Source organism: Hordeum vulgare, chromosome 1H, assembly GCF_904849725.1.
Source record: "Hordeum vulgare subsp. vulgare chromosome 1H, MorexV3_pseudomolecules_assembly, whole genome shotgun sequence".
Taxonomy (NCBI): Eukaryota; Viridiplantae; Streptophyta; class Magnoliopsida; order Poales; family Poaceae; genus Hordeum; species Hordeum vulgare.
In genome coordinates, this window is record NC_058518.1 from 80,746,081 (window position 1) to 80,818,169 (window position 72,089).

At 44.0% G+C, this 72,089-nt stretch overlaps 3 protein-coding genes across 3 annotated transcripts; 2 read left to right on the forward strand and 1 right to left on the reverse strand.

The window, feature by feature from the left end:
• Positions 1–17,881: 17,881 nt before the first annotated feature.
• On the forward strand, positions 17,882–19,323 carry LOC123407451 (septin and tuftelin-interacting protein 1 homolog 1-like). Its single transcript, XM_045100591.1, has one exon. It carries the CDS (start codon positions 18,142–18,144, stop codon positions 19,231–19,233), a length of 1,092 nt encoding a protein of 363 aa, XP_044956526.1. The 5' UTR covers positions 17,882–18,141; the 3' UTR covers positions 19,234–19,323.
• A 3,669-nt stretch (positions 19,324–22,992) lies between these two features.
• On the reverse strand, positions 22,993–34,241 carry LOC123425272. Its single transcript, XM_045108951.1, has 3 exons — positions 33,968–34,241; positions 24,391–24,605; positions 22,993–23,798 (listed from the first exon to the last, which is right to left on the reverse strand). Exons 1-3 carry the CDS (start codon positions 34,152–34,154, stop codon positions 23,190–23,192), a joined length of 1,011 nt encoding a protein of 336 aa, XP_044964886.1. The 5' UTR covers positions 34,155–34,241; the 3' UTR covers positions 22,993–23,189.
• Positions 34,242–52,341: 18,100 nt separating this feature from the next.
• Positions 52,342–53,500, forward strand: LOC123407461 (septin and tuftelin-interacting protein 1 homolog 1-like). The gene has a single exon (XM_045100598.1). The coding sequence runs from the start codon at positions 52,392–52,394 to the stop codon at positions 53,481–53,483; it is 1,092 nt and encodes a 363-aa protein (XP_044956533.1). The 5' UTR covers positions 52,342–52,391; the 3' UTR covers positions 53,484–53,500.
• The last annotated feature ends 18,589 nt before the right edge of the window (positions 53,501–72,089 follow it).

Below are 72,089 nucleotides of genomic sequence, written 5' to 3' on the forward strand. Positions count from 1 at the left end.
CCGTCAATGGGGTTGATCAAATCCCCTCGACAAAACTTCTCTCGAATCGCAAAAAGAGAACGGAGAATTTTCGAATCGTCACTAGATCACCTCAATTGGGATGTGTATCTCCCCAACAAGCAAATCATACTTCATCTTGACACGAGGAATAGGGCATTCAAAGCTCCCAATAAGAATTGATGAAGTTTTTTCGATAGCATTGATGCAATGTACTCGATATTGTTTCTTCGGAAAGTGCATCGTATGCTCATTACCGTTGACATGGAAAGTGACATTGCCTTTGTTGCAATCTATAACAGCCCCTGAGGTGTTTAAAAAGGGTCTTCCGAGGATGACAGCCATGGCATCGTCCTCGGAAATATCCAAGATAACAAAGTCTGTTAAGATAGTGGTGTTAGCAACCACAACAGGCACATCCTCGCAAATGCTGATAGGGAAAGCAGTTGATTTGTCCGCCATTTGCAGAGAGATTTCAATGGGTGTCCACTTATCCAGCTCAAGTCTACGATAAAGAGAGAGAGGCATAACACTAACACCGGCTCCAAGGTCGCATAACGCAGTTCTAACGTAGTTACCTTTAATGGAGCAAGGTATAGTGGGCACACCGGGATCACCTAGTTTCTTAGGAGTTCCACCCTTGAAAGTGTAATTAGCAAGCATGGCGGAGATCTCAAGATCAGGTATCCTCCTCTTATTAGTCACAATATCTTTCATGTAATTAGCATACGGAGACATCTTGAGCATATCTGTCAAACGCATCTGCAGAAAGAAAGGTCTGATCATTTCAACAAAGCGCTCAAAATCCTCATCATCCTTTTTCTTGGATAGTTTGGGAGGAAAGGGCATAGGTTTCTGAACCCATGGTTCCCTTTCTTTACCATGCTTCCTAGAAGTGAAGTCATTCTTATAGTATCTCTTAGTCTTAGGCTGTGGGTTATCAAGATCAGGTTCAATCTCCACATCCTTTTCATTGCTAGGTTGAGCATCTTCATGAACATCACTATTGATATCATCTTTAGGCTCATGTTCATCACCAGATTGTGTTTCAACATCAGAGATAGAGGCATCGTTTGGACTCTTAGGGGTAGCAGCAACAGGGTTGCTAGCGTGCAGGTTCCTATCATCTTTCTTCTTCTTTCTAGGATGACTAGGTGCATCAGTGCTAACTCCTTGAGAATCTTGATCAATTCTCTTTGGATGACCCTCAGGATACAAAGGTTCCTCGGTCATTCTACCGCCTCTAGTAACGACACTCACGGAATTGTCATTCAACTCGTTGAGCAAGTCATTCTGAGCTTTAAGTACTTGTTCTACCTGAGTAGTAACCATAGAGGCATGTTTACTCAGAAGTTTAAGCTCATTGACATTTCTGTCCACACAAGCACTTAAATGACTAAGCATACGAGCATTCTTTTCCAATTGTCTGCTAACATAATCATTGAAACTTTGTTGTTTGGCAACGAAGTTATCAAATTCATCGATGCATAAGCTAGCAGGTTTATCAAAAGGAATATCACTCTCATCAAACCTACGCAAAGAATTTACTTCTACTACCTGTATGAGGTTATCGAGACCATGGATCTCTTCGATAGGTGGTAGATTTTTGACATCTTCAGATTTAATGTCTTCCTCTCGCATAGATTTCTTGGCTTCTTGCATATCTTCGGGACTGAGTAATACAATACCTCTTTTCTTTGGAGTTGGCTTAGGAGGTGGTTCAGGAATAGTCCAAGCATTCTCATTGCACAAGATGTTATTCAGTAGAATCTCAGCTTGTTCTACGGTTCGTTCCCTAAAAACACTACCGGCACAACTATCTAGGTGGTATTTACAAGCATCGGTAAGTCCATTATAGAAGATATCAAGTATTTCATTCTTCTCAAGAGGGTGATCAGGCAAAGCATTCAGTAGCTGGATGAGCCTCCCCAAGCTTGTGGGAGACTCTCTTCTTCAGCTTGAGCAAAGTTGTATATTTCCTGCAAGGCAGCTTGCTTCTTATGGGCAGGGAAATATTTTTCAGAGAAGTAGTAGACCATATCCTGGGGACTACACACACAACCAGGAGCAAGAGAAGTGAACCAGGTCTTAGCATTATCCTTTAGCGAGAAAGGAAACAGCTTGAGCATATAGTAGTGGCGGATCTTTTCCTCACTAGTGAATAGGGTGGCTATATCGTGCAGTTTGGTAAGATGGGCTACAACCGTTTTAGACTCATAACCGTGAAAAGGATCAGATTCGACCAGAGTGATTAACTCAGGGTCGACAGAGAATTCATAATCCTTATTGGTCACAAAGATAGGCGAAGTGGCAAACTTCGGGTCATATTTCATCCTAGCGTTCAGAGATTTTTATTGCCACTTGCGCAAAAGTTTCTCGACATCATATCTATCCTTACACGCAAGAAAGTCCTCAGTTATCTCTCTCTCCATAACATAGCGCGTATCAGGCATATCAGGCAATTTAGGCATAGTAGCATGTTCTACTTCAATAGTATCAGCAGTTTCAGAAGTATCATCACATCTAGCAGCAACTCTAGCAATATGTGCACCAAGTGGCAAAGCAGTATCAGGCATGGCACGCATAGTATCAAGCACAGCATCATCAGGCATAATATCAAGCATAGCATCATCAGGCATAGTATCAAGCATAGCATCATCAGGCATAGTATCAAGCATAGCATCATCAGGCATAGTATCAAGCATAGCATCATGGACAACAGAAGTAGCACCATCAAGCACAGGCGACATATCAAGATTTCTAGCAGGAGGCGAAGTCGCAAACTTACTCAAAACTGAAGGTGAATCAAGTGCAGAGCTAGATAGAAGTTCCTTACCTCTCCTCGTAGTGGAAGGTAGGATTTTAGTTCTTGGATCTTTCGGATTCCTCATAGTGATCAGCAGACGTCAATCCCAAGTGACTCAGAGAATATAGTTGTGCTTCCCCGGCAACGGCACCAGAAAAAGCCTTGATGTCCCACAAGCATATGGGATCGCAGCAGTTTTTGAGGGTAGAGAATTCAACCCAAATTTATTGATTTGCTCACAAGGGAAGCTAAAGAATATGCTCAAGTACTAGCAGTTGAGTTGTCAATTCAACCACACCTGAAAGATTAGTGTATGCAAGCAAAGTATCGGTAGCAAGGTAGTATGATAGCAACGGTGCCAGGAAAAAGCCTTGGTTGACGGGACGTTAGTACCGCTTACCTAGCCTCGTCAACGGCGCCAACAAAGTCTTGCAACAAGTAACAGCAGGGTAGCAAGGAATAGTAATAGTAGCAGCAGCAAAGTAACAAGTAACAGCAGTAGCAACAGCAGCAGTAAAGTGGCCCAATCCCTTTGGTAGCAAGGGACAAGCCTAGGCAAAGTAATGTAGCGAGGACCAGTAGTAAAAGACTCGTAGGCAGTGGATCGGTGATGGATGAGTGTGACGGATGTGATTCATCATGTAACAGCTATAACACAAAGAGATATGTGGCTAGCTCCCGTTCATCAATCTAATGTAGGCATGTATTCCGTATGTAGTCATATGTGCTTAGGGAAAAGAACTTGCATGACATCTATTGTCCATCCCTCCCGTGGCAGCGGGGTCCTAATGGAAACTATGGGATATTAAGGTTCTCCTTTTAATAAAGAACCGGACCAACGCATTAACACGTGGTGAATACGTGAACTCCTCATACTATGGTCATCTCCGGGAGTGGTTCCGGCTATTGTCACTCCGGGGTTGCCAGGTCATAACACATAGTAGGTGACTACAACTTGCAAGATAGGATCTAAAACACACATATATTGGCGACAACATAATAGGTTCAGATCTGAAATCATGGCACTCGGGCCATAGTGACAAGCATTAAGCATAGCCAAGTAGTAGCAACAACAATCTAGATCATAGTGGATACTAGGGATCTATCCCCGTCAAGAACTTACTCGATGACATGATAGATCTCATCCAACTCATCACCGTCCAGCAAGCCTACGATGAGATTAATAACGAACGATGAAGAGCATCATGGAATTATCGATGGAGAAAGGTTGATGATGACAATGGCGACGATTTCCCCTCTCCGGAGCCTGAAACGGACTCCAGATCTGCCCTCCAGATGAAGAACAGGATGTGGCGGTGCCTCCTTATCGCAGAACACGATGAAACCTTCTCTCTGATTTTTTTTTCCAGGCGAAACGGAAGATATAGAGCTGAGATTGGGGGCGGTGGTGCCACGTGGCCCCACAAGCCCTCACGGCGTGGCCATAGGGGGTGGCCGCGGCCTGTGGGATTGTGGCCCACTGGCACGCCCCCTCTGGTGGATCTTTGCGCACGTATTTTTCTTTTATTCCAGAAAAAATCTCTGTAAATTTTCAGGACGTTCCGAGAACTTTCATTTCTGCACAAAAACAACACCATGGCAATTCTGCTGAAAACAGCGTCAGTCCGGGTTAGTTCCATTTAAATCATGCAAATTAGAGTCCAAAACAAGGGCAAAAGAGTTTGAAAAAGTAGATACGACGGAGATGTATCAGTGTCCCACAAGAAAAAGAGCCAGGAAGGTGCCCAAGGGGCCCACTATCCACTAGGCCACGCTAGGGGGGCTGGCGCGCCCTGGTGCCTAGTGGGAACTTGGGTTGCCTTCCCATGTGTTTATCAATTTCCTAATTTTTCTAATATTCCAAAACTGACAGAAAATGTTTTTGCGGATTTTTCTGAGTCCGTTTACTTGTCGTATCACATACCTCATCCTTTTAAGGGTTCTAGAGGGTTCTGGAAGGTCTCCTTAATGTGCTCCTCCCGTGTCATGGTTTGGATAATATTTGTTTCAACATTAATTGGTGTACCTGAAATATAATGCTTTATTCTTTGTCCATTGACCACCTTCGGGATAGTGGCTTCAGGATTGTTGATCTTAATGGCTCCAGACCGATAAAATTCTTTGATGATATATGGTCCTTCCAATTTGGAGAGAAGTTTTCCTGCAAAAATTCTAAGATGAGAATTATACAATAGAACATATTGACCAACTTTGAATTCTCACTTTTGCACTCTTTTGGCATGTCATCTTTTAACTTTTTCTTTGAACAATTTGGCACTTCCATAATCTTGGGTTCTCCATTCATCTAATGAACTAATGTCAATAATCTCTTCTCACTAGCAAGTTTGAAATCATAGTTGATTTCTTTAATTTCCCAATAAGCTTTATGTTCTAACTCAAGAGGTAAATGACATGTTTTTCCATAAACCATTTTATAAGGAGACACACCCATAGGATTTTTATAAGTTGTTTTATAGGCCCACAATGCATCATCTAATTTCTTAGACCAATTCATTCGGGACCTATTGATGGTATTTTGTAATATTAATTTTGTTTATCTATTGGTTAATTCTACTTGACCACTAGATTGAGGATGATAGGGAGATGCAATTCCAAGGTTAACATCATATCTATCAAGCAACTTATCAAAATCACCATGAATAAAATGTGAACCGTCATTTGTCATTAAGTATCTAGGGACTCCAAAACATGGGAAGGTAACTTCCTTAAGCATTTTAAAAGAGGTGTTATGATCAGCACTATTGGTTGGAATAGCTTCTACCCATTTAGTGACGTAATCAACATTAACTAAAATATGTGTATACCCATTAGTGGAAGGAAATGGTCCCATATAATCAAATAGTCAACCATCAAATGGTTAAATAACAAGTGAATAATTCATAGAAATTTCCTGACGTCTACTAATATTAGCAATTATTTGACATTTATCACAAGAGAAGAAAAACTTACGAGCATCTTTGAAAAGAGTAGGCCAATAAAATCCACACTGTAATACCTTGTGTGCAGTTCTATCTCTCGCATGGTGTCCTCCATAAGCCTCGGAGTGACACTTCCGAAGGATTTGTCCCTGTTCATGCTCAAGTACACAACGTCTAATAATATCATCTACTCCATGTTTATAAAGATGTGGGTCTTCCGAAAAGTAATGTCTCAAATCAAAGAATATTTTTTTCTTTTGTTGATAGGTGAAACTAGGTGGTATGTATTTAGCAACAATGTAATTACCATAATTAGCAAACCATAGTGTGTTCTGTGAAACATTAACCATAGCTCGCTGTTCATGACGGAAACTATCATTTATAATTAGTGGGTCATCAAGAACATTTTCTAACCTAGACAAGTTATCAGCTACAGGGTTCTCAACTCCTTTCCTATAAACGATATGCAAATCAAATTCTTGTAGCAAAAGAACCCACCTAATAAGCCTAGGTTTAGCATCCTTCTTTTACATAAGATACTTAATAGAAGCATGATCAGTGCGAACAATTACTTTAGCATCAACAATGTAAGATCTAAATTTATCACAAGCAAATACAACTCCTAAGAATTCTTTTTCAGTGGTAGTATAATTTCTCTTGCCACTATCTAGAGTTTTACTAGCATAATGGATAATATTTATTTTCTTATCAACTCTCTGTCCTAAAATAGCACCAACAACATAGTCACTAGCATCACGCATAATTTCAAAAGGCAAGTTCCAATCATGTGGTTGTACAATAGGTGCAGAAGTTAAGGCTTTCTTAAGTGTTTCAAAGGCTTCTACACGATCATCATCAAAAACGAAAGGAACATCTATTTGTAATAAATTAGTAAGAGGCCTAGAAATTTTAGAGAAGTATTTAATAAACCTCATATAGAAACCAGCATGACAAAGGAAACTACAGATACCTTTAATATCTTTAGGACATGGCATCTTCTCAACTGCATCAACTTTAGCCTTATCCACCTCAATACCTGGTTCAGAAATTTTATGACCCAACACAATACATTCATTTACCATAAAGTGGCACTTCTCCCAATTCAAGAGAAGATCAGTTTTCGCACATCTCTGCAAAACTTAATCAAGGTTGCTTACACAATCATCAAAAGAAGTTCCATAAATGGAGAAATCATCCATGAAAACTTCAACGGTCTTTTCAAAGAAATAAGAGAATATAGGAGTCATACATATTTGAAAGGTTGTGGGTGCATTACATAATCCAAAAGGCATATGTCTATAAGCGCAGGTTCCAAAAGCACAAGTAAAGGTGGTTTTCTCTTGATCAGGTTGTGACACACGTATTTGAGAGAAACTAGAATAACCATCTAGAAAACAAAAATGTGCGTGCTTCGATAATCATTCTAACATTTTCTCTATGACAGGTAAAGGATAATGATCTTTTCTAGTAGCTTTGTTTAATTTTATAAAATCAATTACCATTCTATAGCGAGTCACAATTCTTTGTGGAAAGAGTTCATTTTTATCATTAGGAACAACAGTAGTACCTCCTTTCTTAGGAACACAAATAACGGGACTTACCATCTACTATCAGTTATGGGATAAATTATACATGCTTTGAGAAGCTTTAATATTTCATTTCTTACCACTTATTTCGTTTTGGGTTTCAGTGTTCGTTGGTGATCAACAACTGGTTTAGCATCTGGTTCCATATTAATCTTGTGTTGGTAGAAAGTGGGACTAATGACCTTAAGATCATCAAGAGTATACCCAATAGCAGCTCGGGGCTTCCTTAAAGTTTTTAACAACCTTTCTTCTTCATGCTTTGTAAGGTTAGCATTGATAATTAATAACAAGATATATCTTATTTTCATTAAGATAAACATATTTCAAAGTGTCAAGTAATTGCCTTAATTCAAACACAAGATCACCCTTGGATATGCTTTTGATAATTAATAAGAGGATATATCTTATTTTCATCAAGATAAGCATATTTCGGAGTTTCCACATGCAAGTTGTGTTTAAGGATATGCTTTTGCTCAAAGAACATATTATCTAGTTCATTTCTTTCACGCATATGCATATCATTTTCATGGTCTAGCAAATATTGTTCAAATGGATCAGTAGGAGGAATGGCAATAGAAGCAAGATCAATTACTTCATCTTTACTAGGCAATTCTTTATCATGGGGTTGCTTACTAAACTTCGAGAAATGAAACTCATGAGACATACCACCAAAATTAACACTGACGGTTTCCTTTTTGCAATCTATTTGAGCATTGACAGTGTTCAAGAAGGGTCTACCAAATATTATGGGACAAAAATCATCTTGTGGTGAGCCAAGTACTAGAAAATCAGTAGGGTATTTTACTTTTCCACACAAGACTTCAACATCTCTAACAATCCAAGTGGTGTGATGTTGTCCCTATAAGCAAGTTTAATAGTAACATCTATGTCTTCTATTTCAGCGGGTGCTATCTCATGCATAATTTATTTATATAAGGTAAAAGGAATAGCACTAAAACTAGCACCTTATCTATCATTGTTACTTACAACACTTGCAGAGAATTCCTTGCTGAAAACTACTTATCATATCCTTCTTCTCCTCGTTGGGTTCAACACTCTTACTTACTGAAAGGACTACGATTGATCCCCTATACTTGTGGGTCATCAATACCTATATACACATGATCATTATCGTGAATATCTCATAACTATCCGCTTTTCTATCAATTGTCCAACAGTAATTTGTTTACCCACCTATGCTATTTTTCATGAGAGATGCCATTAGGGAAAAGTATGGCCCCGGGGTCTATTCACAACATATTGATAAAACCTTCATTACATTGCTTCCAGTTACTTGTTTTAACTTTATCTTGCTATCTATAATTATCTACACACCTCACTCACTTGAAAATAATAAGACAAGAGGATTGACAACCCTCTTGCCCGCGTTGGGTGCAAGTTGTTTGTTATTTTGTGTGTAGCTGTTGAAGACGGTTGTGGTTTACATTCCTATTGGTTCAATAAACCTTGATTTCATAACTGAGGGAAATACTTACCCACATTGTGCAGCGATAACCCATTCCTCTTCATGGAAAACCCAACGCAGATCACAAGTACCAGCGTGCGGTGCTTAACTCCTCCCAAACTCCTCCCTAGGGGCATGAGGTAGTGATTTGTTTCGAGAGAGCCAATAAAGATTTTCAATAATTATCAGAGTTCTTTATGAATATTATGAATCCATGGATATACGCACTCTCACCTTTCCGCAATTTTCTAGCCTCCTTGGTACTGTGCATTTCTTTTCCACACCTCGAGAGTCGGTGCAAACTTCGTCGGTGCATCCAAACCTCGTGATATGATACACTCTATCACACATAAGACTCCTTATATGTTCCTCAAAACAGCCACCATACCTATCTATTATGGCATTTCCATAGCCATCCCAAGATATATTGCCATGCAACTTCCACCGTTCCATTGTATGACTTGTGGGTTCATCATCATATTCCTTTGCATGATCATATAGCTGACATAGTATTTGTTGCAAAGGCATTGTTCATCATTGTTTACATGTTATGCTAGATCATTGCACATCCTGGTACACTGCCAGTGGCATTCATGTATAGTCATTTTGTATAAGCTCTATTGAGTTGTAAGTAAATAAAAGTGTGATGGTCATCATTATTAGAGCATTCTCCAAGTGAGGAAAGGATGACGGAGACTATGATTCCCACACAAGTCGGGATGAGACTCCAGACGAAAAAAGTGAAAGAAAATGGGGGAGGCGAAAAAAGCCCACCATTAAAAATAAAAATAAAAATAAAATGAGAGACATAGTTAGAAATGGCAATGTTAGTTTTTCCACACTTGTGATTCAAAGTAGCACCATATGTTCTTCATATAGAGAGTCTCCTGAGTTGTCATTTTCATATACTAGTGAGAATTTTTCATTATAGAAGTTGGCTTGTATATTCCAATGATGGGCTTCCTCAAATGCCCGAGGTATTTATGAGCAAGCAAGTTGGATGCACAGTGACTTAGTTTCATTTGATATTTCATACACTTATAGCTCTAGTACATTCGTTGCCTCACAATCCCTACTCCTCGCATTGATATTGATTGATGGGGATCTCCATAGCCCGTTGGTCCGCCTAGTTGATGCGATACTTTCTTCCCTTTTGACTCCTTTGGTCTTTACCATCATACCCTATTCCACCTATATGCTATATCCGGCTCATGTATTGGGTGAAGTAGAAAATGCTAAAGTGCGTTAGAGGTACGATCCAATTGTGTGGTTTGTCTCTGGGATGCTTATGACTTATACTTATGCGGTGAAGTCGGAGTCATGCCATGCTAATATGACAAAATGAGTAGGGATAACATTATTTAAGGATTGTATATTTTGAAAAAGTAATGATTACGCTTCTTATGTTAATGGATATTATTTTGTTGATATCAACTATGTCATTGTTTCTCAATACTTATACCTCAAAGAGATTACATGTTGGGTAGCATGCCACATCAAAAATTCTCTTTTTATCATTTACCTAATTGAGGACGAGCAGGAATTAAGCTTGGGGATGTTGATACGTCTCTAACATATCTATAATTTTTCATTGTTTCATGATATTATATTCTCAATATTGGATACTTCATATGCAATAATATGTTGTTTTATATCTTTTTGGGGACTAACCTATTAACACACTACCCATTGCATGTTCCTGTTTTTTGCGTTTTTTTTTGACTTTTTCAAAAAACCAATACCAAACAAAGTCCAAACACGATGAAACTTTTTGGTGATTTTTTCTGGACCAAAAAAGACCCTGGAAGCTTCGGGAGGAGGCGAGAAGGCGCACGAGGGAGTGACGAGCCTCGAAGGCGCGCCCCCTAAGCTCACGGGACCCTCGCAAGTCCCCTGGTCTAATTGCACTTCTATAAATCCCAAAATATTCCAAAACCGACAAAGAGCCACCAGAAACACTTTTTCCGCCGTCGTAAGTCTCTGTTCCGCCGTGATCCCATCTGGAGACCTTTTTAGGTACCTTGTCAGAGAGGGAATTGATCACGGAGCCCGTCTACATCAACCTTGTTGTCTCCATGATGATGTGTGAGTGGTCCACCATAGAACTACAGGTCCATAGCTAGTACTTAGATGGCATCTTATCTCTCTTTGATCTTCAATACCATGTTTGTCACGATTCCTGCGGTGATCTATCATGTAATCTTTTTTTGCGGTGTGTTTGTTGTGATTCGATGAATTTATGTTTATGATAAGATTATTCTTTGAAATTAATTGAGTATTTTCTAAACTTTATTATGCATGATTGTTATGGCTTCGTATTTCTCTCCGGTCTATCTGTTTGGTTTGGCCAACTTGATTGATTTATCTTCAGTGAGAGTGGTGCATTGTAATGGGTTCAATCTTGCGGTACTCTACATCCCACTGACAAAAGGGGACAATACATGTATTTGTATTGTTGCCATTAAGGATAAAACGAGAGGTTCTATTCATATTGCTTGAGTTTACTTTGTTTACAACATGCCATCTTGCTCCAAGCATTACTCTGCTTGTCATGAACTTAATACCCAAAGAGGCAAGCATAGAAGCACTCTTGAAATGGGGTAATAGTAGTAGATGGAGGATCATTTCCATCTACTTGTTTATGGAGGTGATGCCGTGAATAAGATGTCATAACTATGCGCCATTCTGTCAAATTGCCCAATAGTAATTTGTTTACTCACTATATGCTATATTCGAGAGAGGAGTCTCTAGTGAAAATTATGGCCCTCGGTTCTACTTAATCATATTTGCTAAAACCCTAAAAATACATTGCTGGAATTTGTTGCTCCCTCCATTCCCTTATACAAGGCCACAAACTCATATTAGAGGTACCAATATAAAATATAATGATTGCTTTGCAAGCCAACTTTTCTTTTTGTTAACCGTGATCATTAATACGCCACATGCATGCAAGGAAAGAATGAGAAGAAAGTAGCTAAGTGTCATTATGACTATATGCATGAAGCATTAAACAAGTAATACGAGGAAATATCACTATTTTTGCCTCCATTAGTGTTTGTGGACTTATATAAATGCAACATGTATTTTTAATAGTGGCCTTGTATAAGGGAATGGAGGAAGTATTTGTTTTTACTTTTTATTTATCTATATATCTATCTCTATGAGAATTCATCCTTCCAAGTAACGAGCTCAAGGGGCTTGACAACCCTCTTGTCCGCGTTGGGTGCAAGTGTTTGCTTTTGTGTGCGTAGGTGCTCATGACGAGAGTTTGCTTGATTTTCCAATTGGTTTGATAACCTTGGTTCTCACTAAGGGAAATACTTATTGCTACTATATTGCTTAACCCTTCCTATTTGGGGAAAAACCAACGCACCTCACAAGTAGCAACATCGCCCCTGCTGCACAACCGTGATTTTCCCACATTGACGGGTCCCTCATTGTCGCCATGCCGCAAATGGTGCTTGATAAAGGAGGAGATCTCGCCTGCGAACACGAAGGCATGTGGCTGCATCCTGCACTACCTTAGAGGAGGCTATTGCGGCGGTGCCTCAGACTCGAGGGCCATTGTATCCGAGGAGGAGCACGCGGTGAGGCACCAGACATGGTTCGTCCAGCGCAATATCGCTTGCCGCTCCGCATTCGCATAGTTTGACGCGGCACCGGAATGGTACCACAATGACCCATACCTAATCGCCGTGTGGGTCGTCGATCACCCCATCACCACCGTGGAGATGACATCTCGGCGCCGCTACCTTGACAACAAGCTCGATCACCAAGATTTGGGAGGAGTGGTCGCTCAACGACTCGTGCGCCAACCGATAAAAGTTGTCATCACAGCTCCATCGGCGGCATGTGGTCCGGTCACGACGGCCCTCTGCACCACGTAGGAGGAGGCGAAGTGACTGCTCCGCAAGTGCCACTCACTAGTCGGACAAGGGTGTCATGGCCCTCTAGCGCCCTTTTTCATTGGAGGATAGCGATGGCGGCGACGACGACAACGGCGATACGAACAGAGATGACGGTGCGGTGGGACATGGCGGCAACACATCTGAGGTGGTCGTCCCGTATAGGTTCAAGATTTTTTTATATAGATTTAGTTAAACGGACGAAATACCATTCATTTTATGTAACTTATATCCCAACTTTAATGAAATCCATAGTGTTTGTATGAATTTCTCCTGGTTTGTTAAACCGTGTTTGAAATGTATACGGGTAGCATTGGATACCGGCTCCCACATCCTTGTCCGTGAACTGCTTTTCACCTGTCCGCGGACAGATGCAGAAGCAAATTTTATGGATGAACGTTGGAGATGACCTAATGTTGGCTAAGTGACATGTTCCCAAACCACATGATATCTATTTGAAGACTTCAAATTTTGGATGTCTAGGAAATGAGGATCATTTTCAAGCTAAACAGTTCTACGTAGTTGACTTCTTTACTCCCATGAACACAAAACTCAATGACCTCCTCTATTTCATGGCCCTTGGAGATGCTTCCTTCTGGCCTAGCATGGTTACGTAAATACTTGTTTAAGACTCCGATGAACCTCTCATAGGGGAACATATTGTGTAGAAATAGATGACCCACAATGACAATCTCGTCGACTAGGTGAACTAGGACGTGTGTCATAATATTGAATAAGGATGGTGGGAACACCAACTCAAAACGCACAAGACATTGGACTCAATCATTCTGTAACCCTAGTAGGATTTTTGGATCGATTACCTTATGGGAAATTGCATTGAGGAATGCACATAGCTTCACAATGGCTAATCGAACATTTTCTAGTAGAAGTCGCCTCAATGCAACCGGAAATAGTTGCGTCATAATCACGTGGCATTCATCAGACTTTAGGTTCTGGAATTATTTTTCTGTCATATTTATTATTCCCTTTATATTCCATGAGAAGCCACACGGGGCCTTGATACTGAGCAGGAATTCAAAAAATATTTCCTTCTCTGCCTTGGTAAGAGTGTAGCTGGCAGGACCTTGATAATGCTTTGGATGCACGCCATCTTTTTCATTCTTACATTGATGGCACTCCCGTGCCTTCGATGTATCTTTTGTCTTCCCATACATGCCCAAGAAGCGTAGTAGGTACGCGCAAACATTTTGTGTCACGTGCATCACATCGATTGCAGAGCGGACCTCTAGGTCTTTCCAATATGATAGGTCCAAAATATAGATTTCTTCTTCCACATGGGTGTGTGTCCGTCAGCGTCATTCGAAACAGATTGTCCGCCAGGACCATTTCCAAAGATTGCTTTTAAAACCTTGACCATATCAAATATAGCATCACCTGTATGGAGGACAGGCTTCTTCCGGTGATCTGCCTCGCCTTTGAAAGGCTTACCTTTCTTTCTTAAGGGATGCCTGCTCGGAAGAAATCGGCGATGTCCCAGGTACACATTCTTCTTACATTTGGCCAAATATATACTTTCGGTCTCATCTAAACAGTGTGTGCATGCATTGTATCTCTTGTTTGTGTGTCCTGAAAGGTTACTAAGAGCAGGCCAATCATTGATGGTTACAAACAGCAACGCTCGTAGGTCAAATTCCTCCTGTTTGTACTCATCCCACACACGTACACCTTTGATATCGCATAGTTGTACAAGTTCTTCAACTAATGGCCTTAGGTACACATCAATGTCGCTGCCGGGATGAGTAGTAGCATCATAATGAACTTCCGCTTCATGCACAACCAAGGAGGAAGGTTATAGATACATAGAGTCACATGCCAGGTGATATGATTGCTGCTCTCCTCCCTAAAATGATTAATGCCATCTGCACTTAAACCAAACCATAAGTTCGTTGCATCATCTGCAAACTCCAGACACTTTCTATTGATTTTTCTCCACTGCGCCCATCATCGGGTACTCACAACATCCCGTCTTTCTTACATTCTTTGTGCCATCGCAATAATTTTGCATGCTCTTTGTTTCTGCACAAATGTTTCAACCGTGGTATTATAGGAGCGTACCACATCACCTTGGCACGAACCCTCTTCCTTGGGCGCTGGCTCTCAACATCATGAGGGTCATCTCATCTGATCTTGTACTGCAATGCACCGCATACCGGGAATGCATTCAAATTCTCGTACTCCTCACCGCGATAGAGGATGTAGTCATTAGGGCATGCACGTATATTCTGCACCTCTAATCCTAGAGGGCAGAGAACCTTCTTTGCTTCGTATGCACTGTCACCCAATTTGTTATCCTTTGGAAGCTTCTTCTTCATTATTTGCATCTGAAATCCCTTATCCGATACACCATTCTCTGCCTTCCATTACAGCAATTCCAGTGTGGTACCGAGCTTTGTGTTGCCATCTTCATAATTTGGGTATAACCTTTTTTGTGATCCTCTAACATGCGATCGGACTTCAACCTCTCCCTTTCACTTTTGCATTCTCTCTGTGCATGAACAATGACCCGGCAAAGATCATCATCAGCGGGCACACCTGGTGCCTCTTGATCTTCAACTTCCCCCGTTGTAGTATCATTGTATTCAGGGGATATAGGATAGTTGTCATCATCCTCTTCTTCTTCATTGTCTTCCATCATAACCCCTCTTTCTCCGTGCTTGGTCTAACAATTATAGTGGGGCATGAAACCGGACTTAAGCAGGTGGAAGTGAAGGGTTTTCGAGGAAGAGTAATCCTTCGTATTCTCAAAGACAACACATGGACAATACATAAAACCATTATGTTTGTTTGCCCTGGCCACATCAATAAAATTATGCAGGCCCATAATGTACTCAGAAGTATGTCGGTCACCATACATCCATTGTCGGTTTATCTGCATTGTGTAATTAAGTATATAAAAAACCATTACAAAACATCATGAATAGAGAAATGATCAAATTAATACAAGTTCATCATCACATTATAACCAAAGTACAGTAGTGATCAAATGTTAGTAGTGCAAAAATAAATACATAAAGTTCATACATCCGTTGATCAAACTAACATACATTGAAACTAACATACAACTATGTAAAACATTTAAATGCAACAACAAATGCGATCAGAATCGCAACTAAGGTAATAATTGATTCAACAACATAATGATACCAAGCCTCTTCATTAATGGCATATTTTTAAATCTTTCTAATCTTCAAACGCATTGCATCCATATTGATCTTGTGATCATCGACAACATCGGCAACATACAACTCCAATTCTATCTTCTCTTCTTCAATTCTTTTCAATTTTTCTTTTAAAAAATGTTTTTTCAACTAAATTTAAGCTCTCGACAAGAGGGTCGGTTGCAATTTTTGGTTCACATACCTCCTAGATAAAAATATCTATGTCAAGTTGGTCGACATAATTATCATAAACACGAAATGAAACAAATAGTTATAAAAGATAATATATCACACCCGAATCATAGACCGGACGAGAGCCGGCGGGGGCGGATATCAAAACCATGTAACTATATAATAACAAATAATAATATACAAGTAAGAAAAATAGACAAGTAACAAAAAATATTACAAGTAAGTTTTATAAAAGATAAGAACAAGAGGCTCACCACGGTAGTGCCGGCGACGAGATCGACAGCGGTGAGGATGGGGACGGGGACGGAATGGCACCCTAAGTTAAACCACACCTACACTTATGCCAAAAAAGAGGAGAAATCTTGAGTGTGGCTCGTGAACTCAAGTGGCATCATGCTCTGAGGCATTTCATCGAACACCTCTTGTGCATAGGAAAGGAAAACCAATTAGCACACACTTCCCACCTTCTCTGAGAAAAAAACACAGAGGACGGGTAGGGGCAAGGATATATATAGGGAAATTTTTAGTCCCGGTTAGTATCTAAAACCAGGATTGAAGACGGACATTTAGTCCCGGTTGGAGACACCAACCAGAACGAAAGGGTGTCACTCCTGCCGAACCCCTTTGGTCTCGGTTGGTGACACCAACCGAGACTAAAGGTCCAACACCAACCGGGACTACAGATGGTAATGCCGCGAGTCCGCTCCCAGTCGTAAGGTGACCGGGACTAATGCTCGATTGGGGATAGGACGAAAGCCTTGTTTTATACTAGTGCTTCGTTCCTAACATAAGTCTTTTTGCGGATTTCATTACGAACTACATATAAATGTATATAAACATACTTTACAGTATAGATTCACACATTTTGATACAGTTCATAGTATAATCTTTAAAAAGGCTTATATTTAGAAACAGAGGGATTATATGCTAAAACTAGTGTTTTTTTTGGGAAACATTACCTTCCGGACAGTTGATCATGCTCTCACATCCGCCGCCTCCTTTGCTTGCCACGTGCTCATGTGGGTGGTGAGTTAATCGGAAGGAGTGTACGGACGCCACCTTGTGAGCATGCTACGCGCCATTGATTGTTGGCGATACTCGCGATAATCGAAGAGTATGCCCTTTTTTTGCAACAAGGATTCCGTTGCAATAGCGACGGACACAGCTGCTAGCCGCATATGCTTGGTTTTTGCAAAATATTTTTGCAACAAGGATCATGTTGTAAAAAGTTTTTTACAACATTAACTCTGTTGTGAGGTTTCTACAACATGATCATTGTTGTAAAAATGTTTCTGCAACACTGGCTCTCTTGCAACAGGGAACGACATGTTAGGCCGCTCGATGGGATTCGTCGGCCGACGTGTATCCTCCACTGCTCTTTATTTTTTCTTCTTTCTCAACCCAGCCATGACATTCTATAGGTGTTTCCGCAACACGCTCTTTGTTACAAAAGAATATTCTATAACAAACTCTATTGTAAAAAAATCTACAGGTGTTTCCACAACACAATCTTTGTTGCAGAAAATATTTTATTATAAACTCTATTGCAAAAATAATTATATATGTGTTTCGCAACACGATCACTATATATCACTGAAAGCATATCGTCGAAAATTCTAAAATAAATCGAAGAAAAGCACCACGACTTAATTCTGATGGACTGGAGGTAGAGTGTCCCTCTAACTATCCAACCACAGGTTAGTTAATTGCGTTGTGGGCTGCCGTTCCACCGTCCTCTATGAAAAGGGCTCGTGCATATGTACCGAAATGTCTGTGTATTAAGCGAAGTATTTTTTTTTTGCATGGATATATTATGCGAAGTACTCTTTTTTTTTGCATGGTTATTATGCCAAGTACCCTTGAACTCGGAAACGCGTTCAAAGGCTCGTCTCCAAGACGGAGTCGAACTGCCTACTAGTTATATATAGTGATGCGTATGTAGTACGTATGATATGTACTAACTCTCATACGCATCGATCAGCAGAACGAGACGAACAGCAAGCCGACCGATTCCAAGCAGCGACGTTCCCTGTTTGGTCCTCGATCTCGATCGCCTGGCAACGGCGGGCGGCATGGCGCTACTGAAGCGCAGCTTCAACGCAGCGCTGCTCGACGAGGGCGACGACGACTCGTCGTACCCGTCCAAGATGCCGGGCAGCCTCGCGCGCACCACCGCGCCGGTGGCCAAGATGATGCGGCTGTGGAACTACAAGCAAGGCTCGGGCCTCGGCGCGCACGGCCAAGGCATCGTCGTCCCTGTGAAGGCCATCAATCATGGCTCAACGGCCGGCCTCGGCCACTGCGAGAAGCCGTACAAGAACGGCCTGCCGGGCGCGCCGGCGCCGTCATGGCCAGCCCAAGACGAGTGGCACGAGTCGGCGGCCGTCTCACGAGCCCTGCGCCTCGAACCGGACTGCTGCGAGAAGGCCCTCGCGCTGCTCCGTGACGTGCAGCTTCAAGGCGACGACAGCGTGGAGACAGCGGAGGCGCTGGCGGCGATCGTCGAGTCCGAGAAGGCGCTCCAGGGGAAGCGCACGCCGGGCGCGTGGAGGGCCGCGCTGCCTCCTCCGGCCGTGCGGCACATCGTGGAGCAGGTGCTCACGCCCAGGATGGCCATGAAAGCGCGAGAATGGGAGCCATTGTGGAACCCGGGCTGCGACGATTGGCTGCGCCCGTGGATCCCCTTGGTCGGACGACTACCGGAGAGCCTCTACGGCACCGTGGAGGGCAAGATCAGCGGCGGCAGCCTCGACATCATCTCCCCATGGAAAGGCTACTTGGACCCGGCGCATTGGGAGGCCTTCTCCCGGCGTCACATACTGCCCAGGCTCACAGGATGGCTGCAACAGCTGAGGATCACGCCGCCGAAGCAGATCGACGTCAGGTTCCGCGAGGTGATGTCGTGGACGCCTGTCGTGCGCACCGAAGACATGGTGTCAATCCTAGAACAAGAGTTTTTCGGCAAATGGGAGAGCGCGCTGCGACACTGGCTGCTGTCCGCGAGGCCATCTTCGGGGGAGGCCGCAGCGTGGTGCGCCGGCTGGAAGAACCTCTTCGCCCCGGAGCTGCTCGACGACGAACGCGTGCTCGCATGGCTGGAGTCTGGCGTTGCCATGGTGGATCGAGAAGCGGAAGACCTCAGCCGTCTTGTTTGTCATACGTAGTGATAGTTGATGCTGCTTGAGAGGTTGTACTAGTAGTCACTTATGATTAGCAATGTAATGGTTCTATTCGCTTATGATTAATAACAGTATAACGAGAGAAACCCACATGGTTTTGATCGGATAACGAAAGTATACAAAAATGTATGCACTTTCAGGCCCTTCCCCTATGCCATATTCCACACTCAAAATCAATACACTATTGCCGCGCGCGCAGATGCTTGAATGAAAATTTCAAAATACCAAAGAAGTCCAAATTCAGATTTTGCAAGTTTTCGTGAATTTTCGCTGTTCTACAATGTAGATTTTGTGACAGTGTAAAACAAGCCATAACATTTCTTCATCTTTCGACACTGTTTTGCAAAGATCTCTGCCTGGACGTAGAAGAAGTTGGGTTTATGACCAGGTTTATATGGCGAGGCAATGACATCCTAGGAAACGGAGATGGATAAAAGACTAGCAACCCAATGCCAGTTGTTGAGGAGATCCATATGTATTACTCCTTCCGTCCCAAAATTCTTGTCTTAAGTTTATCTAAAAATGGATCTATCAAAATACTAAAACGTGACTACTTTTAATTGGCTGAAAGCCCGAAACACCTCCTAAAGATAGCAAGTCTTGTTTCTCTGAAGTGCATGTTGCCTTTGTCAATTGATCAAACCAAGCGTTTTGTATAACAGTACATTTTTTTCCGAGATATCCAAACTCTGCAGAGGAACATATGATAAACTCGTTTGACGTATTCATTGTCAAATATTTGCTCAACCAGAATTTGCTACTTCTAATTGATGTGGAGTGTATGAAAAATGCTTAATCAGGCTTTGCATCATTGGGAATGCGGTTCAACAATTGTAATGTTATGTACTATGGTATTGTATTATGGTAATGTAATAATACAATAAACAATTGTAATGTTGCCTTTCGGCGGGTGTGGAAACATGGTTGCATACTTGACCAAAGTATCCTTAAATATTCTTGTGTCATGTGGCGACCCTGGCCATCCCGCAACTACAGAGGTGAATCTCATATCAAAGTCGCATACTGCCATGATATTCTGTGTTGGGTACTCATGCCGACCAACATGGTTCACTATCTCTTCAGCGGGAACAACCACAGGGATATGAGACCCATCAATTGCACCAATGCAATCATCAAAGTGAGGTGAAAATCTAGAATCTCGAAGCCTTTCATGCACGTCTCTGAAGTCCGGATCTTTTGGCTTAATAGTATCTACAGCCATCTTGTTCAAGCACTCTAGCACATGGTTGAATTTCCTGTGTATTACCTCGGTTGACCGCTTGAATCGATTCTCCACTTGGCTAACGGATTGAGGACCACCAACTATCCACAAGAACATACCCAAGCACTCCTCTGAGCTCATGTTCCTTGTTGACGTCAAACCATAATTTTGCACAAGAGTCTCATGCAATCTATCAAAACAAGGTCTGTACATCCTAAACATGGCATAGCAATCTTTGTTTGTACTCAAATTTTCAGTTACCCATTGTTGACCGGTCATGATAGGAATTCTCCTATTCCTTTTGGTTAAGAACTTCTCACCGTACGTGACGGCAACATGTGCAGCTCGCATGTAATACTCCCTCCGTTTCCTTTTTGCCGCAGCTGTTACCATTTCAGAATTAACTCCATCCTCATCACTCTCACTCTGACTTGTGCTCATCTAAAACACAATATTAATAAACAAATATGTAAACATAAGAGCAAATAAAATATCATCATACATAGCCACAAATTAAACATAAGAGCAAATATAATGTCATCATACATAGCCATAACTTAAACGTAACAAAATGTCATCATACGTAGCAACAAATTAAACATAAGAGCAAATAAAATGTCATGATACATAGCATAGATCACTAATTCTTCCTACGGTCCTCATACATCCTCCTCAGCCAATTCATCTTGCCGTCATTTGTCTTGAATGTACGAAAAAAGGCACGGTTCTCCAACTTGGCAAACAACTTTGTTGCTATGTAATGCTCATCACTTCCTTCTTTTGCTCCACACATCACTACTTCTTCCATTATCTTTTCAATTTCAGTGACAATGGTCACTTTGCTAGAAGCAACTGACGCATCTTCATTAATCATATGATCAACCATACGCTTCAATTCACGTTGCACAGGATTTTTCTTTTTTGGGTTCTCAAGCTGTCCAGCGCCTCTCTTTCCACGATTACTTGGAGTAACGTGTACTTCATCATCATCATCATCATCATCAAGATTATGAAGCTCTGCACCCTCCGGCAACACCGTACCAGATATTGTACCAGGCATGAATGAGCTCTCTCCAGTAACAAGGACATTCTCAAACATCCTGCTCATCTCATCCAAATGTTCAGGTCCACGTTTACGAAATGCCAGAAACTCCTTGTTTTCCTCAAAACATAATAGTAGGTATAGTGTTTTGTTGTAGTCACACATTCTCAAAATTACTGTACTAGAGTAAAACTTACTTCTCCCATTTTCTTCCACCAATCATCATCAGCTACCACAGTATTTGCTTCATCATTCCAACCTAAACCTGTTGTCTTGTTCTTGAAGGTCATCCAATTGGTGTACTCCTTCTTCATACTATCCAATTTATTTTTGAATTGTTGTTTGTTATAATCTCTTCTTGTTTCTCTAAAAAAAACCTCAGCAAGGTTTTTGTAACCAACGGGACTCAGAAACTTGAGAGGCCTATTCCCCTTTTCTTTCTCAATCACACAAAGTTTGCAAAAAATTGCAGTGGCTTCCGCATCCCAAATTGCTTTCTCTTTTGCCATCTATAGGTGTATACGATTAAATTAAATTTACACAAACGAGAACTAGCAGTGAACAATATAGCAGTAGTATTCACAGTTTCTAACATCACTCATATTACTTGACGGTATAGCAGTATAACAGTATGCAGTTCATAAGTAACAGCAAATAAAGAAACGAGGCAATACCTTCACAGGGAACGACGCCGGGAGGAACGGGCGGCGAGCGGACGAGGGGCAGGTCGGCGGCCGGGAGGAACGGGCGGCCGGCGAGCGGGCGAGGAGCGGGTCGGCGGCCAGGAGGAGAGGGCGGCGAGCGGGCGCGGGCGGCGGCTGGGTCGTGCGGATCGACGCCGGGCGGGCGGCGAGCGGGCGCGGGCGGGCGGCGAGCGGGCGAGGAACGGGCGGCCGGCGAGCGGGCGAGGAGCGGGTCGGCGGCCAGGAGGAGAGGGCGGCGAGCGGGCGCGGGCGGCGGCTGGGTCGTGCGGATCGACGCCGGGCGGGCGGCGAGCGGGCGCGGGCGGGCGAGGAACGGGCGGCCGGAGGAGCAGGAGGGAGGAGCGGTTCGGCGGCCGGGATAAGCTGGCTGCGTGCCGGCGAGGGGCGGCGGCCGGCCCTGCGGGAAGAGGACGATGGGAAATCGAGAGGGTGGGGTTACACGCGGGGCGATGTGAAGAAAACGTTTCGGCCCAAAAAAAAGCTCGGGAATCACCTATTTGCTCAATTCTCAGATTGTGATACTCCGTGTGTATTTTTTAGAATCAATTCTGGACAATCTGGATATTATGAAGGGCTGTTTGTTTCAGATTCTGATTTCACAGTAGCTAGAATCCAAGAATCAAGAATTTAAGCCCAAACAAAGGGGTACTAAATGATGTGGAGTGTATGCAAAATGCTTAATCAGGCTTTGCATCATTGGGAATGCGGTTCAACAAGGCAAACAACTTTGTATGGAAATTACTTTTAGGATGTCAAGTTTTGGGGATAGTTTATAATTTTACTCGGAGTAAACCAGACTATTCTGATGTAAATACTACACAAGAGTCTTACTCCAGCCTTAAGAGTCAGAATAGATACAATACACGCTGGAACACATATATTGTTTTAGCATCTAGCATAACTGGTTCCCATAATGAAACTTCATTGCATCCAAAGTATCTAGAGAATCTGGCAGACTGCCACCACTGAATAACTAAGAGTTACATCCGAAATACATAATCGACCAAGTGACCTTCAGAAGCATCTTGTAGTCCCCGCAGGTGATATTCTCATCATCGTAACCATTGCGCCTTGGAGTAAACTGAACAGTGCAGGCAGATAAAGCATCATCACCGACAGCAGCCGCAACAGTCAACACCAGCATCTCATCCACAGAGACTCCTACTATGCGCCGCGCCATTTGTAGGACTCCATTGTCACCTGCAGTTAGGGCACCACTCACTTTGCTATCATGTAGCACAATGTCACACGGAATGCTGGTAGTGGAAGCAACAATCTTCCCACGGAATTCATCAGGTCCATCAAGGATCTTGATCTCAACAGTGCCCTCCACCGACCTCCTTACGAATGTATAGTTTAAATCCAATGTGCTGTGCATACTGACAAGTGTTTCCGTATCAACCACATATCTGGGACTATATTCCAGCCTGCGGATAGCATCCACCTCCATCAGGCCTTTACTGAGTCTATCATCACCAACAGTCCTCCCATGCACATCCTTCACCTTCAGATTGGTTTCGAAGAATATATCATCGTATACCATGAATCCTCTCTTGGGGCCAGTCAAAATCAATGAATCATCCTGCAAGACCAATTTAAATAGATAAATTCCAGATGCTTGTTTCTGGGATTGATTGAATTACCCTTTTTTTTTCGAGAAAACGCAGAGAGTGCGTTTCTTTGTATTGAAAAGGTAGAAAGTCAGTCTCAGAGGAGACGGTTACAACAGATTGAATACCCTTGCTTTGGGGTTCATTTTTAGCTATGTTTTGATTCACGAAAAATTATGCTACATCTGTGCTGATGTATTTGTTGTACTCCCTTTCTTATTGTGCAGATTTCTGAACTGTGATAAACCCCTGGCTCCTAACACTATTCGCTATAAGGCAACTAACTGAAGTATCATCAAAATCAACATCATATGGAACAGATACAAAACCAGATGCGTCATTTAAATATAACATACAAAACCCAAATATGGATTACTAACATACAACATTCAGAAATAATCATTTGTAGAAGTTGTGCACAACTCAACTCAAAATTTCTCCGTCAGGAAAACACCAATTTTTTTATTTACTAAATCAGAGGACTGATATGAGGAAGTACCAGTGCAAGAAAATACACTGATATATTGTATGTGTCTGTATTTATGAGGCAAATGGCAGTAATACCTTTGAGCTGATGAGCTGGCAATCATCCTGGTCGCGCCGGAATACATAGACACGTTTTCGATCCAGACTGTCCCTGGCTATGATGGTACCATAGACATTGAGTGGGTAGCCATAGTCGGAGGAAACAATCTTGATGGAGACAACATTGACCGAGTTTGAGATCGGGAACCCCTCTTTGAAGATTTTACCAGTATGTCGCATGGGGCCAACAGGTGCTGTCAAACGAGAGGAAAACTCGTCTCAATCAATCAAAGAGAGTACCAAAAGAGTATCTCTACTATTAAAGCAGAACCTGCCGTCGATTTTGTTGGACCATGTTCACTACCCCGCCTCGCTCGAATTATTTTTTGAATGAAATAGAACCCCACGTTCTACGGTAGACTGGTAGCGAAAAACCCGAGATAACCCACACACTCTCCACCTTCTCCCCGACCCAGCCTGTCCATCTCCACCTCCAGATCTCTTTCGCACCAACCCGAACCACCCGGCTCTCTCCTCTCCCAACGACCACGCGACGCCCTCCCTCTCTAGGTTGGCCATAGCCCGAGCCCCTGGGCGACGACCGCCCGACGGCCCGAGACACTCTACTATCATGGATAGAAGGAGGCAGCGGCGAGCGACGATGCAAATCCCATCTTACCCTCCGCCGTCACGTACGGAAGGAGGCCATGACGACCGGCTGTGCGAAGCCAATCCTCCGCCTAGCAGTTATCTGCGGCTCCCTCCGCCAGAGCTTCTTCGCACGTGTAAACTCTCTCATCGGTCTCTTAATTCCTTCGCTTGACACGCACCGGCACGGCTGACCCGTGGTTGACCAGCGGCGGAGGTGTGTCAGAAGTCTCCACCCGCTACAAGCTACATTATCAGGGTTGGTGTTCTCTTTTACCTTGATCCCAGCAGTTTCCGTTTGGAACATTCCATTCTTGTTAGTGATCACGAGGGATCCCATCAGCCCTCATTTCTGGACAGAGAATTTGTTATTATGGGATTTTTCATCCGTGTGTGGTTCAATTGGCATATTAAGAATATGATAAAATTGCCGAAAGGTGCTGACCGCCAAATACCACCCCCTCACCGATCAGGCTTAGGAAGACAGTGAAACTCTCACAAGGTGAGCACCATCGGGAAGAGCTAGCTTATAATTAGCAGCCTCATGGTGTCATCATGGTCGGACGAGGCAAATCATATGAGGATGGCAAGGAGATCAATCAGAATTCTATTGCTATTGTTGCACCAAAATATCTGAGATAATGCATTACTCATGGTATACTTAACAATTAAGTGGTGTTTCAAAAGCGGCGGTGATGGTCATGCCACCTACTAGCAGCAGAGAAGGAAGAGGCGTAGTGGTGGTGGCGCAGAAAGAATGATAGAGAAGTGGGAGGAAACTAAGTAGCTGCATGGGTGTAAGGAAGAAGGGGAGAGCAAGATGAGGTTCTGGGGAAATACGACGTTGTAGTCACTCCCTAAGCCTATCGGCATGACCCAATTCACTCCAATTTTGCTTCAGGTTCAATGTTGTTAGCATTGGTATTAACATTCTACTGTTCAGAGAAAAATATACCCATTATTACACAGTGGAAGTTATCTGTACTTTTGGTTTGCACATTTTACAAGCTATATCTAAGTGGAAGTGACCCAGGCCCTTGAAAAGAACTCACGGTAGTCACATTTGTTCAGTAACATTTTTTGCATGTATAGCATGTAGCTTTTGCCCACATCTAGCAAAAGACTCTCCAAACAAAACTATTGTCAATTTTAATTTTCAAATATAGGTTTGCTTTGTAGACATTATTTTCTAATACAATCAAACTTCAACATATATACACTTTGAAAAGGGTCAATTGAACAAGCTTGCATTTCCTTAGATGGTATATAGGTCCGAACTAACGATTGTAGGTGTTGACGTACTATGTACAATGTAAGAGAACGACATGGATGATATATTATTAGAGAAAAAAGTGAAAGAATTAGGGTGGATTTTAATTTGCTGGAAGCGAGTATGCCACTGCAATGCTTCTAATAGCTTTATAGTTCTATATATGTACATGATGCAAACCTATGCATTCAGGAGCCTTTTTTGCTACGGAACTCTGAAGCACATGGTTGAAGTAAACATTGTATTGACTACGGAGAAAGACTTCACAGATTCAGCAGCAGAATCCAAGCTGCTGGTGCGAAAACAGAATTTGCACCGTACAACAGGCAAAGCCTCACTACAGAGTTCCGCATAGGGATATGCTTTTTGCAAAGGTAATTGTGCTTTTTTCTGAATGATGGGTAATAGAGATTTCTAATTTTAATACATGTTCCTGCTATACGAGGATGCCAAGGAGATCAATCAGATTTCTTTACACATTAAGATATCTTCATCTTTTATTGCTATTATTGCAACACAATAGCTTTAGTGTCGCTACTTTTTAGAAAAATATCTTAATGTACACATTGTTTTGTCAATTTTAATTTTTAAACAGAGGTTTGTTTGGTAGACATTATTTTCTAAATATAGTCAAACTTCAACAGATATATACTTTGAGCAGAGTCAGCTGAACTTGCTACCCACAGAAAAAAGAGTCAATTAAACATGTTGCATTTTCTTAGTTCTTAGATGGTATGTAGGTCCTGGACTAATAATTGTAGGTGTTGACATATGTTATGACCGGCGTGACTTATAGCCGGAGGAGGTCCAATGGGCCCGTTTAGTTAAGGGCTTAGCCCAAGTTATCTTAGTTAAGTTAGGGGCTTAGCCCAAGTTTCCTTAGTTCTATTACCTTAAAGCTTATATAAACAAGTTGTAAGACACCTTTTGGAATCAAGCAATAAGACAATTCTATTGCCCGGCTCCCAGAGGAGCCGGAACCCTAACCCTAGCCACCGCCTCCTCTACTCGTCGCCGCCTCCTCCCTGCGGCCGCGGCGTCCTCGTCTCCTCCAACCTCCCTCCTACCCTTATAACCTAAGGCAGAGGGCCGGTACAACCCTAGTTTCTACCAGTTTGATATCACAAGACTCTGGTTCGATCATGTCATCACAGCCGCCCGCCTCCATCGTTGTGTCGTCGTCCCCCACCACCACTCTGATGATCACCACGGCCGGCGGCCCGCACCTGCCAACGCCGGCCTCCTCTGCCGCGTCGCCTCCTGCCGTCCTCACCCCGAAAGAGCTGACCGGCGCGATCCGTGACCTGGCTACCACCGTCCAGGGCATCCGGCTATACCTGGCCGCGCCCTACGGGCCGCGGCCGAACGCGCCACCACCAGCCAACGCCGGCCCGTCCTGGCCACCCTGGCCGCAGCCGCCGCTGGCGGCAACCGCCGCGCTGGCCTGGCCGATGCAGCCACCACTGCAGCGGCCTCCGCCACCCTCGGTTGTGGGGCCACAGCAGCCGACCCTACAGTTGTTGCAGCCGACTCCCACCACCTCCGGGCCGGGCCCGACCGCCGCGCCGGGGGTTGGCCGCTCAACCAGCTTCGGTTCCCCCCCTACCCGTCGCCGCTACCGGCCTGGGTGACCGACTCATCACAACCAGTCTACACAACGGCCTCGGCGCCGCCACACACCCAGTACGGAGGGCCCTCCAGCTTCGCCGTTCCCGACGGGTACCCGGCGCATACCCCTCCACTGCTCCGCCCCGACGAGCCATACCACCAGGGCGGCCCTAACCACACGCCGCCGCGCTTCGCCAAACTGGACTTCGCCACCTACGACGGCACCGAGGACCCCCTGAACTGGCTCAACCAAGGTGAACGGACCTGGCTCGCTTCGTATCACCTCCGAGGCGCCGCACAGACGTGGTACTACGCAATGGAACATGACGAGGGCGGCATGCCCCCTTGGGAGCGTTTCCGCGAGCTCTGCCTCCTGCGCTTCGGGGCCCCGATCCAAGGGAGCCGACTGGCGGAGCTCGGCCGCCTTCCCTTCACCTCCACGGTGCAGGACTTCACGGACCGCTTCCAGGCCCTGGCGTGTCACGCGCCCGGCGTGTCGGCTCGTCAGCGGGCCGAGCTCTTTGTGGACGGACTGCCGGATCACATCCGCGTGGACATCGAGCTCCGCGGACCACAGGACCTCCAGACGGCCATGTATTACGCCCGAGCCTTCGAGCGCCGCACGCAGGCCCTTCAGCAGGCGGCTCCGGCTCGCGACGCACGGAAGCCAGGCCGGCCGGCCCAGACAGCACCATCCCTAGGGCGGCCGCCCCCGGACCGATGGCGGCCCCCGCTCCGGCCGCGCCACGAGCCTTCCGCCGACTCACCCCGACTGAGCAGCTCAAGCGTCGTCGCTAGGGGCTTTGCTATAACTGCAACCAGCCATACGTCCCAGGCCATGTATGCCCGCGCCTCTTCTACTTGGAGTCGGCCACGTCGAGGAGGACACCGCCACCGACGGGCCCGGCGACATGCCCGGCCCAGTTACGGTTGACGCCGCCCCGGCGCCCGCTTCGGCGACAGCTCTCGTGGTATCCCTCCACGCGCTCGCGGGCATCCGAGACGAGCGGACTATGCTCTTGCCGGTGATGATCAACGGCGAGCGCCTGGTGGCCCTCCTGGATACGGGCTCCACACATAACTTCCTGCCCGAGTCGACGATGCGCCGCTTAGCGCTGCAGCCGACGGGCGGGGAGCAACTCCGGGTCACCGTGGCTAACGGTGACCACCTCCGGTGCCATGGGATCGCCCGGGACGTGCCTGTCACCATCGGCGACGAGCACTTCACCATCACGTGCGCCGGCATTGATCTGGGCTGCTTCGACTTCATCCTCGGCGTCGACTTCTTGCGGACCCTCGGCCCCATTCTCTGGGACTTCGACACCATGACGATGACTTTCTGGCGCCTGGGTCGCAGCATCCAGTGGGCGGGCGTGGGTGGCGCCTCCCCAACGTCGCCGCAGCTTCAGCTGGCAGCGACTAACACAGGGCCTGAGCACCCCCTGTTGGATCATCTCTTGCAGCAGCATCGCAACCTCTTCGACGAGCCTCAGGGCCTTCCGCCAGCCCGGGCGTATGACCACCGCATTCATCCCTGCCGGGAACGGCGCCGGTTGCGGTGCGCCCCTACCGCTACCCCCAGTTGCAGAAGGACGAGCTGGAGCGGCAGTACGCACTCATGCTCGCTTTGGGCATTATCCGGATTTCCACATCGCCGTTTTCGGCGCCGGTCCTCCTCGTCCACAAGTCGGACGGCACGTGGCGTTTCTGCATCGATTACCGTGCCCTGAACGCCCTAACGCTCAAGGACAAATTTCCTATCCGAATCGTTGACGAACTTTTGGACGAGCTACATGGGGCGCGCTTCTTCACCAAGCTCGACCTCCGTTCGGACTACCACCAGGTGCGGATGCATCCGGACGATATCGCGAAGACGGCATTTCGGACTCATCACGGCCACTTTGAGTTCTTGGTGATGCCTTTTGGCCTCTCCAGCGCTCCGGCAACCTTCCAGGCCTTGATGAACGACGTCCTCCGACCCTACTTGCGTCGGTTTGTGCTCGTTTTCTTTGATGACATTCTTATCTACAGCGCTTCTTGGGCAGAGCACCTTCAGCACGCCGCCATCGTCTTCAACGAGCTTCGAGCGCATCATCTTCATCTTAAGCGCTCGAAGTGCTCGTTCGGCACGCCTTCAGTCGCCTACCTCGGCCATGTCATCTCGGTCGAGGGTGTGGCTATGGACGCCGACAAGGTGGAGGCGATCGCGGCCTGGCCGACACCGCACTTGCCACGGGCTCTCCGCGGCTTCCTGGGCCTCGCGGGGTACTATCGGAAATTTATCCAGGAGTTCGGCCTCATCGCGTCCCCACTCACACGCCTGTTGCGACGCGACGCCTCACCTGGGATGCGGAGGCCATGGAGGCGTTCGAGGCCCTCAAGCAGGCCCTCACGACAGGTCCCGTCCTTCAGATGCCCGATTTCGACCAGCCATTCATGGTGGACTGCGACGCCTCCGGGGTGGGGTTCGGCGTCGTCCTTCATCAGGGCGACGGACCGCTTGCGTTCTTCAGTAGACCATTTGCCGCACGCCATCATAAGATCGCGGCCTATGAGAGGGAGCTCATTGGCTTGGTGCAGGCCATACGCCACTGGCGCCCGTATCTTTGGGGGAGGTCGTTCCGGATTCACATGGATCACTACAGCCTCAAATTCTTATTGGATCAAAGGTTGTCCACCATTCCCCAGCACCAGTGGATCAGCAAGCTTTTTGGCTTCGACTTCACCGTGGAGTATCGTCCGGGTCGCCTTAACACCGTGGCCGACGCCCTGCCCCGCCGCAACGCCGACCACGACTCGGACACCGGCGACTCCGACGGGGCGGCTCTCTGCATCCGCTCGGGGCCCTCCTTCGCGACATCCGCCGGGCCACCTCCGACGCACCGGACGCTCAGCTTCTTCGGCAGCGCCTCGCAGCCGGCGACCTGGCCGAGCCGTGGCGCTGGGCGGATGGGTTGCTCCTACATGGGTGTCGCCTCTTTGTGCCGGATCACGGTGATCTGCGTCACCAGGTCCTGCTGCTGGCCCACTCGGCCGGACACAAGGGTGTGCAGAAGACCCTCCACCGTCTCCGCGCTGATTTCTACATCCCCGGTGATCGGGCGTTGGTCCGGGACTGAGTGCGGTCTTGTGTTACGTGCCAGCGTAACAAGACGAAGACACTGCGTCCGGCTGGGCTACTGCAGCCCTTGGAGGTGCCCTCTCAAGTCTGGGCCGATATCTCCATGGACTTCATCAAGGGCCTCCCAAAGGTGGGCGGCAAGTCCGTTATCCTCACGGTGGTCGACTGCTTCTCCAAGTACGCCCACTTCATCGCGCTCGGCCATCCTACACGGCCGCATCCGTGGCTCGTGCCTTCTTCAACGGAATTGTCCGTCTCCACGGGTTTCCGGCTTCGATCGTCAGCGACCAAGACCCGGTGTTCACGGGGCATGTCTAGGGTGATCTCTTCCGCCTGACGGGCGTGAAGCTCCGCCTGAGTACGGCCTTCGACCCTCAGACGGACGGCCAGTCTGAGGTGGTGAACAAGGTGATCACCATGTATTTGTGTTGTGTTACAGGTGACCGTCCCCGTGCATGGGTGGATTGGCTGGCATGGGCGGAGTACTGCTAAAACACCTCTTATCACTCCGCCATGCGCGCCACGCCGTTCGAGGTGGTCTATGGCCCACCGCCCCCGCCTATCCTGCCGGTTGACCCTGAGACAGCTCGGACTGAGGCGGCGGGCGACCTGCTTCGCAGCCGGGACGAGATGCTTGCAGAGGTGTGCCAACGCCTTCTCCAGGCTCAGCAACTGTCCAAGCGCTACTACGACGATCATCACCGCGACCCAGAGTTTGCGATGGGCGACTGGGTGTGGCTACGCCTCCTTCACCGCTCCACTCAGTCCCTGGACCCGCGCGCTAAGCGCAAGCTGGGCCCTCACTACGCAGGGACATTTTCTGTGGTGGAGCGCATAGGCAAGGTGGCCTACTGCCTGCAGCTTCCGGCCAGGGCCCGCATCCATGACGTGTTCCATGTGGGGTTGCTGAAGCCCTTCCATGGAGAACCGCCGGCAGCAACACCGGTGCTACCTCCTACCTCCGACGGACGACTCCTTCCAGGACTGGCAAAGGTGTTGCAGATCCAGCTACGTCACGGAGTGTGGCACTTGTTGATCCAGTGGCAAGGTCTTCCGGAGGAGGATGCCACTTGGGAGCAGCTTGACGAGTTCCACCAACATTTACCAGACTTCCAGCTCGAGGACGAGTTGTTTGCGCAGGCGGGGAGAGATGTTATGACCGGCGTGACTTATAGCCGGAGGAGGTCCAATGGGCCCGTTTAGTTAAGGGCTTAGCCCAAGTTATCTTAGTTAAGTTAGGGGCTTAGCCCAAGTTTCCTTATTTCTATTACCTTAGAGCTTATATAAACAAGTTGTAAGACACCTTTTGGAATCAAGCAATAAGACAATTCTATTGCCCGGCTCCTCTACAATTCTATTGCCCGGCTCCCAAAGGAGCCGGAACCCTAACTCTAGCCACCGCCTCCTCTACTGGCCGCCGCCTCCTCACTGCGGCCGCAGCGTCCTCGTCTCCTCCAACCTCCCTCCTACCCTTATAACCTAAGGCAGAGGGCCGGTAGAACCCTAGTTTCTACCAACATACTGTCTATTGTAAGAGAAATACGTGGATGATGTATCATCAGGAAAAAAATGCAAAATTAGGATGGTTGTTAATTTGATGAAGTGATTACTCCATTACAATGCTTCTTATAGATTTATAGTTCTAATGATGCAAACTTATGTGTTCAGGAGCCTTTTTTCTACGGAACTCTTAAGTCTGGTTGAAGTAAATACTGTTTGGAGAAAGACTCTGCATATTCAGCAGCACTGCAAGCTGCTGGTGCGACAACAGAATTGGTACGCTACAGCAGGCAAAGCTTCACTACAGAGTTCCACATAGGTTAATTATCATCTCTAATTATTGCTGAATTTTTCTTACCTAAAGTTTGTGAGAGGATTTTGGTTCCACAGCCTTTCAGTTTTATAGCTAATTTGTGGCAACCAAACTATAAATACATTGGTTTTTGCAATTTTCATCGACTGCATGGTTCTAATCATAGGTTCGTTCATATGATCTCTTTTAGATGCCCCCATTGGTAAATCAACCATTTTTTTATATGAGGAAGTAGACAATGCCTAATGTTTGTACTCCATTGTCATGGCACCATTGGTTGACTGCCCGGAGGAGGGGAGGTGCAAGGCAAGGCAAGGCGATTGAGTGTAGTTTGTTTCAAGAGATGCTGGGGGAATTTGTTTGGAGATCTACGATCCAGGTTCTATTGACATCTACGTTATTTACACTTGTGATATTGTCATGTGACACTATGTGTACGCCTTCTGTTTTGGATGGTAATGGTAGTTAGCTGTCAAGATATCAATAATTTGGCTCTACTTATGTTGTTCTGAGAAAATTGTACCTGGTTCATATGTTTGGCCATCTTAGTGCTTCCAGTTAAGTCACACTGATTCGCAATTTCCTGAGATTGTCTTTTCAGAAAATGTATAAACTTCATAGTTCTCCTTTTGAGCTCTGAGGTTTAAGTGGCGAGAGTATGTTTCGATTTGTACCCTAGGTTTTTTATTCTTAGGGTATGACCTGAAATCTTATGCACTATAACAATTAATGTGGCGACAGTTCTAAATGACAGTTTATGGTACTAGTAGTTTGGTGTTCCATGGCGTTAACTAGTGTATGTAGATGTAAACCGAGGCTAATTGAGGAATGAATTTGGAAGTGGCAGCCTTTGCTTCCAAACAAATCTAGTAGGAAGTGGAAGTAATCCTTCAGATTGATTTTGAGGAATGAAGTGATACTGCCTGACTGGTGTTTGAACTGAAATACCAAAAAAAAACATGAACTAGACATTCATAACGAAGGCAACAAGGATCGATAGGCTTGTTCTGTTGCAAGGGACTTGAAGGGGATTTGAGTGGATTGGGGAGGGTTAGATCCGCTATAAATCAAAATACACCTCAATCCCCTCCAAAAGAGGTTTAACCGAACATAATCATGAACTAGAACAAAGGGGATTGATTGGATTGGAACGTACACTCCTCGTCGAGGTCGAGTTTGCGGTCGAAGCAGTAGCGGACGCATATGAAACAACCCTGCTTGGGGTCGTACTCGCTGTACCGCGGATCCAAGGATTCCTCCGGCAGCTCGAACCGATAATCTTCTTGGGCCCACTCAAACTTTCGCGCCGCGGCCGCCACGGGAGAAGAATCGCCGCCGGCCATGGAAGAGGAGTCTCTCTCTTTCTCTAGGGTTTGATCGATCCAAGAGTCTTCTTTTTTTCTCTAAATGGAGAAGATGAATCAATGGACGAGTCGGGGAGAAAGAGAAAAAGGACCAAGTTATCACAACTTGGGCCCTTTTAGGCGCGCGCCAGGCCTAGGCCCATTAACTACATAGTGGACATCCATTCGCTGCGAATCCTAATTTGATGCTGCACGCGCGGGAGCAACTAATTAGCGAGCCATCTGATATGGGATCTTTAAAAAATGGGGCTTTCAAATTCCTGAAAGATAGATTGTGGAGTAAGATCCAAGGATGGATTGAAAAAACCCTATCTACAGCAGGAAAGGAAGTTCTTGTCAAAGAGGTGGCACAAGCTATCCCTGTCTTCTCCATGTCTTGCTTCAAGTTACCTAGAGGTTTATGTGAGCACCTGAACATGTTGATTAGGAAATTCTGGTGAGGCAATAAAGAGGGAAGACGAAAGCCAAGTTGGGTTTCGCGGCAGGAGATGACACAACCCAAATTAATGGGGGGACTAGGGTTTAAGGACATTGAGCTTTTCAACTTGGCTATGCTAGCTAAGCAAGGATGGCGGATCCTGCAACAACCTAATTCCCTAAGCGTCAGAATTTTAAAAGTGTTTACTTCCCAACTACTCCATTTCTGCAAGCAAGATTGGGTAGCCATCCAAGCCAAATATGGAGGGCTGTTATGGAGGGATTGGAGGTGCTTAAACAAGGCTTAATCAGGCGCATTGGGAACGGGGGGTCTACGGATGTCTGGATAGATAATTGGATCCCTAGGGATGAGATGATGCGTTCATACGGGAGTAGAGTGCAAAACCCTCCATTTAGAGCATCTGATTTAATTGATGCCACTTCTGCCACATGGGATAGACAGAAGATAGCGGAAGTGTTCCTCCCGATCGATATCCCAGCGATCTTGTCAATCCCTCTGTGCACCCAAAGCATCGACGACTACTGGGCATGGAATTTCGAGAGGAAAGGCATCTTTACTGTCCGATCAGCTTACAGAATGATCGTAGCCACCCGTCAACGCAGAGAGGCATGGCTGTATGGGGACCCAAGCCCATCAAGTAACGAAGCACAGTCCTGGAAGACCCTGTGGAACACAAAGGTACCTGCTAAAATCCGTATGTTCTTGTGGCGGCTGTCAAAGGTCTCGCTTCCCACTGAAGACGTCAGAGCTCATCGCAACATGTCGACTTCCTCTACTTGCAGTCTCTGTGGAGCACAGGATTCATGGCGGCATTCACTTATTGAGTGCTCGATGTCCAGATGTGTATGGGCCCTTGATCAAGGCGAGCTGGTGGACAAAATGATAGCAAACACGGAGCCAAACCCAAAGCAATGGATTTTCACAGTGATGGACTCATTATCACATGTGGAATTCATCCGGCTGGCAGTGACGTTATGGGTTGTCTGGTATTCGAGAAGGAAAGCCATACACGAGGGGTTGTTTCAGAGCCCGCATGCGACCAATGCTTTCATCTCTAGATTCATTCTCGAGCTAGACCTACTCAACCCTACCCATCGGCTTACTACACAGAGACATGTTGGGGTACCTGTATTGCAGAAGAGATGCACAACGCCACCAGCAGGGCATGCAAAAATACATGTCGATGGAGGAGTACTACGATCAAGGGGTGGATCAGCAGCTGCAGTTTGTAGGGACGAATGGGGGAACTTCCTTGGCAACTCTTCTTTGGTGGTTGCGGGAGTCACGGATCCTGCTACACCAGAAGCTTTAGCATGCAGGGAAGCTCTGTGTCTTGCAGAGGATCTGCTCCTACAACATTTTATTATCTCATCGGACTCCAAACAAGTTGTGGAAGATATTGCTCAAGCAAACTAGGGCCATTACGGGGCAATCATCACAGAGATCAAACGACGAACATCTATTTTTCATTGTAATTTTATTTTTGAAAGCCGCAATGTTAATGACGAAGCACATGACTTAGCTAAGTACTCTCTCTTTCTCTCGGACCGGGACGCCATGTATGGTTGGCAAACCCCCATTATCCGATTTGTATCCCACCCTATGTGGATTATAATCAATAAAGCTTAGCTTTCCCCTAAAAAAAAGTTAGCGAGCCCTCCCTCGCGAGCCTTCCAGCGAGCGCTCCTGCGTGCCGTCACTTGGCGTGTTTTTAGCCACCGTCACGTGTCGCATTTTGAGCGTTTTCTTTGGATTTTATTTTTTCGCACACGTTTTAGCCTATTTTGAGTGGGTTTTTTCGAAAATTTTTGGTGTAATGGTTTTTACCAGTCTTTCGTAACTTTTGGACAAACAAATCAATTTATTTTCTTAAAAAAACGCGTTCTCTTTTTTTTACGCGAAAAGACTCGTTTTCTGGTTTTTTTGCGGGAGGCACGGTTTTGCTTCAGTAAGAGGCACGGTTTTGCCTTCGCGAGAGACACGGACGTGCCTCACGGAAAGGAAAAAACGTGTTTTCATTTTTTTTGCGAGAGACGTGGTTTTGCTTTGACGAAAGATACGGTTTTTTGCCTTCGCGAGAGGCACGCCCGTGCCTTTAGGAAAGGAAAAAACGTGTTTTCATTTTTTTTGCGAGAGACGTGGTTTTGCTTTGACGAAAAATACGGTTTTTTGCCTTCGCGAGAGGCACGCCCGTGCCTTTAGGAAAGGAAAAAACGTGTTTTCTGTTTTTTTTACAAGAGGTACGGTTTTGCTTTCGCGAGAGGCACGTCCGTGCCTCTCCCAAAAGGGAAAAAATACGTTTTCTGTCTTTTTACCAAAGACACGGTTTTGCTTCCGCGAAAGGCACAATTTTGCCTTTGCGAAAGGCACGCCCGTGCCTCTACTGAAAAGGGAAAAAACGTGTTTTCTGCTCTCTTTTTTTCCGCAAGAGGCACGGTTTTGCTTCTGCGATAGACATGGTTTTGCCTTCGCGAGAGGTACGGGTCAGAGGCACGACCCGTACCTCTCGGAAAGGATGCCTCTCGGAAAGGAAAAAAAGACCGCATTTTCTGTTTTTTTCTATCGCGTGAGGCACGGTTTTTCTTCCGGTTTTTTTCATGAAAAAAAAGTTCGCCAAAACCTATCAACATGGTATCTAGTTTTGAAGATCTCGACGCGAGAAAGCCAACGATGAAAACAGTTCGAGATTTGAACGCACGGTTTATGAAATAAAATGTTTTGAAAATACGGATCTACGAAAAAAGGGGAAAACTCTCGGGTTGCGACAAGTGGTACGCATGCAATACACCACTTGTCATAATCTGTGAAGGTGAAAGTAATCGTTGAAAGTTGTATTCGCTAACAAGTGATTTCATGCACGCACCCGTTAATGTGTATTCTACAACCGGACGCGTGCAGCGCCCCATCTCGGACGGCCCATGTCCCTGGTTGATTGGTTGACTTTTTTTCTCTTGTTCTTTAGTTCTGTTTGTTTTTTCTTTTTTCTTTTAATTTTTTTCTTATACTTTTTTGTTTATTTTTTATATATTTTTAATGTGCACTTTTTTCATATTCATCAACCTTTTTATAAATTAATAAACATGTTTTCAAATTTGATGAACTTTTTTCAAATTTGATAAAAAAAAATTCCAAATTCGAAGAATTCTTTTCAAATTCGATGAACGCTTTTTCAAAAACGATGAACTTTTTGCAAAATTTAAGAATTTTTTAAAAATTTGATGAAGAATTTTCAAATTCGATGAACTCTTTTTTGAATCCAATGAAATTTTTCTAAAATTTGATGAAGTTTTCCAAATTCAATGAACTTTTTTCCAAAAGCGATGAACTTTTTTCAAACTCATGGCCGTTTTTCGTTGTCGTGATCTTTTTTCAAAAATTAGTGCACTTTTTTCCCATTTCATGAACTTTTGTTTTTGAATTCATTAACTTATTTTAATACATGAACCTTTTTTACATTGGCCAACTTTTTTATGCACGTTGGTCAATTTGCAAAATGTGTTCATATTTTTTCCATACATTCACGTAATACATTAATATTTTCAAATAATTGAAAAATCTAAGCAAGGGACTATATAATAAGTAGCACTGCCACGCTAGTTGTTAAACCAATTCGCACTGAAATTTGCTATTTATACAAAGGGAAGAGACACCAATAAAAGGTGTCTGTTCGAGGAGATGCATGTTCGGCAAGGAACCGATGCGACGGGTGTAACTGGGTGTGGTTAGTAAAGCAGGGATTATCTCTTAATTAACATTACTTAATTAATCCTAACACTTCCCCTAATCCATGCTTGATCTTGTGAAGAGACTTCATCTTTATAAAGATTCTCCTTGAAAAAACATGTGGGAAAATATAAGGAGATACGTGTTTGGTATGTTGCTAAAACTACTTCAAACCCAATGGAAAAAATAAGGAGAAAAAATGATGCAACACATAATGGTTATTGCCTCTTTTAACTCAATACGAGAAAACTCATATAATTAATAGGTCAATAAATATGTCATATATACTTTCCTAAAAACCTTGGTGGGGAAAACTGAAAGTATGACATATAATCTCATGTTGGTATTACCTCATTAGAAACCTTTATGAGAATATGTATAGTAAATTCATCAAGGAAAACTAGCAAACATGCCCGTGCGTTGCAACGAGAAAAGAGAAAACACCGCTCATGTATCCTAGAAAAATAACCTCATACACACCCGACGCATCGACAAATCCCTTGAAATATTTCACAATGTCATACGTGAAACAACATGATAAGTGATGTTGTGCGAAGACATAAAGGTTGGATAATTTATAATTCTATTAAATGTATTAAGTGTGTGTGCAATTTATTAGACATCAAACGTAATTGTCCTTTTTCAAAATATAATAGTGTATCTTAAACATAATTTTAAAAACAATTAACATGCGGGGTAATAGCATATTTAGAATCTACCTATTTTTTGAAGAATTTATATATATAACATGACTAATCTTGAGTTATAGTTTGAAAGATATGATTTTTTTAGGATTGGAATCTGTGAAAAGAAAAAGAAAGATTAAAACTATAGTAGGTGGACCGAAACTGTAACATTTGTGCAGCCCATCAGTTGTGACTAATTCTATCTCACGCGATCTAAAATGTAGATGAAAAGAGAAGTAGCGGGATTCGAACCTAGGTCTCAGGAGTAGAGACATAAGGCTCAAGCCACTACGCTATCTTGCTGCCTCTGAAACTTTTCCTTCAATCCTATAAGACAAATCCGACAACGACTTTAGAAGCGGAGGCTGTGGGCGAGCAGCGAAGGCGGGTTAATTTCGGAAAAGCACAATGGTTTTTTGTAAAACTACAAAAAACGATTCGTTTTCTCACTTAAACCCAGACTACGGGTTGATTTCAAGAAACTACAGGGGGTTTTCTATAAAACTTTCATGACGGACAACAAAAGCAGTAGTTGCTTTATTATTAGGGAAAGAAAAAAGTATAATATGATGCATTGAAGAGGAACAATTCAGGAAGATACTCCCCCTGATTCTTGCAAATTTCGAAGCCGTCATATATCAATTCCACGAACATATTTCTGAAATGTAAAAGTTGGTAGAGACTTGGTGAAACAAATCGACTTGCAAGATATGCAATATAAAGATATTGCTTATTAGTAACATGTTTGCATCTGGGCAACACAAGCAACATTATCTTTGAGATAATGGTTGGTGGATGTAGCCACGAGGTCTATTTCAAAGACTGTTATGGAATGACTACCACTTAGTAGGAAGACTAAGCTTGTCTATGATCTGACATAGTGGGGATGTGATCAATGTATCCAATGGTATTGATGTTCAGATTTCTCTGAAACTTGAAAAACCAGGACAAGGTGTTTGATGCCTTTAGAGATATCGATAGATATTCTTGAGCCCCAACCAATTGTGTTTGATGGATTCAATGAAATTATGGAACTTTAAGTCCCAAAATATCATTTCCATCATCTCTTGGTCTGAATAGATCTTTCTCTACGTCTAGAGAATGAACTATAATGAGAGTTATGGATGGATAAGGTTTGTCCATAATGAATTTCTTCAATATATTTTGGATAATGTTGAGTATGTTGATTATTAGGAAATATGAGATAGACTAGGATTTGTTCTACCTTGCCTTGTACTCTAAGTTGATAACTGTACTCCTATATATATGGCATGAGGCTCAAACAATACAACAACTATTCCACCAGTCCTTCTATTCTCCCATTCAACATGGTATCTGCCGCAAGTTTCTAGACCTAGCCGCCGCCCGTCGCTTCCGCACCGCGCAACGCCCCCGTGGCGATCGGCCTCCATGACCGCCTCCAGGGGTCGTGTCGTCCGTACCTAGGGTTCGTCTGCTAGTCTAGTTAACCGGCTATCCTAGAGAGTCTTTTTCCCGATCCCTCGATCCAGATTTTCTCTCTTTTGCCAATCTCTTGATCCACATTCTTTCTTTTTGGTTTTCCGATCTAAGATCAGTTTGCGTCGCCCACCGCCGCCGTCGCCCACCGCGTCGCTACTTCGACATCGGCGTGATCCGGCCTCTAAACCGACCCGTCGGCCTCACGCGACGCGGCGGCCCCTTCTGGTCGTCGACCGCGCATCTTCCCGTTGTCGTCCTCCACCGGTTGTCGCCATCCTTCTCCGACCGAGACTGCTTCATCATCACCCGTGATAGAGCATATCTCTCCATATGTGGTTTTGGTAATTGATGACAATTCCCATGGACTAATGGTTGCCTTAAGTTATATTTATAGGATTTGTCCATAGGCACTTCTTGAAGTCCATCTGTCGGGTTCAAGGAGTTTATATGATGACCAAGGTGGTATTCAAGATATTATCCAAAGAATGGTCATAGAGACACAAGGTTGATCAAGATCGTCAGATAAAGAGTAAATCAAGATGATCAACACACAAAGCATACAAGATGTACCGAGAGGGATCAAGTGATCCCATGGTATGGTAAGCATTGTCCATTACGTATTTGTGTACTAACCCATGGTCTTCCTGAGTGTTCTATGTGGGGTTAGGTGTGTTTCCATGGGCTTGCGTCAAGAGGAAGATCTCATACAACCCATGGAGGATGACGTAAAGTGGTGGAGGATGGTGGCAATGGACTTGTGAAGATATGCTGAAGAGAGTGTGTATGTGGGAGCAATCAACTAGTCTTCATCAAGCCAACACAATCAAGAAAGGTGGACCATCTTGAGGAAGCCAAGATCATCGTCATCTAGCTCAAGAGGACGAGGTGCAAGGTATAGGTTTGCCCTTGATAGGTTTTCTGTTTTAGGATAGATTGTCGTACTGTCAAGGGGGGCTCTCAAGTGAGTAGCTTGATCGTATCGTTCGTTGAGAGCTCAAACCATTTGCATCCTTGCATCATACTTCTTGGTTCTTGTTTGGTGTTTTTCTTTGTGAGTTTTATAGATTATGGTCATATTCATGACAAGCTCGAGTTCATCGAAAACGGAGTCCATATGCATCTTCTATGATGTTTTCGATGTTGGGAGTTTTTACGGGTCTTATTCGAAGAGGGGTTCTCACCGTTTTCTTATGGGACTTTTCTCACTTGCTTCTTATTGATATTTCTATCAAGATTGTGTTAGCCCATGTTCTTAGCTTTCCAACAAATTTGTTCGTTGAATTTGGAGTCCGTATGTGAAAGTTAGAGCAGTTTCAATATCCACGATAGTACCGCTCCTGGTGCCACCGGTAGTACCGCTCCTGTAGCGGCAGTACCGCCCCCGGAGCGGTAGTACCGCCCCTGGAGCGGTAGTAATTTTTACTACCGCTCCGTCGGACTGTTTTTTGCATCCTTTTTGGCATCAGCATGGTTGGTGAACCTACCGAGCGGTAGTACCGCTCTGTGCGGGCTGTGAAGCATAACGGTTGGATGAAAGCTTATAAGTCCCGTGGACGAGGTTCATGAATATCCTCAACGTAAGGTAATTTTCAAACATTGCAAAAATCCTGGAGTGACATGCGCTGGGGGATATCATAAAATTTAAACTCAATCATAGGAGGATTCTTCCTCGGATAGAAGTTAAAGCTTTGTATGAAGATATTAGTGAGGAGGAGGTCTTGCGGACACTTATCTTCAAGGAAGGCGGTAAGGCCTGCGTTCTCCACCAAGTGATAAAAGTCCTCATAAATTCCAGCGGCGCATAAGAACACGTCGCTTGGCCACTCGCACGCTCGAACTTCTGTGACTCGAGGGACCAGATACTTGCACTTCTTCTCACACCCATCATCCTTGGGGTCACGGCTTGACGAGCCTCTTAAGAACCTCCTCATCTTTTCCCTTTTCTATCTCTGAAAATTTCTGAATTTTTTAGTGATTCTAAGGAGAAGTGAACAAGGCTTAACTAAACTCGTAGCAACTACTCCAACTAGTGCCTAGAGGCCATATTACGCGTCAAAACTACTTGGGACCAGCTAAAATTAGCATGCAAAGCTCAAGAACATGGTCACCAAGGAAGCAAAAATACGCGAAGTATAAGGCACTAGATCAAAAACTAATTGGACCAATGGAGGAGTCACTTACCAAGGAGTAATTTCCCCAAAACACTTCGGAGAATGGTGCTTTGAGCAAAGAGATCGAAAATCCCAGCAAGAGGAGCAAGAACACGGGTTTGAGCTGCGAAACGATTTTTTCTGAAGGTAGGAGAACCAGATGAGAGCAAGAGTGAGTGGAGGGGGTGCCTGTGGGCCTCACAAGCCTGGGTGCCACGGCCATGGGGGGGACCGCGCCCCCTGGGCTTGTGGCCCACTGGTGCAGCCTCTAGACAAGCTCTTCGTCTCAGTATTTTTCAAAAAATCCAGAAAAAATCATACTTGATTTTCAGGACGTTCTGAGAACTTTTATTTTTGGGGTGCTTTTCTACGAGACGCTAAAACGGAAAATAGGGAAAACTAAACTAAATCTATCATTTTTCTTCTAAGCAACCTAAAGTGAAAGCTTGGAAGAGAGGTTTGTGACTCCTTGATTCATCCATCTCATGGTCATCGAAAGAAATCCATCAATGGGGTTGATCAAATCCCCTCGACAAAACTTTTTCGAATCGCAAAAGAAGACGGAGAATTTTTGAACAATCACTAGGTCACCTCAATGGGGATGTGTATTTCCCCAACAAGCAAATCATACTACATCTTGACACGAGGAATAGGTCATTCAAAGCTCCCAATAAGAATCGATGAAGTTTTTTCGATAGCATTGATGCAATCTACTCGATAATATTTCTTCGAAAAGTGCACCGTATGCTCATTACCATTGACATGGAAAGTGACATTGCCTTTGTTGCAATCTATAACAGCACCTGCAGTGTTTAAAAAGGGTCTTCCAAGGATGACCGCGATGGCATCGTCCTCAGGAATATCCAAGATAACAAAGTATGTTAAGATAGTGACATTGGCAACCGCAACAGGCACATCCTCGCAAATGCCGATAGGGAAAGCAGTTGATTTGTCAGCCATTTGCAGAGAGATTTCAGTGGTTGTCAACTTATCCAGTTCAAGTCTACGATAAAGAGAGAGAGTCATAACACTAACACCGGCTCCAAGGTCGCATAACGCGGTTCTAACGTAGTTGCCTTTAATGGAGCAAGGTATAGTGGGCACACCGGGATCACCTAGTTTCTTCGGAGTTCCACCCTTGAAGGTATAATTAGCGAGCATGGTGGAAATCTCAACCTCAGGTATCCTCCTCTTATTAGTCACAATATCTTTCACGTACTCAGCATACGGAGACATCTTGAGCATATCCGTCAAACACATTTGCAGAAAGACGGGTCTGATCATCTCAACGAAGCGCTCAAAATCCTCATCATCCTTTTTCTTGGATGGTTTGGGAGGAAAGGGCATGGGTTTCTGAACCCATGGTTCCCTTTCTTTACCATGCTTCCTAGCAGCAAAGTCATTCTTATTGTATCTCTTAGTCTTAGGTTGTGGGTTATCAAGATCAATACTAGGTTCAATCTCCAGATCCTTATCATTGCTAGGTTGAGCATCATCATGAACATCACTATCGATATTATCATTAGGCTAATGTTCATCACCAGATTGTGTTTCAGCATCAGAGACAGAGACATCGTTTGGACTCTCAGGTGTAGCAGCAACAGGGTTGCTAGCGTGCAGGTTCCTATCATCTTTCTTCTTCTTTCTAGGATGATTAGGTGCATCAGTGCTAACTCCTTGAGAATCTTGTTCAATTCTCTTCGGATGACCCTCAGGATATAGAGGTTCCTCGGTCATTCTACCGCCTCTAGTGACGACTTTGACAGAATTGTCATTCAACTCATTGAGCAAGTCACTCTGAGCTTGAAGTACCTTTTCTACCTGAGTAGTGACCATAGAGGCATGTTTACTCATAAGCTTAAGATCGTTGATGTTTCTGTCCACACAAGCACTTAAATGACTAAGCATACGAGCATTCTGTTCCAATTGTGTGCTAACATAATCATTGAAACTCTGTTGTTTGGCAACAAGGTTATCAAATTCATCCAGGCATAAGCTAGCAGGTTTATCAAAAGAAATATCACTCTCATCAAACCTACACAAAGAATTTACTTCTACTACCTGTATCGGGTTATCAAGACCATGGATCTCTTCGATAGGTGGTAGATTTTTGACATCTTCAGATTTAATGCCTTTCACTCGCATAGATTTCTTGGCTTCTTGCATATCTTGAGGACTGAGGAATAGAATACATATTTTATTTAGAGTTGACTTAGGAGGTGGTTCGGGAATAGTTCAAGCATTCTCATTGCACAAGATGCTATTCAATAGAATCTCAGCTTGTTCTACAGTTCGTTCCCTAAAACACACTACCGGCACAACTATCTAGGTGGTATTTAGAAGCATCGGTAAGTCCATTATAGAAGATATCAAGTACTTTATTCTTCTCAAGAGGGTGATCATGCAAAGCATTTAGTAGCTGGATGAGCCTCCCCCAAGCTTGTGGGAGACTCTCTTCTTCAGCTTGAGCAAAGTTGTATATTTCCTGCAAGGCAGCTTGCTTCTTATGGGCAGGGAAATATTTTTCAGAGAAGTAGTAGACCATATCCTGGGGGCTACGCAGACAACCAGGAGCAAGAGAAATGAACCAGGTCTTAGCATCATCCTTTAGCGAGAAAGGAAACAGCTTGAGGATATAGTAGTGGCAGATCTTTTCCTCACTAGTGAATAGGGTGGCTATATCGTGCAGTTTGGTAAGATGGGCTACAACCGTTTCAAACTCATAATCGTGAAAAGGATCAAATTCGACTGGAGTGATTAACTCAGGGTCGACAGAGAATTCATAATCCTTATCGGTCACAAAGATAGGCGAAGTAGCAAACTTCGGGTCGTATTTCATCCTAGCGTTCAGAGATTTTTCTTTCCACTTGCGCAGTAATTTCTTAACATCATATCTATCCTTACACACAAGAAAATCCTCAGCTATCTCTCCCTCCATAACATAACGTTCAGGCAATTCAGGCATATCAGGAGAGCTAGTTCTAGCATGCAAAATAGCATGTTCTACTTCAATAGTATCAACAGTTTCAGAAGTATCATCACATCTAGCAGCAACTCTAGCAATTTGTGCATCAAGGAATGCACCTAGTGGCAAAGCAGTATCAAGCATAGCATCATCAGGCATAGTATCAAGCATAGCATCATCATAAGCATCATGGGCAGCAAAAGTAGCATCATCAAGCACAGGCGACATATCAAGATTTCTAGTAGGAGGTGATGTCGCAAACTTACTCATAACTGAAGGTGAATCAAGTGCAGAGCTCGATGACAGTTCCTTACCTGTCCTCGTAGTTGAGGGCAAGACTTTAGTTCTTGGATCTCTTAGATTCCTCATAGTGACCAGCAGACGTAAATCCCAAGTGACTTAGAGAATATAGTTGTGCTTCCCCGGCAACGGCGCCAGAAAATAGTCTTGATAACCCACAAGTGTAGGGATCGCAACAGTTTTCGAGGGTAGAGTATTCAACCCAAATTTATTGATTCGACTCAAGGGGAAGCGAAAGAATATTCTCAAGTATTAGCAGCTGAGTTGTCAATTCAACCACACCTGAAAGATTAGTATCTGCAAGGAAAGTATCAGTAGCAAAGTAGTATGATAGCAATGGTGCCAGAAAAGGGTCTGTTGACGGCAGACTATTCCTAACTTGTTGTATCAATGGTGCCAGAAAAGTCTTGCAGCAGGTAGGAGCAAAGTAACCAGTAACAGTAGTACTCACAGCGGTAGCAAGTAACAACAATAGTGACAGCAGTAGCAAGGAACAGCAGTAACAAGTAGCAGCACAGTAACAGCAGTAGCGACAGTAGTAGCGACAAAGTAACATAGCAAGGACCAGTAGTAAAAGACTCGTAGGCATTGGATCGGTGATGGATGATTATGCCAGATGTGATTCATCATGTAACAGTTATAACACTGAGAGGTATGTAACTAGCTCCCGTTCGTCAATCTAATGTAGGCATGTATTCCGTATGTAGTCATACGTGCTTAGGGAAAAGAACTTGCATGACATCTATTGTCCATCCCTCCCGTGGCAGCGGGGTCCTAATGGAAACTACGGGATATTAAGGTTCCCCTTTTAATAAAGAACCGGACCAACGCATTAACACGCGATGAATACATGAACTCTCATACTATGGTCATCTCCGGGAGTGGTTCCGGCTATTGTCACTCCGGGGTTGCCGGGTCATAACACATAGTAGGTGACTACAACTTGCAAGATAGGATCTAAAACACACATATATTGGCGACAACATAATAGGTTCAGATCTGAAATCATGGCACTCGGCCCTAGTGACAAGCATTAAGCATAGCTAGGTAGTAGCAACATCAATCTAGAACATAGTGGATACTAGGGATCAATCCCCGTCAAAACTAACTCGATTACATGATAGATCTCATTCAACTCATAACCGTCCAGCAAGCCTACGATGAGATTACTCACGAACGATGAAGAGCATCATGGAATTGGCGATGGAGGAAGGTTGATGATGACGATGGCGACGATCTGCCCTCTCCGGAGCCCAAAACGGACTCCAGATCTGCCCTCCAGATGAAGAACGGGAGGTGGCGGCGCCCCCGTATCGTAAAACGCGATGAATCCTTCTCTCTGATTTTTTCCGGGCGAAACGGAATATATAGAGCTGGGTGTGGAGGCGGTGGTGCCACGTGGGCTCCACAAGCCTGGTTGGTGCGGCCTGGGGGGTGGCCGCGCCGCCTGGGCTTGTGGCCCACTGGCTCACCCCCTCCGATGGATCTTTGCGGAGGTATTTGTCATTAATTCTAGAAAAATTCTCCGCAAATTTTCAGGTCATTATGAGAACTTTTATTTCTGCACAAAAACAACACCATGGCAATTCTGTTGAAAACAGCGTTAGTCCGGGTTAGTTTCAATCAAATCATGCAAATTAGAGTCCAAAACAAGGGCAAAAGAGTTCGGAAAAGTAGATACGACGGAGACGTATCAATGTCGCCGCGAACACGAAGGCATGTGGCTGCATCCTGCACTACCTTAGAGGAGGCTATTGCGGTGGTGCCTCAGACTCGAGGACCATTGTATCCGAGGAAGAGCATGCGGCGAGGCACAAGGCATGGTTCGTCCAGCGCAATATCGCTTGCCGCTCCGCATTCGCATAGATTGACGCGGCGCCGGAATAGGGCCACAGTGACCAATACATAATCGTCGTGTGGGTCGTCGATCACCCCATCACAACCGTGGAGACGACATCACGCCGCCGCTACCTTGACGACAAGCTCGATCGCCAAGATTTGGGAGGAGTGGTCGCTCAGCGACTCGTGCGCCAACCCAGAAAAGGTTGTCATCACATCTCCATCTGTTGCATGTGGTCCGGTCACGACGGTCCTCCGCACCACGTAGGAGGAGGCGAAGCAACTCCTCCTCAAGTGCCACTCACTAGTCGGACAAGGGTGTCATGGCCCTCCAGCGCCCTTTTTCGTTGGAGGATAGCGATGGCAGCGACAACGACAACGGTGGCACGAATAGTGACGACGGTGCGGCGGGACATGGCGGCAACACATATGAGGTGGTTGTCCCGTATAGGTTCAAGATTTTTTTATAGATTTAGTTAAATGGACGAAATACCATTCGTTTTATGTAACTTATATCCCAACTTTAATGAAATCCATAGTGTTTGTATGAATTTTTCCTCGTTTGTTAAGCCATGTTTGAAATGTATACGGGTAGCATTGGATACCGGCTCCCACATCCTTGTCCGTGAACTGCTTTTCACCTGTCCGCGGACAGATGCAGAAGCAAATTTTATGAATGAACGTTGGAGATGACCTAATGTTGGCTAAGTGACATGTTCCCAAATCACATGATATCTATTTGAAGACTTCAAATTTTGGATGTCTATGAAATGAGGATCACTTTCAAGCTAAAAAGTTCTACGTAGTTGACTTCTTTACTCCCATGAACACAAAACTCAATGACCTCCTCTGTTTCATGGCCCTTGGAGATGCTTCCTTCTGGCCTAGCATGGTTACGGGCATACTTGTTTAAGACTCCGATGAACCTCTCATAGAGGAACATATTGTGTAGAAATACAGGACCCAGAATGACAATCTCGTCGACTAGGTGAACTAGGACGTGCGTCATAATGTTGAAAAGTATGGTAGGAACACCAACTCGAAACACACAAGACATTGGACCCAATCATTCTGTAACGTTGGTAGGATTTCTGGATCGATTACCTTATGAGAAATTGCATTGAGGAATGCACATAGCTTCACAATGGCTAATCGAACATTTTCTGGTAGAAGTCGCCTCAATGCAACCAGAAGTAGCTGCGTCATAATCACGTGGCAGTCATGAGACTTTAGGTTCTGGAATTCTTTTTCTCTGACATATTTATTATTCCCTTTATATTCCATGAGAAGACAGACAGGGCCTTGATACTGAGCAGGCATTCAAAAAATATTTCCTTCTCTCCTTTGGCAAGAGTGTAGCAGGCAGGACCTTGATAATGCTTTGGATGCGGGCCATCTTTTTCATTCATACGTTGCTGGCACTCCCGTGCCCTCTATGTATCTTTTGTCTTCCCATACACGCCCAAGAAGCCTAGAAGGTTCACGCAAACATTTTGTGTCACGTGCATCACGTCGATTGCAGAGTGGACCTCTAGGTCTTTCCAATAGGATAGGTCCAAAATATAGATTTCTTCTTCCACGTGGGTGTGTGTCCGTCAGCGTCATTCGAAACAGATTGTCCGCCAGGACCATTTCCAAAGATTGCTTTTAAAACCTTGACCATATCAAATATAGCATCACCTGTATGGAGGACAAGCTTCTTCCGGTGATCTGCCTCACCTTTGAAATGCTTACCTTTCTTTCTTAAGGGATGCCTGCTCGGAAGAAATCGACGATGTCCCAGGTACACATTCTTCTTACATTTGGCCAAATATATACTTTCGGTCTCATCTAAATAGTGTGTGCATGCATTGTATCCCTTGTTTGTCTGTCCTGAAAGGTTACTAAGAGCGGGCCAATCATTGATGGTTACAAAGAGCAACGCTCGTAGGTCAAATTCCTCTTGTTTGTACTCATCCCACACACGTACACCTTTGATGTCCCATAGTTGTATAAGTTCTTCAACTAATGGCCTTAGGTACGCATCAATGTCGTTGTCGGGTTGCTTAGGGCCTTGGATGAGTAGTGGCATCATAATGAACTTCCGCTTCATGCACAACCAAGGAGGAAGGTTATGGATACATAGAGTTACATGCCAGGTGATATGATTGTTGCTCTCCTCCCTAAAAGGATTAATGACATCTGCACTTAAACCAAACCATAAGTTCCTTGTGTCATCTGCAAACTCCATACACTTTCTCTTGATTTTTCTCCACTGCGACCCATCATCAGGTACTCTTAACATCCCGTCTTTCTTACAATCTTCTTTGTGCCAGCGCAATAACTTAGCATGCTCTTTGTTTCTGCACAAATGTTTCAACTGTGGTATTATAGGAGCGTACCACATCATCTTGGCAGGAACCCTCTTCCTGGGGCGCTGGCTCTCAACATCACGAGGGTCATCTCATTTGATATTGTACCGCAATGTACCGCATACCGGGCATGCATTCAAATTCTCGTACTCCTCACCGCGATAAAGGATGTAGTCATTAGGGCATGCATGTATCTTCTGCACCTCTTATCCTAGAGGGTAGAGAACCTTGTTTGCTTCGTACGCACTGTCACACAATTCGTTATCCTTTGGAGGATTCTTCTTCATTATTGCAGTGGCTTCTGAAATCCCTTATCCGATACACCATTATCTGTCTTCCATTGCATCAATTCTAGTGTGGTACCAAGCTTTGTGTTGCCATCTTCGTAATTTAGGTATAACCTTTTTTGTGATCCTCTAACATGCGATCGGACTTCAACCTCTCCCTTTCACTTTTGCATTCTCTCTGTGCATGAACAATGACCCGGCAAAGATCATCATCAGCGGGCACACCTGGTGCCTCTTGATCTTCAACTTCCCCCGTTGTAGTATCATTGTATTCAGGGGATATAGGATAGTTGTCATCATCCTCTTCTTCTTCATTGTCTTCCATCATAACCCCTCTTTCTCTGTGCTTGGTCTAACAATTATAGTGGGGCATGAAACCGGACTTAAGCAGGTGGAAGTGAAGGGTTTTCGAGGAAGAGTAATCCTTCGTATTCTCAAAGACAACACGTGGACAATACATAAAACCATTATGTTTGTTTGCCCTAGCCACATCGATAAAATTATGCAGGCCCATAATGTACTCAGAAGTATGTCGGTCACCATACATCCATTGTCGGTTTATCTGCATTGTGTAATTAAGTATATAAAAAACCATTACAAAACATCATGAATAGAGAAATGATCAAATTAATACAAGTTCATCATCACATTATAACCAAAGTACAGTAGTGATCAAATGTTAGTAGTGCAAAAATAAATACATAAAGTTCATACATCGTTGATCAAACTAACATACATTGAAACTAACATACAACTATGTAAAACATTTAAATGCAACAACAAATGCGATCAGAATCGCAACTAAGGTAATAATTGATTCAACAACATAATGATACCAAGCCTCTTTATTAATGGCATATTTTTAAATCTTTCTAATTTTCAAACGCATTGCATCCATATTGATCTTGTGATCATCGACAACATCGGCAACATACAACTCCAATTCTATCTTCTCTTCTTCAATTCTTTTCAATTTTTCTTTTAAAAAATGTTTTTTCAACTAAATTTAAGCTCTCGACAAGAGGGTCGGTTGCAATTTTCGGTTCACATACCTCCTAGATAAAAATATCTATGTCAAGTTGGTCGACATAATTGTCATAAACACGAAATGAAACAAATAGTTATAAAAGATAATATACCACACCCGAATCATAGACCGGACGAGAGCCGGCGGGGGCGGATATCAAAACCATGTAACTATATAATAACAAATAATAATATACAAGTAAGAAAAATAGACAAGTAACAAAAAATATTACAAGTAAGTTTTATAAAAGATAAAAACAAGAGGCTCACCACGGTAGTGCCGGCGACGAGATCGACAGCGGTGAGGATGGGGACGGGGACGGAATGGCACCCTAAGTTAAACCACACCTACACTTATGCCAAAAAAGAGGAGAAATCTTGAATGTGGCTCGTGAACTCAAGTGGCATCATGCTCTGAGGCATTTCATCGAACACCTCTTGTGCATAGGAAAGGAAAACCAATTAGCACACACTTCCCACCTTTTCTGAGAAAAAAACACAGAGGACGGGTAGGGGCAAGGATATATATATGGAAATTTTTAGTCCCGATTAGTATCTAAAACCAGGATTGAAGACGGACATTTAGTCCCGGTTGGAGACACCAACCAGAACGAAAGGGTGTCACTCCTGCCGAACCCCTTTGGTCTCGGTTGGTGACACCAACCGAGACTAAAGGTCCAACACCAAGTGTGTATTAAGCGAAGTATTTTTTTTTTTGCATGGATATATTATGCAAAGTACTCTTTTTTTTTTTGCATGGTTATTATGCCAAGTACCCTTGAACTCGGAAACGCGCAAGGCTCGTCTCCAAGACGGAGTCGAACTGCCTACTAGTTATATATAGTGATGCGTACGTAGTACGTATGATATGTACTAACTCTCATACGCATCGATCAGCAGAACGAGACAAAACAGCAAGCCGACCGATTCCAAGCAGCGACGTTCCCTGTTTGGTCCTCGATCTCGATCGCCTGGCAACGGCGGGCGGCATGGCGCTACTGAAGCGCAGCTTCAACGCAGCGCTGCTCGACGAGGGCGACGACGACTCGTCGTACCCGTCCAAGATGCCGGGCAGCCTCGCGCGCACCACCGCGCCGGTGGCCAAGATGATGCGGCTGTGGAACTACAAGCAAGGCTCAGGCCTCGGCGCGCACGGCCAAGGCATCGTCGTCCCTGTGAAGGCCATCAATCATGGCTCAACGGCCGGCCTCGGCCACCGCGAGAAGCCGTACAAGAACGGCCTGCCGGGCGCGCCGGCGCCGTCATGGCCAGCCCAAGACGAGTGGCACGAGTCGGCGGCCGTCTCACGAGCCCTCCTCCTCGAACGGGAGTGCTACGAGAAGACCCTCGCGCTGCTGCGTGACGTGCAGCTTCAAGGCGACGACAGCGTGGAGACGGCGGAGGCGCTGGCGGCGATCGTCGAGTCCGAGGAGGTGCTCCGGGGGAAGCGCGCGCCGGGCGCGTGGAGGGCCGCGCTGCCTTCTCCGGCCGTGCGGCACATCGTGGATCAGGTGCTCACGCCTAGCATGGCCATGAAAGCGCGAGAGTGGGAGCCGTTGTGGAACCCAGGCTGCGACGATTGGCTGCGCCCGTGGATCCCCTTGGTCGGACGACTACCGGAGAGCCTCTACTGCACCGTGGAGGGCAAGATCAGCGGCTGCAGCCTCGACATCATCTCCCCATGGAAAGGCTACTTGGACCCGGCGCATTGGGAGATCTTCTCCCGACGTCACATCCTGCCTAGGCTCGCAGGATGGCTGCAACAGCTGAGGATCACGCCGCCGAAGCAGATCGACGTCAGGTTCCGCGAGGTGATGTCGTGGGCGCCTCTCGTGCGCATCGAGGACATGGTGTCAATCCTAGAACAAGAGTTTTTCGGCAAATGGGAGAGCGCGCTGCGCCACTGGCTGTTGTCCGCGAGGCCATCTTCGGGGGAGGCCGCAGCGTGGTGCGCCGGCTGGAAGAACCTCTTCGCCCCGGAGCTGCTCGACGACGAACGCGTGCTCGCATGGCTGGAGTCTGGCGTTGCCATGGTGGATCGAGAAGCGGAAGACCTCAGCCGTCTTGTTTGTCATACGTAGTGATAGTTGATGCTGCTTGAGAGGTTGTACTAGTAGTCATTGTCATACGTAGTGTCACTTATGATTAGCAATGTAATGGTTCTATTCGCTTATGATTAATAACAGTATAACGAGAGAAACCCACATGGTTTTGATCGGATAACGAAAGTATACAAAAATGTACTATGCACTTTCAGGCCCTTCCCCTATGCCATATTCCACACTCAAAATCAATACACTATTGCCGCACAGATGCTTGAATGAAAATTTCAAAATACCAAAGGAGTCCAAATTCAGATTTTGCAAGTTTTCGTGAATTTTCGCTGTTCTACATTGTAGATTTTGTGACAGCGTAAAACAAGCCATAACATTTCTTCATCTTTCGACACTGTTTTGCAAAGATCTCTGCGTGGACGTAGAAGAAGCTGGGTTTATGACCAGGTTTATATGGCGAGGCAATGACATCCTAAGAAACCGAGATGGAATAAAGGACTAGCAACCCAATGCCAGCTGTTAAGGAGATCCATATGTATTACTTCTTCCGTTCCAAAATTCTTGTCTTAAGTTTATTTAGAAATGGATGTATCTAAATACTAAAACGTGACTACTTCTAATTGGTTGAAAGCCTGAAACACCTCCTGAAGATAGCAAGTCTTATTTCTCTGAAGTGCATGTTGCCTTTGTCAATTGATCAAACCAAGCGTTTTGTATAACAGTACATTTTTTCCCGAGATATCCAAACTCTGCAGAGGAACATATGATAAACTCGTTTGACGTATTCATTGTCAAATATTTGCTCAACCAGAATTTGCTACTTCTAATTGATGTGGAGCGTATGAAAAATGCTTAATCAAGCTTTGCATCATTGGGAATGCGGTTCAACAAGGCAAACAACTTTGTATGGAAATTACTTTTAGGATGTCAAGTTTTGGGGATAGTTTATAATTTTACTCGGAGTAAACCAGACTATTCTGATGTAAATACTACACAAGAGTCTTACTCCAGCCTTAAGAGTCAGAATAGATACAATACACGCTGGAACACATATATTGTTTTAGCATCTAGCATAACTGGTTCCCATAATGAAACTTCATTGCATCCAAAGTATCTAGAGAATCTGGCAGACTGCCACCACCGAATAACTAAGAGTTACATCAGAAATACATAATCGACCAAGTGACCTTCAGAAGCATCTTGTAGTCCCCGCAGGTGATATTCTCATCATCGTAACCATTGCGCCTTGGAGTAAACTGAACAGTGCAGGCAGATAAAGCATCATCACCGACAGCAGCCGCAACAGTCAACACCAGCATCGTGCCCCTCCTCTGTGCACCTTTTCTTCCCTTCGGCTCCCTCCTTCCCTTCTCTAATCTCTTGCATCGCCATCGTGGCTCCGTTTCGGCACCACCTACATGCCCATCAACCCTAGCTCACGTCTGTGGCACTCGATGGATCGGATCCGACTGTGTGTGGCTGATAACCCACAAGTGTAGGGGATCGCAACAGTCTTCGCGGGTAAGATAACCCAATTTATTGATTCGACACAAGGGGAGCCAAAGAATATTATAAGCTTTAAGTTGAGTTGTTAATTCAACCGCACCAGAAAGATACTTACTTGACAACGAAATATTGGTAGAAATGGTGATATGAAAGTGATTGTGGTAACGGAAATAATGGTGGCAAAGCAACGAAAGTAAAACAGCTAGAGTAGAGCAACCGGTGACTAGCAGGATTAAAACATTGTAGGCTAGGGAGATGGATGGTTGGTCATGGATGAGAGATATCATGTATTTAACTTGGGGCAAGGCACATAGAAAAGTAATGATCATCTAGGCAAATATCAAACATTAGGCATCTATCCCAAGGTAGTCGTGCGTGCTTGCAATAAGAACTTACACAACATCTTTTGTCCTACCATCCCGCTACCAACGGGGCCAAAAGGAACTTATGGAGATTAAGGTGCTCCTGTCAAAGAGCACCGGAACAAAGCATTAACAATCAATGGATACATGGAATCCTCAAACTATAGTCTATCCCCTTTGATGTCCCAAGCTGTCACCATTAGGATCGCCGGTTCCGGACTATATTAGGTGCATACTACACATAGATAGGATCAAGAACACAAATATATCCATGAAAACATAAGGTGTTCAGATCTGAACTCATGGAACTCGGACCCAAAGTGACAAGCATTAAGAGTAACAAGTAGTAGCAAAGATGATAAACACCATAGTAGATGATAGGCAACATGCCCCCAACAACCGACGAACTATTGCATGATCTAACTCATCCAATCACTACCATCCCCTTCACATACAGTAGGGAATTACTCACACATGATGGGGGAAGCCATGGAAGGGTGATGGAGTGCTGATGGTGATGACGATGGCGACGATTTCACCTCTCCGGAGGCCAAGGCACCCTCCAGATTAGCTCTCCCGGAGAAGAACCGAGGGTGGCGGCGGCTCCGCGTCGAGAACTTGCAAAACGACTTCTCTTCTGGGATTTCTCCGTCACGGGTAAAAATAGGAGCCAAGGTAGGGCACCAGAGGAGGTGGGCCCCACCCAGGCGGCCTCTCGGCGCGGCCAGGGAGCAGGCCGCGCCCACACGTCACCTCGAGGCCTGGTGGCCCCCCTCTGGCCCATCTTCTGGCCCAGGGTTCCTCCCGGTGCATGGATTTTCTCTATTTTTTATTGGAATTTTTCGGACGCCTAAAAATCCATTTTCCTGCACGCAAGAAAACCATACAGGCAGCTCTGCTGAAAACAACGTCAGACCGGGTTAGTTTCATTCAAATCATGCAAGAATGAGGACAAAACAATAGCAAAAGTGTTTGGAAAAGTTGATACGTTTGAGACGCATCTACTCCCCCAAGCTTAGCATATTGCTTGTCCTCAAGCAATTCAGTTCAACGAACTGGACGTGACAAAGAAAACTTTGACAAACTCTTTTGCTTCATCATATGTATATAAGCTTGCACTACGAACAAGTCCAACAAGTATTGAAGTAATGCTACAAAGGCAATGCACGAAGCAATCCTTCGATCATGTGAAGAGTTTCAAACAACTAAGAATGAATAATATGCAACCGAAAATCATGACGAGATCACAATGCACATGACTCAGACATACTAGAGTGGTATCTCGCTAGCCCCCAAGAGTGAAGCAAAACATAAATGTAGATGCTCCTTCGGAGTCTTAAAGGAGACTAGAAATAAATGTTTCAGAATAAGTAATATCACAACCATGCAGAAGACAATGTGGTACTTTGGGACAATGCACATTACACTCAGAATGACAATTATGCTCTCTATAGTTGGTGCATTTTTATAAGAAGAGGATGACTCAACAGTAAAGTAAAATAGATATGCCCTTCGCAGAGGGAAACATTGATTTGCAGAGGTGCCAGAACTTGAGCTTTTAAAACAGAGATAAATCAAAATTTTGGGTGGTATGCTTTCATTGTAAACGTAACAACTAAGAGATCTCAATATCTTCCATGCTAAATACATTATAGGTGGTTCCCAAACAGAATTGTAAAGTTTTTACTCCCCCTCCACCAATCGATCACACTCCACGGCGGGTCGAAGCCACTGGTACCGTCCATACAAACAACAATCCTGGGGGAGTTTTGTTTCATTAAATTTGACTTGACTTTTGAGCATGGAACTAGGCATCCCGGTTACCAGCCACTTTCACGTGAATGATAGTGAATCAACACATATCTTGAGAATAACCCACTTAGCATGGAAGATACTGATAGTCCCTACTCACTACATGAGCGATTCGGGCATACAAAAGAAAATATTTATTTGAAAATTTAGAATACGACACATGCAAATTTACTTAGGACGGAACATAAATACCACATATAGGTAGGTATGGTGGACTCATATGGCGCAACTGGTTTCAAGGATTTTGGATGCACAAGCAGTCAGTCCGCTTAGTACAGGCGAAGGATAGCAAAAGATGGGGAAGCGACCAAGTAGAGAGCAATAACGGTCATAATCATGCAGAGCGACAAAGCAACATTGAATCGGGCATGAAATCGATATAACTATTCTGAAATAAAAAGATCATCAAGGCTTGATAGACTTCTAGTCATAAACATGTATAAGCATGTGCCAAGTTAATCCAAAAACTCTCTGAAGGGAAATACCACTTCAATACGCCAAACCATGAACAATGCAATGCATGCAAATCATTTTGATAACACATTATGCACTCCAGCTATTTGAGACTAGTCACAAAGAAAGCATGAACTACTGGGAAAGCATTGTAAACATAGCACTATGTCGCTACAAGCTGGTCTCTAGATCATAAGTACAGGCATATGTACAAAAGTAGAAACAAATAGAGTTCATACCGGATTTCCTTGTTGCATCCCTTCCGTCGATCTTCGTCATCGTCACTTGCATGATGAACGTAGAAAGATATAATCAAGTGCAATTGCAACCATGGACGTGAGCTGAACTCTGCAAATAAAGCAATCTAAAGAGAGAAAAGAAATCTTCTTGGGTTTTCCAAAGGTTAAACGAAAGCAAAAGAAAAAATAAATCTTTTTGTTGTTTTTGCAAAGAAAGAACAAGGAAGAATAGGCAAAAACTCTGAAAAGATTAAAAAGGAAACCACGGATGATACAATGAAAGGGGAGAAGGGTACGTAGTCCCCCAAGCATAGGCTTTTGGCCTAAGTTGGGCTTGGCTACTGCGGGCTCCAGGAGCTCCCTCCGGCTCCGGGGTGGTACGGGTAGCTCCAAGAACCGTACGGGGCCTCGGGCACGTAGACTGATGCCCGACTGTCCTCCCAAGAAGAAGGCTCTTCATCCTCCTCCATGGGGTTGTGGAACTGCTGCTAGATCACGAACTCGTCCAGCTCAATCGAGGTGAAGGACCATCCGTTCCTGGTAGTGTAATCAAATAAAAGTGGTGCAGGTAGACGGATCTCCCGAGTAGCAAGCTCGCCAAACCTCATAATATAAACAAGGTTACCAAAATCAAAAGTCCTAGTAACAAACTCATGCCTCTTCATAGCGGTAAGATCAAAGCTTATGAATGAAAAAGGTGTATCATCCGTGCGTACAGTGCGCCCGAGGTGCTCGAGGATAAGCGTGGTATAAATGCCACCGAAGTGAGGCCCTTTGCCGCTGTTAGCAACGAGGCGACGAGCAATCAAAGCACCAATATTATACGTGTTATCTCCTAAGAGGGCCGCTGCCAAGATAGCGAGATCCGGAGCCGAAATGTTGCTCGTGTTGTCACGAGCTAACACCCCTCGAGCAATATAGTATGCGAAATACCTGATGTGGGGAAACAAGGTGCTAGAGATCTTCCCTCGATGAATGTCTCGCGGATCCTTGTTGCAAAGAGAAGCGAATAGGGATTTCAGCTCGTAGGGCTGAACTTTCATTTTGGTCGTCTTCCCGACATTCTGCACACCTATAACGTCACAAAATTCTGCCATAGACATGGTAAAGACATCCTCATATAATCTGAATTCAATCATGGAAGTTTTATTATTATATCTAAACTAGTTGACAAAATAATAGGTGAGTTTTGGATATTGTGGCACACGTCGTGTTATGAGATGTGTCAAACCTGCAGCTGCATAGAGGTTATCAAACTCATCCTTAATACCTGCTGCCGTAAGGAAATCTGAACACGGGTATGCCATGGCACGTGTCGTGTCCGTCTCGTGAAGCAACTCTGGTGGCACAATATCATCATTGTAACTTGTCCTCACAGTAGAAGGTGAAGTTGCAGCTCTAGTTAATCTATCGGTAGGCTCGGGTCTCTTCTTCCCAAGCCATCCTTTTGCTTTTCCAAACAAACTCATTTCTGAAATTTTTGGTGCATCACAAAAACGAAGGTTTAATCAAAAATGAGTTGGAGCAAACTATTCTACTCACTTCCCCGATGCATAAGCTTGCGTAAAAACTTCATAAATAAATTTCTAAACATGCATGCAAGCTCATATGAACAATACCAAGAACTCATAAATACTCACAAATAAGACTATCAATCAAAATTCTAATTGGAGGAGTGGAGGAGTCACATACCAAGGAGCAAATGCTCAAATTCTCAATGCAAATGATGGGATGTAGAGAGAGATCGAATTTTTCCACCAAGAACAGCAAGAACTCGAGCTCCAGGAGAAAAATCGGGATTTTTGGAGTGAGAGAGATAGAAGGGAAGAAGAAGTACATGGAAAGGGGACCAGGTGGGCCCAGGCGACCTGTGGGCGCGGCTAGGGGCCAGGTCGTGCCGCCTGGGCGCCTGGACCAGGGGTGGGCCCCCTAGTTGGCCCCAGGTGCCCCTGCGTCTCTTTTTTGATGGAAATTTTTATTATATTTTTTCTGGAATTTTTATTTTGAAAAAGAATTCAAAGTACCGTAATCTCCAAAACTTCCGGAAAGCTCGAAGCAATGGTTAAACATATGAAGCTTCAAAAAACATAAAACTTTGGTTAAGCAAGGAGGATGAAAGATAAAATAAATGAAAACATAACAAGCTTCTCTTTTTACTCATATAAAACATATTTGTTAGCAAGGTTGATCAAGTCTTACTACCAAACAGGTGTTATATCGAGCAAAAAGTTTCACTTCTTATAAAGCAATCATGGTACCTTTATTTTAATGGATATTGTCCCCACCATAATGGTTTTATATTTGTGGTGCACATGTAGAGGACAATCCCACTCTCCAACCTTCACGGTCTCAGTATTCTCAATAGAATTAAGGCCATGCCTTTTATCAATCTTCTTCGGAAAATATACCGTGTGCTCCTTCTCATTAACATTGAAAGTCACCTTTCCTTTATTGCAATCAATAATAGCACCTGTGGTGTTAAGAAAAGGTCTACCAAGAATGATAGACATGCTCCCATCCTCGGGCGTGTCAAGCACAACAAAGTCAGTAAGGATCAAGCAATTAGCAACTTCAACAGGAACATCCTCACAAATACCAATAGGAACGGCCGTTGACTTATCAGCCATTTGAAGAGAGATGACTATAGGGATTAGTTTATTTAAACAAAGCCTTTTGTAAAGAGAGAAAGGCATAACACTCACTCCTGCACCAAGATCACATAAAGCAGTTCTGACATAATTATTTTTTATGGAGCAAGGAATGGTGGGTATACCTGGATAACCAAGCTTCTCAGGAATCTTACCACTGAAAGAGTAATTAGCAAGCATAGTAGATATTGCCTCATTAGGAACTTTTCTTTTATTAGTAACAATATCTTTCATATACCTCAAATACGGAGGCAACTTAATAGCATCAGTCAAAGGAATTTGAAGAAAAAGGGGTTTCATCCATTCACAAAATTTATTGTAATGCTCTTCTTCTTTGGTTTTGAAAGACTTGCGTGGGAAGGGCATTGATTTCTGTACCCATGGTTCTCTTTCCTTCCCATGTCTTCTTGCAACAAAGTCTTCTCTAGTATATCTCTTGCACTTGTCGGGTGCTTCTTCTTCTTGTACTTTAGGAGGATCATTCTTCTCATTATCTTTATCAGGTTCAACACCATCTTTAGTTTCAACATCGGAAATAGATATACTATTAGGATCAACAATCGGTTCTTCATCAATTATGGGATCATTGGAGTTGTCAGCTTCCTTGTGTTTCTTCTCCTTCTTCCGGGAGTTGACAATGTCTTCTTCCTGGAATTGAGAATCTTGCTCAATCCTCTTTGGATGCCCCTCCGGATAGGGGGGTCCTAGGTGTGTGTACCACCTCAGGTCTTTATACCATATGCCTCTGTATCAACTTGTTTGGTATTGTTAGCAAGCAAATCTTTTTGCACATTAGAAATTTGTTCAAGCTGAGTTTGAAACCTATGAAAATGCTTAACAAGACCTTTAACATCATTAACAGTTCTACTTAAAATATTAAGCAAACTCTTGATAGCAAGGAAATTATCATGCAATGTCTTTGAATCCTCTCATTAAAGTGATTTTGCTTGACAATGAAATTATCAAGCTCATCTAAGCATTGATCAGGGGGCTTACCATGAGGGATGTCACTTGCATTGAATTCTAAAAGAGAGTGTACCTCTACCATAGGTGGGTGAGCGGTAGGCTCACATAATTTCTCAATAGGAGGTAGATTCTTCACATCTTCAGCTTTAATACATTTCTCTTTAATAGACCACTTAGCTTCTTGCATAGCTCCGGGGCTCAGGAAAAGCATACCCCTCTTCTTTCGTGGTGGAGGTGGTTTAGGAACAGACCAGTCATCATGATTCTTAGCTATCTTGCCCAGTAGTTCTTCAGCATCGTCTGGTGTTCTTTCCCTGAAAACACAACCAACACAACTATCCCGATAGGTTCTAGATTCATCGGTTAGACCAGCATAAAATGTATCAAGCAATTCATTCTTAGGGACTCCATGTCCTGGTCTATCCTTGAGTAAAGTGCAATACCTCCCCCAAGCTTTAGGGAGGTGCTCATCCTGCAACTGTTTAAAGTTATATATTCTTTGTAAAGCAGCATGTTGCTTATGAGCAGGAAAATATTTAGCAACAAAAGATTGAGCTAAATCTTGAGGACTATTAATGGAACCACATGGTAGTGCATCATACCATGCTTTAGCATCTTCCTTCAAAGAGAAAGGAAGTAGCTTAGTAACATAATAATTTCTCTTCTTGTCCTTTGTAGTGAATAAGCCACCCAACTCAGTGAGTTTGGTAAGGTGTGCAATAGCGTCGTCATTTTCTCTGCCATAAAAGGGGTCAGCTTCAACTGTGGATATAAGTGAAAGATCACCAGTGAAATCAAAATCAGCATCTTCAATGCAAATAGGAGATGAAGCAAATTTAGGATCATGAGTAAATTTGTTCTTCATAGAATGCTTTTCAAGCAGCTTCTTAACAGAAGCAGGGTCAGAGTGAGCACACTCTGTAAGCTCCCTGGATAAATCATCATCAAGTTCAATATAATCATCATCAAGAATTCTTTCCCTGAGACCACTCAAGTCTGGGTGACCAAAGGATATACCAATGGGGTAGCGTGTAACGGGAATTTCAATCCCAGACTGCTTCGCAGCTTTAGAAATATGAGACTTGATGACCCACAAGTATAGGGGATCTATTGTAGTCCTTTCGATAAGTAAGAGTGTCGAACCCAACGAGGAGCAGAAGGATCTGACAAGTGGTTTTCAGCAAGGTAATATCTGCAAGCACTGAAATTATCGGTAACAAGTAGTTGTGTGGTGAGATGATTCATAGCAAGTAGCAAGCAACAAAAGTAACAACGGTGTAGCAAAGTGGCCCAATCCCTTTTGTAGCAAGGGACAAGCCTGGACAAAGTCTTATAGGAGGTAAAACGCTCCCGAGGACACATGGGAATTTCTGTCAAGCTAGTTTTCATCATGTTCATATGATTCACGTTCGCTACTTTGATAGTTTGACATGTGGGTGTACCGGCGCTTGGGTACTGCCCTTACTTGGACAAGCATCCCACTTATGATTAACTCCTCTCGCAAGCATCCGCAACTACGAAAGAAGAATTAAGACAAAGTCTAACCATACCATTAAACTAGTGGATCCAAATCAGCCCCTTACGAAGCAACGCATAAACTAGGGTTTAAGCTTGTGTCACTCTAGCAACCCATCATCTACTTACTACTTCCCAATGCCTTCCTCTAGGCCCAAATAATGGTGAAGTGTTATGTAGTTGACGTTCACATAACACCACTAGAGGAAAAACAACATACAACACATCAAATTATCGAACAAATACCAAATTCAAATGACTACTTATAGCATGACTTATCCCATGTCGTCAGGAACAAAAGTAACTACTCACAAAGCATAATTATAATCATGACCAGAGAGGTAATGACTAGCATCAAAGATCTGAACATATAATTTTCTACCAAGTAATTCAACTAGCATCAACTACAAAGAGTAATTAACTCTACTAGCAACCTTACAAGTACCAATCGGAGTTGCGAGACGGAGATTGGTTACAAGAGATGAACTAGGGATTGGACATGAGATGGTGCTGATGAAGATGTTGATGGTGATGAGTAATCTCCGATGAGAGGAGAGTTCGTAATGACGATGGCGACGATTTCCCCCTTCAGGAGGAAAGTTTCCCCGACAGGATCGTCCTCCAGAGCTCTAGATTGGTTCTGCTCAAGTTCCGCCTCGTGGTGGCGGCGAATCCTTCGAAAAGCCTCCTCCTGATTTTTTCTGGAACGAAACCCTTCTTGTAGCAAAAGGGGGGAGCCAGAGGGCCAAGTGGGAGTCCACAAGCCCCCTAGGTGCGGCCAGGGGGAGGTCGCGCCTAGCAGGCTTGTGGCCTCCTGCTGGCACCCCTCTGGTACTTCTTCGGCCCAGTATTTTTTACAAATCCCAAAAAAGTCCACGTTGATTTTCACGGCTTTTGGAGTTGCGCAGAATAGGTATCTCAAACTTGCTCCTTTTTCAGGCCAGAATTCCAGCTGTCGGCATTCTCCCTCTTCATGTAAACCTAGCAAAATAAGAGAGAAAAGGCATAAGTATTGTACCATGAAGTGTAATAACAGCCCATAAAGCGATAAATATCAACATGAAAGCATGATGCAAAATGGACGTATCAACTCCCCCAAGCTTAGACCTCGCTTGTCCTCAAGCGAAAGCCGAGACCAATAAATATGCCCACATGTTTAGAGAGAGAGGTGTCGACAAAACAAGATACGAACATGCTGGCATCATGATCATGATCAGAACAGCAATACCAACATATAATCTCTCATGCTAAAGTGACAATTCCTTCACAAAGTAAGGTATGGATCAAGAACCTTACCGAGAATTAACAACCGATGCCCTTTAGTCATTGAAGCAATTGCAATTTATCATAACATCGGAAAGAGTCAAATAGGAGCTTGTAAAGCAAATCCACATACTCAATCATCTTTTTGTTCTCTACAATTGCTACAACTCACGTGGTACTCATGAGATCAAAGTTTCAGTTGGACACAGAGAAAGATAGGGTCTTATAGTTTCGCCTCCCAACCATTTACCTCAAGGGTAATGTCAACAATAATAATTCATGAATACTTACTTCCAAGTTGACATATGAATATAGATCTTTCCCTAGCATATGACATTAGCCAAGATAAAGGCGAAATAAGGAATTGGTGAAGATCACCATGACTCTTCCAAGGGCAAAAAGTAAAGGTACAGGATAGGCCCTTCGCAGAGGGAAGCAGAGGTTGTCAAGCGCTTTTGAGGTTTGGATGTGTGTCCTCTTAGTGTGGAGGAACGTCACTTTATATTACCTCCTGTGATAAAGAACTTTATTATGCTTTCTGTCGCTTTTATGTCTTCCTCATCACAGGTTCGTACAAAGCTTATTTTCCACACACTAATAGATCATACATATTAGGGAGCAATTTTTATTGCTTGCACCGATGACAACTTACTTGAGGGATCTTATTCAATCCATAGGTAGGTACGATGGACTCTCATGGCAAAACTGGGTTGAAGGTTTATGGATGCACAAGTAGTATCTCTACTTGGTGCGGGAGGTTTGGCTAATATGAGGTGGAAGCAATCGTCACATGCTAAGGGATCTCTAGTCATATAACATTGTTCGGAACCAAGCAAACACAATTCATTATGTTGTCTTCCTTGTCCAACATCTACGCATGTAATAGTGTAGTGAGTGTTCACAATCATAGATGGTGTCAAAGATGATATATTTATATCTGAACCTCTCCTTATTTATCACTTCCTATTAATTGCAACAATGACCAAGGTCTATGTTTGTCTACCCTCAACAAGTTTCAATCATCATTCTTTTTATATGTGAAGCCATAACTTCCCATAAGATCATTGCATGATCTTTTCATGCTTTTGTTCTTTTCTCATTCTTTTGATCATGGCATGAGGCAAGGCCCTTAATTAAGACACTCTTTAGTATATGGCTCACGAGCTCGAATACATCGGGGGTGACACAAAGCAAAACTCAAGCCTAAAACACTAAGACCTTTATTCTACTAGAGAAAGAGAAAACTGAAAAGGAACAAACTAAAACAAAGGTAAAGGCAAAAGATGTGATGGTGATACGATACCGGGGCAACTCCCCCAGGCTTGGCACAAGCCAAGGGGACTGCCCATACCCATGCTCAGTTGTCTTCCTTTGGCGGTGATGGTGGTGGAGTTGTTTTGTCCTTTGATTCCAAGAGGGACATCAATCTTTGATTTATACCTTGGAGATATGTGATATGTTTTCCAGCAAAACAACTTCACGAGTGAGATAAGTATTGCGAGCACGAGTTGTTTCACAAAACCTCAAAAGTTCACTCAAGGATGGAGATTGTAGGTGGAGGTAGGGTTGGAGGAAATCCACTTCTTCAACTTATTCCTTGTTGAACACAGATTGTACTTCGTCCCACGCCTAATTCTACTCCTTAGTTTTGCCCTTGGCTTCCGTGACTTCCACTCTTTTCAGATCAACATCTACTTCTTCATAGACTTGAGGGAAATTGTTCTCCCCGACAGATTCCTGAGATGGCATCCTTGCTCTAAATTTGCGGCAGAAAACGGGCTCGAAACGAAAACAGAGGAAATTCGCGTGATACGAGGGTCAGACCTTACGGGAGAATATATAATGATTTTTTTCAGACCATAAGGAGTAGTCCGCAAGAAAACGGAGTCCCAGAGGCACACGAGGTGGCCACAAGCCCCCCAGGCGCGGCCAGGGGGTGGTCCGCACCTCGCAGGCTTGTCGCCTCCTCGTGCGCTTTCCGGACTACTTCAAATTTTTCTATTTTTTCAAAAATTTCCAAAACAGAGAAAAAATCCTACTGGAAAAGTTTTGGAGTCTGTTTACTTACCGAATCACATACCTCTTCATTTTCGGAGTCTGAAACAGGCCGATAAATATCCCTTAGGTACTCCTCCGGAGTTATGGTATTGATAATATTGCTTTCAACATTTATGGGAGTACCTGAGATATAATGCTTGATTCTCTGCCCATTTACCACTCTCGGACAATTACCTTCCGTGTTGTTGATCTTGATAGCACCGGAACGATATAGTTCCTCAACAATGTAAGGACCTTCCCACTTAGAGAGAAGCTTGCTTGCAAAAAATCTTAAACGAGAATTATATAGCAAGACATAATCACCTACATTGAACTCACGGTTTTGTATCCTTTTATCATGCCACCTCTTAACCTTTTCTTTGAACAACTTGGCATTCTCATATGCCTGAGTTCTCCACTCATCAAGCGAGCTAATATCAAATAGCCTCTTCTCACCAGCAAGTTTAAAATCAAAGTTGAGCTCTTTGATTGCCCAATAAGCTTTATGCTCTAGCTCAAGAGGTAAATGACATGCTTTACCGTACACCATTTTGTACGGAGACATGCCCATGGGATTCTTATAGGCAGTTCTATAAGCCCACAGTGCATCATCGAGCTTCTTAGACCAATTCTTTCTAGACCTGTTGACAGTCTTTTGCAAAATTAGTTTAATCTCTCTATTTCTTAGCTCCACTTGACCACTGGACTGAGGGTGATAGGGAGACGCAATTATCGTACTTAGCAAGCGTTTTACGGAAAGCACCATGAATGAAATGTGAACCATCGTCGGTCATTAGATATCTAGGGACTCCAAATGTAGGGAAAATAACTTCTTTAAGCATCCTGATAGAAGTGTTGTGATCAGCACTACTGGTTGGGATAGCTTCTACCCACTTAGTGACGTAATCAACAACAACTAGGATATGAGTATACCCGTTGGATTTTGGAAAAGGTCCCATATAATCAAAGCCCCAAACATCAAATGGTTCAATGACAAGTGAATAGTTCATAGGCATTTCCTGACGTTTACCGATATTACCTATTCTTTGACATTCGTCACAAGACAAGACAAACTTACGGGCATCCTTGAAGAGAGTGGTCCAATAGAAACCTGATTGCAATACCTTTTGTGTAGTTCTATCTCCTGCATGGTGTCCTCCGTAGGCCTCGGAGTGACACTTCTGTAAGATCTGTCCCTGTTCATGTTCAGGTACACAGCGTCTAATAACACCATCTACTCCTTCCTTATAAAGGTGAGGATCATCCCAAAAGTAATGTCTCAAGTCAAAGAAGAATTTCTTCTTTTGCTGGTATGTGAAACTAGGTGGTATATATTTGGCAACGATATAATTTGCATAATCAGCATACCACGGTGTACTACGTGAAGTATTGATGACATTCAATTGCTCATCAGGAAAGCTATCATCAATAGGTTGTGGGTCATCAAGAACATTCTCCAACCTAGACAAGTTATCTGCTACTGGGTTATCAGCACCCTTTCTGTCGACAACATGCAAATCAAATTCTTGTAGCAAGAGAACCCATCTCATAAGTCTAGGTTTAGCGTATTTCTTCTCCATGAGGTACTTAATAGCAGCGTGATCAGTGTGAATAGTGACTTTGGAATCAACTATGTAAGACCTGAACTTTTCACATGCAAACACGACTGCTAAAAATTCCTTTTCCGTAGTAGCATAGTTTCTTTGGGCACTGTCTAGAGTTTTACTAGCATAGTGAATAACATTCAACTTCTTATCAACTCTTTTCCCTAGGACAGCACCAACAACATAATCACTAGCATCACACATGATTTCAAAAGGTAAGTTCCAATCAGGTGGTTGAACAATAGGTGCAGTTATCAAAGCCTTCTTAAGTATTTCGAAGGCTTCCTCACAATCATCGTCAAAGACAAAAGGAATATCCTTTTGGAAGAGATTGGTAAGAGGCCTAGAAATCTTAGAGAAGTCTTTAATGAACCTCCTATAGAAACCAGCATGACCAAGGAAACTTCTTATACCTTTGATATCTGTGGGGTATGGCATTTTCTCGATTGCATCAACCTTAGCCCTATCGACTTCAATACCTCTTTCAGAAATTTTATGTCCTAAGACAATGCCTTCATTAACCATAAAGTGGCACTTCTCCCAATTCAAGACAAGTTTGGTGTCTTTACATCTCTGCAAGACTCGATCAAGGTTGTTGAGGCAATCATCAAAAGAAGACCCGTAAACGGAGAAGTCATCCATGAAAACCTCAACAATCTTTTCACAAAAGTCGGAGAATATAGCCAACATACATCTTTGAAAGGTGGCAGGTGCATTACATAAGCCAAAAGGCATACGTCTATAAGCAAAGGTACCGAAAGGGCAGGTGAAAGTGGTTTTCTCTTGATCAGCTTGTGCAACTGGTATTTGGGAGAAACCAGAATAATAGTGTAGAAAGCAGAAGTGTGTGTGTTTAGACAGTCTTTCTAGCATTTAGTCGATAAAAGGCAAAGGGTAATGATCTTTCCTAGTGGCTTTATTCAATTTCCTAAAATCGATCACCATCCTATAGCCAGTAATAATCCTCTGTGGGATCAAGTCATCCTTATCATTAGTGACAACGGTAATGCCTCCCTTCTTAGGGACGCAATGCACCAGACTCACCCAATCACTATGAGGAACAGGATAGATATTACCTGCTTCCAGGAGCTTTAGTATTTCTTTTCTTACTACCTCTTTCATCTTAGGATTTAATCTCCTTTGATGATTAGCAACTGGTTTGGACTTTGGAATCAGGATTGGTTTTAATCTTGTGCTGGCATTGAGTGGGACTAATGCCCTTAATATCATCAAGAGTATATCCAATAGCAGCACGGTGCTTTCTTAGAGTTTTTAGTAACTTCTTTTCTTCATGCTCTGAGAGGCTAGCACTAATAATAACAGGATATATCTCTTTTTCATCAAGATAAGCATACTTAAGAGTATCAGGCAACTATTTAAGCTCGAATATAGGATCACCCTTTGGTGGGGGTGGATCCCCAAGCAGTTCAACAGGCAAATTATTCTTAAGGATAGGATAGTGTTCTAAGACAACTCTATCTATCTCATCCCTTTCATCCATATGCATATCATTTTCATGCTCAAGCAAGTATTGCTCTAAGGGATCAGTAGGAGGTACGACAATAGAATCTAAGGCAATAGTTTCATCCTTACTAGGCAACTCTTTTTCATGAGGTTGTCTACCAAACTTGGAGAAATTGAACTCGTGTGACACACCTTCAAAGCCAACAGTGACAGTTTGCTTCTCATAGTCAATATGAGCATTGACAATATTGAGAAAAGGTCTACCAAATATGATGGGACAAAAGCTATCTTGTGTGGTAGCAAGAACGAGGAAATCAGCAGGATACTTCGTTTTACCACACAAGACTTCAACATCCCTAACAATTCCCACAGGGCAGATAGTATCTCTATTTGCCAGCTGAATAGTGACGTCAATGGGTTCTATCTCGACAGGTGCAATCTAGTCTTTAATTTCATCATATAAGGATTGAGGTATTGCACTAACACTAGCACCCACATCACAAAACCATGATAACAATGATCTCCTATCTTAACAGAAACAACAGGCGTGCCACCAACAGGCCTATGTTTGTCTCTAGCATGTGGTTTAGCAATTCTAGTAGCATCTTCACAGAAGTGAATATCATGGCCATCAACATTGTCGGGCAGGAGATCTTTGATAATAGCAATGCTAGGTTCACCTCTAATTTTCTCAGGGGGTGTAGGTGTTCTAATGTAGCCCCTATGTATCACGGTTGAAGCTTTAGAATGATCCTGTATCCTAACAGGGAAAGGTGGTTTCTCAATGTAAGCACTGGGAACAACAGGATCATTATAGGCAATGACTCTCTCTTCAACTGGATTGGGTTTAACTACATTGACTTCTAAGGGAGGATGTTATTTAAACCACTTCTCTTTGGGGAGATCAATATGAGCAGCAAATGATTCACATAATGAAGCTACTATCTCAGAGTCAAGTCCATACTTAGCGCTAAAATCACAAAAATTATTTGTTTCAACAAAGGATTTAACGCAAGCAAACTTGAAATTCATACCTGACTCCTTACCTTCATCAAGCTCCCAATCTTCAGAGTTGCGTTTAATTCTTTCCAATAAATTCCATCTAAAGTCAATATCTCTCTTCATAAAAGAACCGGTACAAGAAGTGTCAAGCATGGTGCGATCATCATGAGAAAGCCGAGCATAGAAGTTTTGAATGATAATTTCTCTCGAGAGCTCATGGTTGGGGCATGAATATAACATTGATTTAAGCCTCCCCCAAGCTTGAGCGATGCTTTCTCTGTCACGAGGCCAAAAATTATAAATATAATTCCGATCACAATGTACTAGATGCATAGGATAAAACTTTTGATGAACGCCTTATCCCATGTCAACGCCTTATCCCTCAAAGATAAGGGAAAGACCTTATTCTTGACCTCATCCTCGGGCAAACCTGCAAGCTTAAATAAACCACAAACTTCATCTACATAGATTAGATGCAAGTCGGGATGTGATGTTTGCTACTGCGACAACAGACTTTCCCTCGCATGGCGCAAGGAATCCTGCTCCTACGTCTACGCCTTTAGGGACTTCCTTGGCAAATATGCAAAGGATATCCCCGCGGCCTTGGAGCCTTGCGTTGGTGTTCCCTTGAAGAGGAAAGGGTGATGTAGCACAGCGGCGGTAAGTATTTCCCTCAGTTTTGAGAACCAAGGCATCGAACCAATTGAAGATCTCGTCAAGTCTCAAGTACCTGCACAAACACAAAGAGATTGCACCCAACGCTATGAAGGGGTTGTCAATCCCTTATAGATTGTTTGCAAAGTGAGAAATGAAAGCAACAAAGTAAACAAGCAAAGCAAAAGTGAAAGTGGAAACGATAGTTGTGAATAGACCCGGGGGCTGTAGTGTTCACTAGTGGCTTCTCTCATGAAAGTAAGTAGACGGTGGGTGAACGAATTACTGTCGAGCAATTGATAGAACCGCGCAAAGTCGTGACATTATCTAAGGCAATGATTATATCTATATGCATCACGTCCAAAACAAGTAGACCGATACTTTCTGCATCTACTACTATTACTCCACACGTCGACCGCTATCCAGCATGCATCTAGTGTATTAAGTCCAAAAGAACAAAGTAACGCCATAAGCAAGATGACATGATGTAGATGGACAATCTCATATCTACGATAAAAGCCCATCTTGTTACCCTTGATGGCAACAACACGATGCGGGCCTTGCTGCCCCTTCTATCACTTGGAAAGCTCACCACACGGTATGAACCCAAAAACAAGCACTTCTCCCATTGCAAGAATCATAGATCTAGTTGGCCAAACAAAACCCAAGACTCGGAGAGACTTACAAGGATATCAAATCATGCATATAAGAAATCAGCAAAGACTGAAATATAATTCATAGATAATCTGATCACAAATCCACATTTCATAGGATCTCGAGAAACACACCGCCAAAGAGGATTACATCGGATATATCTCCATGAAGATCATGGAGAACTTTGTATTGAAGATCCAATAGAGAGAAGAAGCCATCTAGCTACTAACTACGGACCCGTAGGTCTGAAGTGGACTACTCACGAGTCATTGGAGAGGCGATGATGTTGCTGTAGAAGCCCTCCAACTCCAAAGTCCCCTCCGACAGGGCACCGGGAAGGGTCTCCAGATGAGATCTCGCGGAAACGTGTTTTCGTGGATGCCTTGATTTTTTCTGGATTTTTAGGGAATATATAGGCCAAAGACCTAGGGCAGGGGAGCGCCAGGGGGGGCAC

Excerpts from the sequence above, each read along its gene's own strand:
- LOC123407451 (XM_045100591.1), top strand. The coding sequence starts at position 18,142 with ATGGCGCTACTGAAGCGCAGCTTCAACGCAGCGCTGCTCGACGAGGGC.
- LOC123425272 (XM_045108951.1), bottom strand. The coding sequence starts at position 34,154 with ATGGCCGGCGGCGATTCTTCTCCCGTGGCGGCCGCGGCGCGAAAGTTT. Across the intron at positions 24,606-33,967 it reads ACTCGACCTCGACGAGGAGT|CACCTGTTGGCCCCATGCGA; the intron begins GTACGTTCCAAT and ends CTCGTTTGACAG. Across the intron at positions 23,799-24,390 it reads GCCAGCTCATCAGCTCAAAG|GATGATTCATTGATTTTGAC; the intron begins GTATTACTGCCA and ends TTGGTCTTGCAG.
- LOC123407461 (XM_045100598.1), top strand. The coding sequence starts at position 52,392 with ATGGCGCTACTGAAGCGCAGCTTCAACGCAGCGCTGCTCGACGAGGGC.